At 51.5% G+C, this 60,948-nt stretch overlaps 2 protein-coding genes and 1 long non-coding RNA gene across 3 annotated transcripts in view; all 3 read right to left on the reverse strand.

The window, feature by feature from the left end:
- Positions 1-2,914, reverse strand: part of CIDEA (cell death inducing DFFA like effector a) — a 13,479-nt gene extending 10,565 nt beyond the window's left edge. The window contains exon 1 of the mRNA XM_036417443.2: positions 2,762-2,914. Within this exon, the coding sequence (XP_036273336.1) occupies positions 2,762-2,799 (38 nt within the window). The 5' untranslated portion in view covers positions 2,800-2,914. The remainder of the gene's footprint in view (positions 1-2,761) is intronic.
- Positions 2,915-21,434: 18,520 nt separating this feature from the next.
- On the reverse strand, positions 21,435-58,157 carry IMPA2 (inositol monophosphatase 2). Its single transcript, XM_036418867.2, has 8 exons — positions 57,885-58,157; positions 44,196-44,329; positions 35,693-35,797; positions 32,498-32,543; positions 30,095-30,203; positions 24,369-24,477; positions 23,237-23,388; positions 21,435-22,011 (listed from the first exon to the last, which is right to left on the reverse strand). Exons 1-8 carry the CDS (start codon positions 57,978-57,980, stop codon positions 21,896-21,898), a joined length of 867 nt encoding a protein of 288 aa, XP_036274760.1. The 5' UTR covers positions 57,981-58,157; the 3' UTR covers positions 21,435-21,895.
- Positions 28,419-30,054, reverse strand: LOC123651500. Its single transcript, XR_006740270.1, has 2 exons — positions 29,557-30,054; positions 28,419-29,325 (listed from the first exon to the last, which is right to left on the reverse strand). It is a non-coding gene; the product is annotated as an uncharacterized LOC123651500 (long non-coding RNA).
- Positions 58,158-60,948: the final 2,791 nt, after the last annotated feature.

Here is a 60,948-nt window from a genome sequence, read left to right on the forward strand (position 1 = left end):
CTTGGAAACTGTGAAGGGACATATCTTCCCGAAGTGAGGAAGACAGAGTCTTCGGGTTTCTCCTCAAGGGAACTGAGGCCCTCAACCTACCCAAGTGTGTGAAATACAGCAACAGACACACGGACCGTGGATGTGAACTCGACTCCAGTGAAACAAAGCTGAACCCCACAGCCCCAAGACAGAGTCTTTATGTGGCACCCGTGGATTGCTGTTCATTCTGAAAGCACCGGAGGAGAAGGCAGACCCAGGCATGAGATTTCTCATGGCCAGAGAGGAACACTTTGGTGTCAGCAGTGATGAGGGTAAGACACTGCCCAGGAACTATTCAGAGTGAGACAATGACTGAGGGAACCCCACACTTCGCTGCTCGGCGGAAAAAGGAATCCGTATGAAGTAGTGAAGCCCAGACAGGGGTAGGATATAAGTCAGCTGAGTACTACCGCCAAAGCCAGTGTTAAGGAGGGAGGTGTTGATGGCAAATAGAGGGACGCAGAGGAATGAGGCGGCTTGGGAAGTCTTGGTCGGCTCTGGCGAGGCCTCCGTGAGCTGAAGAAATGTACTTGCAGGAAACTCGGTTCCTTGCTTCTGACCCCGAGACCGCTGTGGCAGAAGTCTGTACTGCAGTGGCAGCTGGACAGAGAGCTCCTTGTTCAAGAAAAGGAAAGATGTCCTAAAACAGCTACAAAACCAGCGATTCTGCACAAACCATGGTACGTCAGCTTTAGAAGAACGTCAGCGTTGGCATGAATGTTATCACGGACAGACACAGAGACAGGGCGGGCTTTCTCTGGGACAGCACACACCGCAGACATCCTTGAAGTCCAGACTACGAGACTTCAGGCTGCTTTCATTCTCACGGCAGCCTTAGTGATTGCCCGGGGTTAAGGAACTAATAATGACTGGCTACTATAATTGATCATTAAGAACTGATCATTGCCTACACATAGCTGATCTTTGAAGAAGGTGTGATTAGGTTCCTTACTTGGCAATATTCGGCTATTTGCTGACAAAAGACAGAGTCGGGACACCTTCTACCAGCTAGTTGAAATGAAGGTGCATCGAGAGAAGGTCCTGCGAGACCGTGATTACATATGGGGCAGCCACCTGGCTCCATGGCTCTTCAGAAGGACCAGGAAGAAAAGTGTGTTCCTTTCAACAAGCATCACAGCTGGGTTCCTTCCTGTTTAGTTTGGAAGCAGGTCGATTCCAAAGAATTATGGTAGCTCGATTGGGAAGCAGGTTGAGTCCCAAGAACTGTGGCAACAAGTAGCCAATCCCAGCGAGAGCCTGCCAAGCTCAGCGGGAACATGTTTCAGGAGATAAGCTATTTCCTGGTGCTCTGATTTGCCAATGTTTTATAAGCCAGTGGCCCTCACCACACACCTGGCCCAGTGGGAACCTCACACAGGTACATTTTGGGTCTGGGGACCCTGTGGCCGGGGTCAGAGGCAGGGGCAGGGCCAGCCCCAGCTCTGCAGGTGTGGCCTCCTCTGCCTGCCCCAGGCAATGCCAGCGCCCTCTCATCCACCCCTAACACAGCCCACCACTCCCCAGCGCCCCGAGGAACTTGGAGAGTGGGTGTTTGGATGCTCCTGGGAGAAAGGTTTGGAGGATTCACTCCAAACTGTTCCCAGTTGTTAGGTCTGGGAGTGGGAGTGTGGGTGGGTGGCGCTGGGGAGAGAAGACAGACTGGAGAGAAGCAGAGGGCTTCACCTGCATGCTTACACCAGGTTAGGGAAGATGCCCGAGGCAGGTCTGTTTCTCACTGCCCGGGGATCCCACCACATAACTTCCCTTTTTGTTATCTGTCTGTTTGTTTTAAGAGAAGGCCAGCACAGGGCAGACTGATCGCCCGCACATCTGGGCAGCTGTTTCCATAACCGTCAGGATTACACACAGCTGCGTGAGGACCCAGGTTCGGAGCCTCTAGGTCAGGCTGGTTTTGTAAAGCCATTCTCCCTTCCCTTTCCCTCAGCCTGCCCTTACCCCTCGGCACAAATGGGATCTGTTATTTCTGAAAACCTGCGTGTTAACATCGGTCCGCAAGGCTTTCTCCATCCTCTTTAAAAAGCTTTAAAGATCTTCGGAGAAATATGATCTGATCTTGCCTCTAAATTTATAAAGCTACCGCCACGCAGAAACTTTAGGATTTAGCAGCAAGGATTGGTTTGGATGTCCGGGTGTGAAATGAACCCAAGACAGGGAAAGGAGTGGAGCCAGGCCAGGAGGCTGCGGGGGGTCAGCCAGGGCGCTTCCCGCCCCCCGCCCCCTCCCCAATTGGAGCCACAGCCGCGCTCTCCCCACACCCAGCTCCCTGGGCCGTCCGAGGCCGCCGAGCGCCCCGCCAGCGCTCCTCCCCACGCCCCAGCCCCGGTCGCGAACCGCAGGACCCCGAGCAGCTCTGCCCCGCGCACCGTGGAAGAGTTGCCCTGGGTCCCGGGACGGCGCCCTCCCCGGTGCCCGCAGCTAAAGCACGAGCCGCGGCCGCCCGCGCGTTGCCCGCCGCCACCTGTTCGGCGGCCGCCAGCGCACCGGGGCCACAGCTGGCATCGCGGCTGGAGGCGGGGGACGCCCGGGGAGCGGGCATGCGCGGAGCCGGGGTCTGGGGAGCGCGGGGATGAGGGCACGTGGGTTGTATGTAGGAGGAGAGGTCGCGGAGGGGAGGGGATGAGGGCTCACGGGGTGCCGGGAAAGGAGCCTGCGGGGCGCCCCGGACGCGGGGCTCCCGGCGCGGGGCTCAGCCTGCGGACGCGGGACTCGCCTGATGAGGGCTCCCGCGTAGTCCCGGGCCATCTCCATCGCTCGGCGCCGGCGGCAGCGGCCTCCCCGGGGCGCACCGCCTCTTAAAGCGCCGCCGCCGCCCGCCCCGCCCCGCCCCGCCCCGCCCGGTCTGGCCACCAGGGCGCGGGCCTTGGCAATGGCCTGGCCTCTGCCGAAGGTCGTAGCTCAGCCACCCTTGCTGGCCGCGTGTCGGCCTGTGTGTCTGCGCTTTCCGGAGGCTGGGGCCGCGGAGGGCATCCTCAGCCCCGACAGGACGGCCTGGGCTGCGGGAAGGCGGAGGCGCTGTGCAAACCCGGCTGCAGGCGCGGAAAGGGAGGTGCAGGGCGCGCAATGGGGACCCCCAGGCCGCGTACAGCCAGCGCTGGGCCCGGGCCCCCACGCGCGGTTCTAAGCTCCTTGCAGAGCTGAGGACCTTGCTGCAGACCTCGGACACACCCGAGGCGCCTTGGCTTCCTTCCCTCCGTTAGGTCGCCTCCGGCAGCCTCTGGACACTCCGGGGCAGTGAGAAGGGCATCCAGAATGAAGGAGTAACGGAACCGTGTGGGCTTCATGGACAATCTCTTAGCTGAAGGCAAGGGGCTTGCTCAGAGTAAGGAAGGAAAGAGGGAACCGAGCCAGGGCTTGGGGGGGTGGAGGGGGGGGGGTGGTGGCGGGGGCGGGCGGGTTATCCATCTCCTTGCACAGATGTCCCTTTGGGAGGTACAGTTCCGCAGGTCTCAGACCTCTGGAGAAGGCGGGTAGGGGTGGCGCTTCTCGGGGATCCAATAGAACCCTTAATGACAACAGCGAAGCACAAGTCTCCTGAGCAGTTAAGGGTTGGAAAAGACCCTTCGTTCCTGCCCTTTAAAAGATGCAGACCTGGCCGAAACCGGTTTGGCTCAGTGGATAGAGCATCGGCCTGCGGACTGAGGGGTCCCAGGTTTGATTCTGGTCAAGGACATGTGCCTTGGTTGCAGGCACATCCCCAGTAGGCAAGTGCAAGAGGCAGCTTATCGATGTTCCTAACTCTCTATCCCTCTTTCATCCTCTCTATAAAAAAATCAATAAAAACATATTTTAAAAAATAAAAGATGCAGACCTCCCGCACATAAGCAAGTGATTGGCTCCACGGGTCCTAGCACCACCTGCCTGTGGTGAGCCTATGGTGAGCCGTGCTCTCTGAGCTCACTTCTCCCCACACAGCTTGGTTTTGGCTCACTGACTTATCGCTTACACCGTGCCCACTTCTGCTTTTCCTGCTCCGGCACTGAACTCTCGGAAACAGGCACACACTTCTTCCCCGTGAGGGTCACGGTGCCAACAAGCCTCATTGGACTTGCAGGAATGTTAAAGCCAAAAGCAATTTCCTCCCAGAATCCTGGGCCTCCAGGGGCCTGCTGGGAACCGCCCAGCTCCAGGGCTCTTGGGGGGCATTTCCTGCCCAGAGCCACGAGGGCTGGATGCGGGGTGTCAGCTGCCCCCCCACGGACACCCTGCTGTGGCCTGAGGTTTGTGTTCCCCACTCCCGCTCCAATCCCAAGGCCCACGGTAATAGTAGTAGAAGGGGGGGCCTCTGGGAGGTGCTTAAGTCTTGAGGGTGGGGCCCTCAGGAATGGGAACGGCACCTTTTAAAAGCGGCTGCAGAGAGGTCCTCGGCACTTCAGCCACGGGAGGACATGGCGAGGAGACAGCCAGCGGTGACACAGAGGAGTGTCCTCACCAGCCCCGCCTATGCTGGCACCTGGGCTGGGACTGTCGGCCTCCAAAGCTGTGAGCCATACATTCCTGTTGTTTGCAGGCCACCCCATCTACAGTGTTCTGTGAGAGCAGGCGGATCAGGCTAAGATACTCCCCCTCCCCCAATTTGATATGGTAGATGAGAAAATAGATCCAGTCAATTCAAGTCAATGCACCTTTAAAAAAAAACAACCTCTTATTGTGAACATTTTCAAATATAAAGACATTACATGAGCACCCTTACACCCAGTGCCTGGATCCAACCGCTGTTAACATTCCGACATATTTGCTTACTTTTTATGTATATTTTTATTTGAACCTTTTCACATAAAGTCCTTTAACTTGCATCTCCGGAGAAATATATACTATACACTGTAGTGACATTATTACTTCTAACGAAATAAAAATGATCTAGTAGCGCCCAATAGTCTGTAGTGAAGCTCCCCAACCATTCTGATTTGTTGACACCTTATGGATAAGGCAGCATATCCATGCCTGAGATGCAGTGTATTAGACTGGAGCAGTGACGGTCAAGATCACACCACTAAGCAACCAGGGCAATGGGTGCTATTTGTTCACTTATTCCTAGGGCCTAGAGAGGCCTCCGCTGCTAGAAGGCTTGTTAGTGGCTGAATGAATGAATGAGGTCCTATGTTAGCAGTAACATATGAATACAAATTGCAAAGGGAAGAGCAAGTAATTGATTTTGCTAAGAGGTGTTCGGGAAGGGCCAAGGATGAGTGAGGTGAATGGTGTGTGGGGTGGTTGTGACTGTTCTGAACTGCTTTCCGGAAGACCAGAGGCACAGACAGTGATGGCATGTCTGGAAGGGCTGGGTGGGATTGGGGGTTCTGGGTGGGTGTAGGGGGTTCTGGGTGGGTGTAGGGGGTTCTGGAGGAGAATGGTAGGAACCAGGGAGGCACCCACGTTGGAGCAAACCTGTATTGGCCTGAACACACGGTGGGAGTTGCTCTCGGTGGGGAATGAGCCAGGAAGGCAGGGGGCCTGTGGAGACATAGATTTGAGAAGGACATCTGGGGAAGCCTGCAGGTGATCCGAGTAAAAGAGCCCAGATTCAGACCGGGGCACTGACAGGGGCATAGAGAGGAGCAAGGAGCCAGGAGAGATTTTGTAGGATGTGGTGACGAGGAAGCAGGGAAGCTGCTGGAGATAACTCTGATACCTCCAGTTTGGGTAACGGAAGAGGTGGCATGCCTTCAGTAAGATGACAAATACAGGTGGGAAACAAGTCCGTAGTTGGGACTGAGATTATGTTGAAAGCTGTAGGCCTGTGGACCACACTCAGCAAAGATGCAGAGAAGGACGGGTGGGCCTGTGGGCCTCCCTGGACAGATGCGGAGAAGGACGGATGGGCCTGTGGGCCACACACAGATGTGTGCCTGGTGCTTGGGGAGAGGCCAGAGCTGACATCAAGGCCAGCCAGCTCCCTGCCTGCTCCTACGGGGGGCAGAGGGGGGGGGGCTCTGTATCATATGCGTGGGTGGTTCAGTCCAGGAAGGTGTTTAAAGGGGAGAGGGGACAGGGCATGTTCCAACCAACGGCCACAAGGAAAAGGGTGAAGAGGAGCTGTGCTGGGAGGGTGCCTTTCCAGCCCATGCCCATCTTCTGGCTCTCACACAGACTCCTTCCTCATTCAGCAGCACTTAGCACACCTTTATTCAGCAGCTACTGTGCTCCAGTGCCACCGCGATTAGAGATCTTGGGGACAGATTTTGTGCTACATTTGGCCATCGATTGCTGCAGGGCGCCTGCAGGAGGACTTCCAGCCCGCTGACCTTCCGGCCCCCTGCAGCTGTCTGTGGGGCGGATGCTGCCGTTGGCTTGGCCCCGACTCCAAGGCAGGGCTTCCTTCGCCTCCCAGAGTTTTGGCAGGCGACTGGCAGCGTGCATGCTCTGGAGCACCGAGACCGGGTTCCTAGCCTGGCTTTACCTCGTCCCGGCAGGGTGACCCCTCGCAGCCTCAGATTCCATCTATAAAAAGGCACAGCGTTCTGTGTCTCCTTTCAAGGGGAGGATCAACTCCTGTGAGGGGCAGGCTGGCTCACCCGGGTCCCAGCCCAGAGTGAAGATGGCTACCCTGCAGGGAATGGACAGTCGGCATCCGGCTCCCAGCCAGGAGGGGAGTACTGATCCGAAACTGTTTCTCAGGTGCGGGGCTACATTACAGAGAACATACCCCCTAAGCTCAAAGAAACTCTTCCAACCTTCTAAGCTTATTTCTGCATATTTTTTTTTTAATTTTTTTATTGATTTTTTTTTTATAGAGGGAGAAGGATAGAGAGTCAGAAACATTGATCAGCTGCCTCCTGCATGCTCCCCACTGGGGATGTGCCCACAACCAAGGTACATGTCCTTGGCTGGAATCGGACCTGGGACCCCTCAGTCTGCAGGCTGATGCTCTATCCACTGAGCCAAACCGGTCAGGGCCCTATTTCTATATTTTATGAACAAAATAGATAAAACAATGAACACTAAGTCTGAACCTTGGCCTTGCTACTTTCAGATTCTTTGACTGTGGGAAAGTATTCATTTCTTCTTTTTTATAATGAGCTTCAATTTCTTTAGTTCTTTTAAAAAAAATCTTTATTGTTGAAAGTATTACATAGGTCTTCCTCCCCCCCACCCCCTTCCAGCCTGCACCCATCCCCCAATTTCTTTATTTCTAATAATCCCTGAGGATCAGTATTCCGTAGCAACTCTCAGGGGGTTGCAATGAGGGCTAAATGAGATAGTGCTTTTGAAATACACTGCAAGCTGTCAAGCACTAACAAGTGTTAGGTCTTGTTATAGCACTGATGAGAGAATGGAGCCCTGGGAAGGCACTAACTCAGCTACTGTTGACGAGGGCATCATCCACAGAATTATCCACAAGGCAAAGAATTTCTTTCCGTTTGCTCCACAGTTTCCCACGGCCAAAGTTCTCGGGGTCCTCCAATTTCCATATTGCTTTCCAGCGAAGTTTACTGTTAAAAATAAGTGTACACATTTATTCACATTAAGGTGTAAATGATTGCTGTCACGCTCAGCAAACGTTTCCTGCGCACGATGCTAGTCCATTCCCTGCCCGGACAGCGGGATTGCACTAGCAGCGCCTTGCCCTCTGGCTTCAATTGGTCTCACTAAAGCACATGTGTCAAACACAAGGCCCGCGGGCCAAATCCGTCCCGCCAGGCCTTGCAATGTGGCCCGCACCGCGCTGTCATCACTGCACTCTGCTGCGTTTCCATCACAATGACAGTTTATGACTGTTCAGTAAACCATTCGGCCTGCAATTTAGGCTGGATTTTAGATTTTGGCCCCTTCTCTGATTGAGTTTGACACCCCTACACTAAAGGGAAGCACGGGTGGGCTTTTAAAAAAATTAAAACAGTTGTATCGCAGAATAACATACGTAGGGTAGAGTGCACGCTCTCTACTGTACAACTCAGAAAACATCTGTGCTTAAGCAGCTAGATCAAGAGAAAGGATATTTGCCCTGACCGGTTTGGCTCAGTGGATAGAATGTCCGCCTGTGGACTAAAGGGTCCCGGGTTCAATTCTGATCAAGGGCATGTACCTCCTGCACACCCCCTACTGAGTGTGTAATAACCTGCCTCCTGCACACTCAGTAGGGGGTGTGCAGGAGGCAGCTTATTGATGTTTCTAACTCTCTATCCCTCTCCTGTCCTCTTTGTCAAAATTCAATAAAATATATTAAAAGAGAGAGAGAAAGGGTATTTGCAACACCCCAGTGGGCTCCCTCTTGCCCCTTAGGGAGTGCTCCCCGCCCTCCTCCAGCAATGAGGCTGGTACTGGTCTTTATTTGAGGCCATGCTGGGGGAGGGGACATTTGAAAAGGGAAACCGCACATCTCAGGAATGTGGTGCTGCTGAGAGATTCCCTTCTCAGAGCAGGTGTGGAGGGTGTGGAGGGTGTGGGAGATATAAGGGGTGTGGGGGGTGTGGGGGGTGTGGAGGGGGTGGAAGGGGTGGGGGGAGTGGGGGGTGTGGGGGGGGTGTGGGGGTGTGGAGGGTGTGGGGGGTGTGGAAGGGGTGGAAGGGGTGGAGGGTGTGGAGGGTGTGGAGGGTGTGTGGAGGGTGTGGGAGGTGTGGGAGGTGTGGGGGTGTGGAGGGTGTGGAAGGGGTGGGGGGTGCGGGGGTTGCGGGGGGTGCGGGGGGGGGTGCGGGGGGTGTGGGGGTGTGGGTGGTGTGGAGGGGGTGGGGATGGGGGTATAGGGGGTGTGGGGGGTGTGGGGGTGTGGGGGGGTGCGAGGGGGTGCGGGGGGGTGCGGGGGGGTGCGGGGGGGTGTGGGTGGTGTGGAGGGGGTGGGGGTGGGGGTATAGGGGGTGTGGGGGGTGGGGGTGTGTGTGGGGGTGTGGAGGGTGTGGAAGGGGTGGGGGGTGCGGGGGTTGCGGGGTGGGGGTGCGGGGGGTGCGGGGGGGGTGCGGGGGGGTGCGGGGGGTGCGGGGGGTGTGGGGGTGGGGGTGGTGTGGAGGGGGTGGGGGTGGGGGTATAGGGGGTGTGGGGGGTGTGGGGGTGCGGGGGGGTGCGGGGCTGTGTGGGGGTGCGGGGGTGTGCGGGAGGTGTGGGAGGTTGGCTTAGGCTGACACAGGTCTGGCCCGGGCTACGCGCCCACCAGCGCAGGTTGGGTTCTAGCACCGCCGAACCCAAGTCACAGACACACAGAACGATGCCTTGGCCGTGGGCCCAGCAACCACAGCTGAGGTGAACTTTCCTGGAATTGGGGAGCATTGCTTGTGACCGGCTGTCTTTTTCTTCTTTTCCACACGGGTTAACGGATGAGGTCGGGACCCCGATTAGGAGGAGGCCCTGGGGGCCCAGCGCAGGTGTTCATGGTCAGGAGGGCGGGCCCACGGTGGGGCTGGGAAGACCCCGGTGGGAAGGGCGCCCAGGCAGCGGCGGCAGAGCCTGGCCCCTATGCAGCCCCAAAACCTGGGGCCGGACCCGGACAAGCCACCCCGTGGCCTGAGGCTCAGCGGACGCTGTGCGAGGCGATGGCGGCAGCGCCCCTCCGCGCCAGGTCTGCAGGCGGAGCCCGGGCCTGAGCGGGGAACCAGCGGCGGCGCGGGGAAGAGGGTGGGGGTGGGGCGGACGGGCCGGAGACCTGGGCCAGAGCCTTAGGCAGACAACCCAGCCTCCAGCAGACGAAAAGCAGCGCCTTCCGGGCTGCCATGGCCGTGCGGCTGTCCTGTCCGCAGTGGCAGATGCGGTGTGCGCCCTGCGGAGAGGTGCGGTGCCACCGCCGGGCCGGGCTCCATCTCCGCTCAGGGCGCACAGAGGCGCTGATGGCCGTTTCTCTCTCAGCTCAATGCTTCTCCCTCACCCCCGCCCCCCACACCAATAAAAACACATTCCCCCGTGAGGATTGAAAAGAGAACAAAATTCAGTATTGAGTTCTTCCATGCCTAGGCCAGTCAACAGAGCCAAATACCAACAGGATGACGGTTGAAATTTCTTTTGAGAGCCACATTTATAAAACTTAAACCTCTTCTAGCGCCACTCTTCAACATAGACTCGCCCAGGCCGTGGTGTTTTGTGGAAGAGCCACAATCCAGGGGCCAAAGAGCCGCATGTGGCTCCCGAGCCGCGGTTTGCCGACCACGGGGCCCTAGGCTATTCCATGAGGCCTCTTGGTTCTTAACCTATTGGGGCACACGTTCTCCTCAATATCTGATGACAGCTGAGGCCTTTTCTCCAGAAAGGCTCACATAAGTCCGTGTGTCCAGGCTGGAGGCCGGCCCAGGCCCAGCCCTCACTGGGCTGTGAGCAACCTGGGGTCATGGGCCCTGGGCCCAGCCCGGCTCTCCTTCTGGTTGTTGTTACTGGGTGTTTCTCTCCTCCCCAATGTAGGAACAAAGGTGGTGTTCTTTTCCACGGACTTCAGCCTGAAGCTTTCTCCTCAGAGGAAGTGCCCAGAGGAGCCTGCACTTTGGGGCTCATTCCAGGGTGAGCGTGGCCTTCCCACTGGGCAGGAGGGCACAGGGAACTCTGCTTTGCTCAACCGGCTGTGCCAACCTCGAATAGCGTGACTATGGAGCCCAGCTCCGACTCTTCCTGCCTAGCGAGCTGGACTTTCCATAGGTGTCATAGGTTTCAACTCTAGAAATAATACACAGATGCCCTGTCATTAGGAGACATTTTTGTCTTAAAACATTACAGAATACGGAAAAACCTTCGCAGACCAGGGTCACCAATTCTGGCTTCTTTCCTGCCCAGTTCCTCTGCTCAGTCTAAATCCTTACACACCCCTTTCTATGCTATTATATACACAGGAAATATGAGTATTTCTTTGTGTGGTTTGTTTACATAAATTGTGCATTTTATGTAATGCTCCGAAAATTGCTTCATCGCTGGATGAAATGTAGCTTTTCCTCTCTTAGCACACATCCATCTAACTCAACTCAGACATTTTAGCTGCTACATAATGTCCCACAGCATTGATGTAACATAGTTAACTTTCCCCTTCTGCTGAATATGGAGCTGCTTCCAACTGCTCCTCAGAATGAAGGGTGCCGTGAGTGCACCCTGCGTGCCTGTGTGCTTCTCTGGGATATGAACTATAACCTCAAGCAGTGACCTTGTGGGTTCTGCAGGTATGTACACTTAAGTTTTTAAAGAGACACCGCTTCGCGGCTTCTTTCTGGCAGGTTTGCAGGCTTGCTGGTATCTCACCAGGCCCTTTCCCTGCCAATGACTGTGCTGATTGGGAAGCTGGCTGACAGATCTCTCTGGGATGTCCTTCTTCACCTCTTCTGTTAAATTGTTATCATCTCAATTATAATTTAACTAGAGGCCTGATGCACAAGGATTTGTGAAAGAATGGGCTTTTTTTCTCCTGGCTGCCGGTGCTGCCTTCACTCTGGTCTTAGCCACCTTTCCACCTTCTCATGCTGCCCAGAGGTCCGGAGCAGCTGGGGTGGTGTGGAACACCCCACCCCCAGCACCTTCATATGCAAATCAACCTGCCATCTTCGTTGGGTTAATTTTCGTACTCAATCCTGATTGGCTGGTGGGCGTCATGATGATACAGTCAATTAGCATGTTACTCTTTTATTAGTGTAGATAGCTGTCATTTGTGCTTCCTTCAAAACTCATTTAGAACTTACCTTTACCAAAGAATATAAAAATAGTTTTCAAAAGTAGAAAAACAAGTGGCTTAGTGAGAAATATAATTGAGAAAATGTCCAAGCTCGCTGATGATCAAAGGAATAGAAATCAAAACAGTACCTGATGCCACCTTTTGCCTAGCCTTTCGTAAATTAAAAAGAATCCACAAACCTCAATGCTGATGAGGGTGTGACAAAATAGGAATTCAGACTCTTACTGCTGGTGGGAGCATAAACTGGCCCACCTCTTTGGAAAGTAAATCAGGAGTATGTGTCACACACAGGAGAAATGGCCATCAGCTTTGTTCTGTTGATCCTACCTCGGAGAATCTATCCTGGAAAATACCAATATCCTTTGTGCCTGTTTTATCTTCTCAATCCATTAACTCCGTGTTTCTCACATGAAACTGGAACGTCAGGAGGATTCAGTCCAGGCTGCCAGACCACGTGGCTCCTTCCCCTCAGCTGTCCCCTCTTTCTCTCCATGCACCTTGCCTTGGTGCTGATGGCGGCCTTGCCCTCTGCTGCCTCCTGCCTCGAACTCATTCTTCTTTCTCCCCGGCGCCCGCACTTCCACTCTGCGGGAATGTTCCTCTGCAGGATGGAATGGCTTGAACTGGAAGCCAGTCTCACCTCGTCTGTGGCAGGGCTCAGTGTCTTAGCGGGTGGATGGAGCGCAGTGACCTTGGGCCAGGGTCACTGAGCCCCTGCATGTTCAAGGTGACCCTGGCAGATGGGGTGCCCCACGCCGTGAGGGCTCGGGGCCCCCGCACATTTATGGGATGGGTAATGTTCCCAGCACCCACTCTTCCTGTATAGGTGGGGCGAGCCCAACTGACCGCTGCTCTGGAGCCAAACAGAAAGTTCTTGTGTGAAAAGGGAGAAGTTTTGACATTTCGGGAGGATTTATAGTAGAGCAATAATGGAGCATGTGTTTGGAGCGCTCGCATTTTATGAATTAGTAAGCACGTCTGTTAAATGATGTGTCTGGATTCAATGGCCCAGAATTTGGAAAAAGGGTAGCTTTCATAAAAAAGAAATTGCGTTGATGCCACCTGGATCTTCGCTACTTCATTATTTTATAACACCCAGGATCGGCCCCCAGAGACAGATAGTTCCTACCTTTTCATTTTATAATGAAGGCAAATAGGTAATGGTGGGATCCCAAGAGGCATGCGAATAGGTGATAATTGCTTAAAGAAGAGAAGAAATCAGGACCCTACTAATAAAAGTTGTCTATAGATGAAATTAGCTTACTGGATCTAAACTTTAAAAAAAAAATTAATATATTTTTATTGATTTCAGAGAGGAAAGAAGAGGGAGAGAGAGAGATAGAAACATCAATGATGAGAGAGAATCTTTGATTGGCTGCCTCCTGCACGTCCCCTCCTGGAGAAGAGCCCACAAATCTGGCATGTGCCCTTATGGGGATTCAAACTGTGACCTCCTGGCTCATAGACTGATGCTCAACCATTGAGCCACGCTGCCTGGGCTGTACCTTTTAACTTAAGCCACATGCATATCTTACCAATTCAAAATATTAATCGATCAGTTATTTCTTAAAAATTAGCTCAGAAAGTTCTTAGTTACTTCTGTACATGTATAGATGTAATTATGGAGAATTCTTAAAAGGGAAAGAAAACTGACTGAAGGGTCAAGTCAATCCAATGGGGGATAGAAAAATGTTTTGTAACAAATGAGACAGGAACAGCTAGATATTCATATAGAAAAAAATAAACGTTGGCCCCTATCTCACTTCATCTACAAAAATTAATTCAAGATGGAACATCGATCTCAACATAAGGGTCTGAGCCATACAGCTTCTAGAAAGAAACAATAGGAAATAGTCTTTGCAACCTTAGGACAGACACAGATTTCTTGGACATGGGACAAAAGCATGATTGCAAAACAAAATTTAATAAATTGGACATCATTAAATTAAAAAATGCTCCAGTTATCAAACAAGAATCTTAAGAAATTGATAGGCGCCCTGGCCAGTGTGGCTCAGTTGGTTGGAGCGTTGTCCTGTGCGCCAAAATGTGGCAGGTTCAATTCCCCATCAGAACACATACCTAGGTTGTGGGTTTGATCCCCAGTCTGGGCTTATGGGACACAATCGATTAATGCCTCTCTCTCTCCCTTCCTCTCTCTAAGATTAATAAAAAATAAACTAAAGACGTTGATAGTCAAGTTATAAACCAGGGGAAATATTTGAAGAAAATATGTCTGACACAGAACTTTTACCCAGAGTGTTTAGAGAACTCCTGCAAATTAACAATAAAAAGATGAACAACCCAAATAAAAAATGGACAAGGGACTTGAACACTCACTTCGCTAACGGTCTCTCCATGAAACATGGCCAGTAAATCCATGAAAGGTGCTCAGCATTACCGGTCATTACTGGTTAAGGCAGCTCAACATTTAAAAATTAATCAAGACAATTCTCTGTATCGACAGATTAAAGAAGAAAAGCCACACTGTCATCTCAGTAGATGCAGAGGAAGCATTTGAGGAAATTTAACACCCATTCATAATAAAGATTCTCAACAACTAGAAATGAAAGGGGACTTCCTCAATCTGATTAAGGACACTTAAGAAAGAAAGAACTACACTGTACTTCATCAAAGTTAAATATTTTAATGCATCAAAGGATACTATCAAGGAAAGTGGAAAGACAATTCACAAAATAGGAGAAAATATTTGTAAATCTTATGTCCGATAAGGGTTTAGTATTCAGAATATCTAGAAAGAACTCTGACAATTTAACAATAAAAATAACCTGATCTAAAAATGGCAAAGGATAGTCCTCGCTAGTTTGGTTCAGTGGATAGAGCATCAGCACATAAACTGAAGGGTCCATAAACTTAAGGGTCCTGGGTTCGATTCTGGTTAAGGGCATGTACCTCAGTTGTAGACTCCACCCCCAGCCCCGGTTGGGGCGTGTGCGGGAGGCAACCAATCGATGTGTCTCTCTCATATTGGTGTTCTCTCTCTGTCTCTCCCCCTCCCTTCCACTTTCTCTAGAAATCAATGGAAAAGTTTCCTCGGGTGAGGATTAACAATAAATAAATAAATAAATAATAAATAAATAAAACGACAAAGGTTATAAATAGACATTTGCCCCCACCCCCCAAAATATGTCCAAATGACCAATTGGCCCAGGAAGAGATGTTCAACATAGTCATTAGGGAAATGCAAATTAAACTACAATGAGGTAATCCCTCACACCAGCTAGGATGGCTCTAACATGAGAAACAAAAACCAACAATGGAAAATAATAGGCATTGATGAGAATATGGAGAAATTGAAAACTTCTTCCATTGCTGGTGGCCATGTAAATGGTGTAGTTGGTATGGAAAACAGTATGGCGGTTCCTCAAAAGCCAAATAAATATAGAGCTACCATAGACCCTACAATTCCATTTCTAGGGGCGTTTTCAAAGGAACTGAAAGCACGTGCTCACACAGAAAATCTGTACATGACTATCCATTGCTTATTATAGCAAATAGTGGAAAGAACCCAAATATCTGTCAACTAGAATGGATAAACAGAATGCGATAGATGTTTCCGTACAATGCAATGTTATTTAGCCATCCAAAGGAATGAAGCACTGATGTATGTTGAATCTTTTATTGATATATATATATATATATAATTGATATCGGGTCTAGTAATAATTAATGTCGTTTTTAAACATTAGTTTAAAATCTTGCTTGGCGTTGACTTGTATTGACATAACCTTCAAACACGTGGTATCTACAGAACGTGTGAAGTGCAATTAACAAGTTTTGCTTGAAAAAGTTTGTGTTTGGTTTGGTTTTTGTTGCAAAACTAGGGCTAAGAAGATGGCGGATGAAGAGCATATTCGGCACTGCATGCTTTACGAGTTCCAATTAGGAAGAAAAGCAAGTGAGGCTGCAAAAAACATCTGTAGTCCTCTTGGTCAAGATGCAGTTAGCACCAGAAAATGCCAGCGTTGGTTTGAGAAATTTCGCGAGGGAAATTTTTCGTTAGATGACAAGAGTGGTCGAGGCCGTGTGTCCAATTTTGATCAAGAAGCTCTTCAAGCTCCTTTGGTGCAAAATCCTCAAATTAATTACCCAACAAGAGCTTGCGACAACTTTAAATTGTTCACAAAAAACAATTTCCAATCAATTGCGTGCACTTGGCAAAGTCCAAAAGTTTGGAAAATGGGTTCCTCATGAGTTGACCGACAACAACCGTAATGAAAGAGTCACAATTTGCAGTTCGCTCCTCTCTCGTCAAAACCGTTTGCCATTTTTAGAGCAAATTTTAACCGGAAATGAAGAATGGGTGCTGTATGTTAATTTGAAAAGGCGGCCTCAATGGTTGGACAAAAATGAGGCTCCGCAGCCCACGCCAAAACCTGACTTGCATGCGAAAAAAGTGATGTTGTGTGGTTGGTGGAATTTTAAAGGAATTCTTCATTATGAACTTTTACCATCTAACCAAACCATTACAAGTGCAGTGTATAGTGCCCAATTGGAAAGGTTAGCCCAAGCTTTAAGAGAAAAAGAACCTGCGCTGATTAATCGGAAGGGCATAATTCTTCACCACGATAACGCATGACCGCATACTGCAAGAATCACTGCTGAAAAACTGCGCCAGTTGAAATGGGAAGTTCTCCCTCAACCTGCATATTCTCCTGATATTGCCCCTTCCGATTACCATTTGTTTCGTTCTTTGCAAAACTTTCTTCTTGGAAAAAAATTTTAATAATGAAGAATGCCTCAAAAATGCATTGACCGAATTTTTTGCATCAAAATCACAAGAATTTTACAACAGAGGGATTAAAATGCTTCCTGAGCGTTGGGCACAAGTAGTAGAAAACAACGGCAACTATATTGTTGATTAAATTTTGTTGTATTGTTTAAATAAATTCGATTAAAAAAAAAGTATTAGAAAACGACATTAATTATTACTAGACCCAATAGTTTAGAGAGAGGAATAGAGTTCGAAAAGTCGATGAGAGAGAATCATTGATCACCTGCCTCTTGCACACCCCCTACTGGGGATGTGCCCACAACCAAGGTACATGCCCTTGACCAGAATCGAACCTGGGACCTTTCAGTCCGCAGGCTGATGCTCTATCCACTGAGCCAAACCGGTTTTGGCTGATATATGTTGAATCTCAAAAGCATTCTGCTGAGTGAACTAAATCAGTTATTAAAAAGCATATATTGCAGGACTCTGTTGATGTGAAGCTCAAGAAGAGATGCAGTAATCTTTGGGGACAGGAAGGAGAAGAGTGGCTGCCTCAGACAGGGGAGGTCACCGACTGGGAAGGGACACAGGGAACTTTCTAGAGTGGCGAAGACCCAGATCTTGATTAGGGCGTTGGTTACATGACACAGACATTTGTTAAAACTCACAAACAGTATCCTACAAATTATGTACTTCATGTAATTATAAACTCAATGGAAAATACTATATATATATGGTGATAGACGATAGGCATCAAAAAGTGATTGTCTGGAAGGAGTTGCTGACTGGAAGGGGGCACAAGGGAACTCTCTGGGGTTGTAGAAATGTTTATGTCTTGTTTGAAGTAGTCGAAACTCATTGGCCTGAACATGTAAGAATGATGTATTTTATTGTATGTAAACTATACCCCAATACAAAAGAATGTAAAAATATAAAATAAATAAACAATGCTCAAAAAAAAAGAGAGAATAGTTAGACCGATAGGCATGTGTTTAAAAATAATTTTTAAAATATTTTAATTGTGGTAAAAAAATACACATAACATAAAACTTACCATCTTAACACTTTTATTTTTTTAAATATATTTTATTGATTTTTTTACAGAGAGGAAAGAGAGGAAGGAGAAACGTCGATGAGAGAGAAACATCGACCAGCTGCCTCTTGCACAACCCCTACTGGGGATGTGCCCACAACCAATGTACATGCCCTTGACCGGAATCGAACCTGGGACCTTTCAGTCCGCAGACCGACGCTCTACCACTGAGCCAAACCGGTTTCGGCTATCTTAACACTTTTAAGTGTACAGTTCAGTAATGTTGATATATTCACACTATTGTGCAATGGATATCCAGAACTTTTTCATCTTGCAACCTGAATCTTGATACCCTTTAAACAATTATTTCTTATTCCCCTTCCTCCCCCCACTTGCCCTAGGCCTTGAAAACCACCATTCTACTTTCTGTCTTTGTGAATTTGACTCCCCTACCTATCCCATATACATAGAAGCATGCAGCATTGGTGTTTTTGTGACTGGCTTCTTTTACTTAGCGTGATGTTCTCAAGGTCTATCCATCCATGTAGCAGATTGAGGAATTTCCTTCCTTTTCATGGCTGATTAATATTTCATTGTATGGATTTACCGTGCAATTTTTTATCCATCCATTCATCCATCAATGGACATTTGGGTTGCTTCCACTTCTTTTTTATTGTGAATAAATGCTGCTATGAACATGGATATATACATATGGCATCGGGCTTTTTAAAAATAAAAAAGCAGGGTCACCTACTGTTTTAATGTCCCCTTTTCGATGCTGTGTTGACATTGCGGATGACTAGAAGTTTTTCAGAGACAGGTGCAGCAACAGGGTATGTATGACACCCATGCCAAGCACTGAAAATGACAGTGACCCAGGGTGAGCAAATGTTCGTGTTTTTCTCAAAGGCTCCAGTGTGTCTTTGAAGGCAGTGTAGAAATACACTTGGAGGGAATTCCAAGCCAAAAGACAGCAAAGGTCATCGTGTGCCCCGCTGGACTGTCAGGAGTAGTAGCTCTAATTTTCTTACACAACATTGACTCCTGGCCCCACTTGGCTCCTCACAGGGCCCTCCACCCCCATCAGGAAGGGCCGCAGGAAACCTGCAGGGAGATCACCAGCCACCAGGTGGCAGTCAGTAGGACACTCTCTCGGCCACACTGACAGGCTTAGGTGTCCAGCTGAGAGGTGAGACGCTAGGTGACTGGCCCGAGTTTCTCTGGCCTGCTGTCCTCTCTTCCTTGAATAGGCCAGTCCTTCCACACTCTATGGTTTGCACGAAGATTCTTTAGCCCTAGCTGTCAATAGGTGAATTGGTGACATGACTGGGGAGCACTGGCTTATGTCCTATGTCTGTTGCTTTGAATGAGCCCTTGGTATATCCAGGAACGGAGCTAAGAGCTTTGCACACGTGCGCACACGCATACACACACACACACACACACACACACACACACACACACGGTTTACTCCTTACCCTAGGAGTAGGTATTATTGTTCCTTATTTTAAGGATGATGAAACTGTTTTGGGGTGTATTAAATAAAAGATTGTTAGCATGTTGACTTGAGTTGAATTGAGATTTTTCCTAGTATTCTGGGAAGATGGAAAGATAAAAGCCATGGTCCCTGTCCTTGAACTATTTCACTGACAATACTCTTTACCATCACAAAATTGTGCATGTTAGTTTCTAGAAGTATAACTCCAATTTATAATAACATGACCCAAATTATGAAAAGTATTGGTAGAGTGACAGTTCTAAGGCTGCAAAATTGGTTTATGACCAACATCTGACTTGTTAAACTCAGTGGAAAGACTATGAGTCTTTATATATTAATGTGTTAGACAGAGCATTCCCACCGCCTACAAGGCTATTTGAACACTTAAAAATGGGTTTCATTTAATTGCCTCTGCAATGGGTTATCAATGTTCTCAGGATGGACTGAAGCCATCCCATGCAGAAAGGCTGATGCCACAACCATGGTTGAGAAACTTTTAGAAAGTATTTCCTTTATGGGATATCCCCAGAGAAATCTCCAGTGACAGGGGAACTCATTTCACCAGATAAACAATTAAACAATTAAATAAGGTGCTGCTGACACAATGGCATTATCATTATCCTTACAGTCCGTCCTCAGTCATCTGGTGATGTTGAACAGACAAATGGTAACGTAAAACTAAAGCTAGCTAGATTAACAGAATCAACTGGACTGCCCTGGCCAAAATTCCTACCACTAGTTTTTGATGGCAATGAGATCAATACCTATGGAAAAGTGTAAATTAACACCTTATGAAATAGCAGCAGGAAGACGATACCTTTGATAGAACCGTATGTGCCTACTGTACTCATGAATTGATATGACTTGATATTTAAAGCTTTAATGCATTATGCCGAAGTGTCTTTCCACCAGGTAAAGGAAGCTTTCCAGGACCCGCCTACAGAAGGTTGAACCTTCTACATCTTAGAATCAGGACAGTGGGTCTTCTGGAAACAGCACCTTGCTCGTCGGCATGGCTCAGTGGTTGAGTGTCGACCTATGAACCAGGAGGTCACAGGTCCGATTCCAGTCAGGGCACATGTGGGCTCGAACCTTAGTGCAGGGCATGCAGGAGGCAGCTGATCCATGGTTCTCTCTCATCATGGATGTTTCTCTCTCCCTTCCTCTCTGAATCAATAAAAATATATTTAAAAAAAGAAAAAAGATTGCCCTTGAATCTCGTTGGAAGGAACAAAGACCAGGTACTCCTCACTACCCAGACAGCAGCCAAACTTCAGGGATTGTTTACCTTGAGTCCACAGGTTACTAGTTGAAAAAGGCTCCTCCAGACTCTTGAACTGCACACCAGCCCGAGATCTAAAGTTAAAATTGACCAGTGGGGTTCCTCCCTGAAGCAGATTGCTTTTCCAACATCTTCTCCAATATGAACCCTTTATCCCTCCTGTCTATTCGCTATCTGCTTTTTCTTTCCATTAATACATGGGAAGATGACATTATAATTAAGACCTCACAAATAACAGCTATTGCAGGAAACTTATCTAGTTAACTTCAGGGTTTGTCATGTTAAGCCAAAAAGTACACGAAGGAAGAGACCTCTCACTCATCCTAAAAGTAATTTCATTGGAATCCTAAATGCCGCTGTATGCCTAAATTGTTCATGAGCCCCTTTTGTAAAAACACTAAAACCACATACCCCCCTTCCTTGCCTTAATTTAACCCAACCCTGGGTGGGGAAACAAGATCCATATATATATCCAGAGGAGCCATGTGACACTACAGAGCATGTATAGGCTTGGTGTCAGCCCCACATATTTAGGTGGTCTCTCAATATGTAATAATACAGTATTTGGGTGTTAGTTGAACGATGCTAACACCTCTGCACCAACCAACGGGTCCATGAATGGTAATGTTCATGAGGGAGCCTTATGAGCTACTCCTTCACATGTAAAGTTTTGTTAATGGCCTCTAGGCTTGGGCAACTCATTGTCTTGACCACGGAGGATGACAGAACAATGTGCTTCCGCTGTATTTACTATTCCGCTGCCCCTTCACAATCCCTCAGGCTCCACAGCGGTCCACTCCCTGAATGTACACGACCAGCAGACGTAAAAGTTTACCAGCAGATGGGTGACATTTGGACGGTCCCTTCTTCCTTGGCTTGGAGTTAGTCCAAACGCGTATGTGATCAGAAATGATCAACTCTGGCAACCACTTCTGAGTTCACTGCCAAAGCCACAGCTGCAGGACAGAAGCCCCCAGGCTCTCTCCTGTGACATGGCTTTCAGGAATAGAACGGCACTAGATTACTTGTTGGCTGAACAAGGAGTCAACCTGGATCAACATCCCTGGTGCTGCAGAAACTCAGTAAGATATTAACAAGCAAGCTACTTGGTTAAAACAGGTTCATTCATGGGGACTCTGGCTAAGGAGAATACTTCCGACTCATGGGATTTTTCTCCTAATAGTCATCAGGAGTAGATTCTTAAATGCATCTGCAGCTGTGGATTTTGTGTGTTGATTGGGGAATAGGTGACACTGATGGAGGGAAGCAGAGTAGAGTGCCATTATTTTGATTTATTGCATTCTGAAGTACCATTGGGTGGGGGGCCTGAGAACAAGTCCGCTTTATCAGCAGTTCTAAAGCCATATTACCTGAGATTTGCATTCTGGGAGTGGGGGGAGGGAGAGGAGGGGGTTAAGAAATCAAGACTGAATTATCAATATGTACGTCATGAGATTTGGGTTTTGGCCCTGACAGAAGAACCTGAACTAACCTGAAAAAGGCTGCATGAGATTAAAGAAAGAAACCAGCTAAACACGAAGTCCCAGTGGAAGACGCGGATTTAGCCAGAGAGCCACCCACGTTAGCAGAACCCCGCTCTTTGGGCGGTTAGGAACGCAGGAACTGGATGGAGTGCGGGCTGCTCAAGGCAGGGCCCCCCGGGGATTGGCTGCCGGTGGCAGCATCCCAGGAAGAGCCAGTCCGGGGGTCACGTTTCCCGTCTCTGCTCCCTGTCACTTCTCATCGTCCCGTCCATAGTTAATGGTCTGTAAGGCCTGAGCGATGAGCGTAGCCATTTCTCGGGTGCCCGCAGCAACCACTCTGCAGGACATGAGGTCGAGAGGTCCACCTGAGGACAGAGAGAGACCACGTGGGTTACGGAGAGGGCAGAACAGTCCTGGATAACAACATCACACTCTGAGAAAAACATCTCCCAGGCGGGGCTCGAGGCTGGACCCAACAGCTGATCCGGTCAGAGAGAGGGGTTCGCCTCTCAGCATCAGCACCACCCCAGTGAGTGCGGTGGAGGGGCCACAGGCCAATGCCAGTCTGGAGGCTGTGCTGGGAGAATGCAGTCGGAGGCCCAACGTGGAGGACCAGGAGTCCAATGATTGGTGAAACCAGGACAGGAGAGAGCAGTCCTCCGTCTCCATGCTGCAGGGAGGCACTCGGGGCCCAGAGTTGGTCTTTCTGACTGGCAACCTGAAGTGGCTGCTGTGGGGACCAGGCAGCTGGGGGAGGAGGGGGAAGCCCTGTGTCCTTCTGGGGGCATGAACAGGACTCGTGGCCTTGCTGGAGCCCTCTGTGCACACACGTGTGCTCACGTGGTTAAATCCAGTGTCGGACTCCTATTTAATCTGAAACTGGTCTGCCTGGCCTTGCCATCTAAGCCTGATATCTCTTCACTTTTATACTTTGCTGGTAGCTCAATTAAAGCCTTTAAGGGGGAAAGAAGAAGTAGAAATCAAGTGACAAAAGACCCCTGTCCATACCCACTTGTTAAAAGGGAGCCCCAGTGTTTGTGCCAACAAGCTCGGGACTAAAAAGCTGGGAGAGAATGGGATCCAGTAGGACTCACCCAGCCCTTGACTGGTTACCCCTAAATGTCAGGCGAGGGGCAGGGAGGCTAAGTGGAGTCAGATGTGCCCGGGGTGTGTGTGTGTGTGTGTGAGTCCTGGGATGTGATTGCCTTGAAGCAGGAGGAACAGGCACCTTTGGGATCCATTCTAAAACCTCACAGGCACCCGCGCAGTACGCTGCTGAGCCAGGCAGGGGACCAGCCTCCTCGTGGCCAGCTGGGGTGCGGGATGCCTGCTCTGCCAGTCTCAGCAGATTGTGTGCTTAGGAGACTGTCAAATGGTGTGCTGCTCCTACGGGCCATAGTCTGAGCCTCGGCTCTGCCAATTTTCACGCCTCATGGCACAGAGTGGGAAGCGGGAAGGGCGGGAAGGGCGGGACCGGCTTTCCCAATGCCCGCTCATCAGCATAGACTCCGAGGAAGCGAGGGACCCTCGGTCTGGTCTCCGCGGTCACGCCCCTGGGGACTGAGGCCAGCCCAGGGTCGAGGGGCCCACCTGACGTGTCCATCACGATGCCTCCTGCTTCTCTGATGATGACGGTGGCGGCGGCCAGGTCCCAGCAGTGCAGGCCAAACTGGTAATAGGCGTCCGCAGCCCCCGAGGCCAGGAGGCAGAGCGCCAGGGTGGAGCTCCCGATCACTCGGACCCTGGGGGGGCGGGAGGGGGGAGAGAGCAGTCATTCACGTGTGAGGGCACCGGCTACAGATCAGACTGCTCTTAACGGTGTTCATGCCCAATTCATCCAGTCACTCCTGCTGTGAGCATTCCCAGGCATTAAGAAGGAGCCACAGCCGAAACCGGTTTGGCTCAGTAGATAGAGCGTCGGTCTGCGGACTGAAAGGTCCTGGGTTCGATTCCAGTCAAGAGCATGTACCTTGGTTGTGGGCACATCCCCAGTAGGGGGTGTGCAAGAGGCAGCTGATCAATGTTTCTCTATCATCGATGTTTCTAACTCTCTATCCCTCTATCTTCCTCTCTGCAAAAAAATCAATAAAATATATATATTTTAAAAGACATTAAAAAAAGAAGAAGAAGAAGAAGCAGCAGCAGCAGCCACAGGGCTTCTCCCAGAAGCTCTAGGTTCAAAGTCTAGAGTGCAGTGCAGGGCTGTCCAGCAGAGCTTTCTGCGGCGACCGGAACCTTCTGCATCTGGTAGCTTGAGCCGCCTGTGGCTGTCGCGCACTGGAAATGCGGCCGGGACAACCAAACAGCTCAACTGTTAACCATGTACACGTTTAAAGCACCTCATGTGGCCACAGCTACCGCCTAGACCCAGATGGAGGATGGAGGACTTGGATTTGTTTTCCCAAGTGTTTGCTGGAGGAACATCAATTAGGCAGGGGTCTGAGCACACACAGGACTGGCGGGCTGGGTGGCTGTGGCTGAGATCAGTTCCTGGGCTTCTCCAAGTTTCTCAGAAGGGAACGAACGTTCCCTGACAGCTGCTGCGGGAGCCCCCACACCGGACGGGGCAGCACCAGCCGCTGCCCGGGGCCTCGGCACCGCCATCCGTGTGTGTTCCCATCACAGGATCGTTTTTCCTCTCAGTCCCCGGGGAGTCTGCAGCAAGACTATGTGCTTGGCACCGTCCACTTGGCCCCAGGTGCTGCGGGATCTGAGGTCATACCCATGAGCCTTGGCGTGGAGTAACCGCTCCATGTTGCTCAGGAACAGTTTCAGAGTAGCAGGGTCACGCTTGGGACCGATTTCGGTTAGCACCAAGGCCCTGGAGAGATCTGCAATAGAAACAATGTCCCGTCATCAGAAAAACCAAGCCGTAGTCCTAACTGAATAGTTGGGGTTTTTCCTGAAGTGAAATTCAAATATCAGACTCCTATTCCTTCTAGAATAAGTCTCTTTTGATTGTTTTATGCTATAAAATTTTTCTAATAGCTATGTTGAAAAGTAAGGACATAGTAAAGAGATAAAATTCACACCCTATTTCATCATCATTCCTTTAAAGTTGCTTTCTGAATCAGATTTCTGAAGGAGATTTTTTAGTTCTCTCTTTTCAAAAATGGTTAGTGTGAAAACTTGAAGAGTTTGGTGTCTTAGGAGAATCATCATCATTCAATCATAAATAAAACAAAATGACTCCAAACTGGGACCACCCAATGTTTGAAGGGGGGAAAAAAAAAGCTTCATCAATTAAATATCTTTAAACCTTTTAAAAAAATATTGATTTCAGAGGAGAAAGGGAGAGGGAGATAGAGACAGATACATCAATGATGCGAGTGTCATCAATTGGCTTCCTCCTACACGTCCCCCACTGGGGATGGACCTACAATCTGGGCATGTGTCCTGACCAGAAATTGAACCATCACCTCCTGGTTCATAGGTTGACTCTCAACCACTGAGCCACACCAATGGGGCTTTTTAAAAAGATAGATTAAAAGAAGTGGAATTTCTGAAAAAATAACCAGTATTTCTGAGTGAAAGAGTGTGCATGTTTTAGATTTTGATAATTAAGAAAAACCATGAAGATTTCCCCCCAGGAACTAGAAAGCCAGGTAATCAACTTCCATAGGGAGGTACCGTATTTTTCGAACCATAAGACGCACCTTTTCCCCCCCAGAAGTGGGGGGGAAAAGTCCCTGCGTCTTATGGTCCAAATATAGCCTACACATATACTTTAAAAAAAAAGTTTTTTTACTTGCCCGGCTCTGTGTGGTCTCTGTGTGCTTGCCCGGCTCTAAAATGGTTCTAAATGCTGCTGTTTACTTTACAGGGTTGATTACATGTGTTTATGACTGTGATGTTGGGTTTTAATGCACATAAAATATTTTAGGACACTATTTGTTTCAGAATCTTTTTTTCTTCATTTCCCTTCTCTAAAAACTGGTGCGTCTTATGGTCCGGTGCGTCTTATGGTCCGAAAAATATGGTAAGTATCCGCTTTTACTCAGGTTCCTAAGATGTGACTACTCCTGCAGGCCACCGCCTCGCCCAATATGTCTTATCAGAAGGAGGGCCTGGCTGCAGGGTGAATGGAGAGGAGGGTCCTCGAGTGTCAGCCTAGACATGCAGGGCTGCCGAGGAAGAGCAGGGATTTTCAAACTAAGTGCCATTGGGCTATTTCACAAGGGAAATCACACACAGTGTGGAAACAGCAATCACTCACATCTTACTCTCTACCAGACACGTCCATGTATGTGCTCAGTCCTCCATTGCATTCGCTATCTCACTGTTCTTGTTTCAAGGCTGGGAGGCCAAGCTTAGGGAGGGGACCTGCATGAAGTCAGGTAGCCCTTCAGTGGTAAGGCCCAGACTTAAACTTAAACTGCCTGGTGATATATAAAAGAAGAGGTTTCTTTCCATAGTTTTAAATTTATAAAAATATATTTCTGTATCCTCTTCCAGCTGCAATGTATCTATTCTTTCTCACTCGTGCTAATATATTTTTTCCCAAATGAAATCACGAAGAGTAAAAAGGAAGTCTGAGTGCTGCCACCTACAGGCAAAATGCTCTCTACTGTTTTATTTGGACTTAGGTAAGGAAAATGAAAAGAAATCTAAGAAGAAGGCCAATTTTTTTTTTTTTTTAAACAGGTCACAAAAACAGAAGAGGGAGCTCTAGAGCTGTGAAAATACAAAACTATCTTGACACCCTCCTCTCCCCGAGTTCGGGAATACAGATTTCCAGTAGCACAAAGTAAAAGTAAACAAATCATGGTTGAATATCACACACAACTGTCATTTTCATAAGGAAAAAGAATGAGGGCAGAAAGATGTCTCTCCAGTCAATCAAAGGATGCCAGCAAGATTTGCCCACACACAGAAATAGCTTTATGTAAAAAAATAAAATAAAAATAATAATAATTTAATATTATCACTGTAATTGAAAAATAAAAAAAAATTTTAATATATTTTTTATTGAGTTTTTACAGAGAGGAAGGGAGAGAGATAGAGAGTTAGAAACATCGATGAGAGAGAGCCATCGATCAGCTGCCTCCTGCACATCCCCTACTGGGGATATGCCCGCAACCAAGGTACATGCCCCTGACCGGAATCGAACCCGGGACCCTTCAGTCCCCAAGCCGACGCTCTATCCATTGAGCCAAACTGGTCCCAGCGAAAAATAAAATTTTTAAAAAGAAATAAAGAATATATGAAAGAACAGCATAACTCAAAAGTAGAGGGGGATATAACTTAGGAAAGAAACAGAAAACATTTCAAATGAGAAGATAAATCATTTAATAATAGAAGAACTAGTATTATTTTTCTGAAACTGTCATGTGTGTGTTGTGGGATAAAATAAGCAGGGATTGCATGGTATTATTAAATCCTTGGTATCACTGTGCACTAGGGTTTTTAGCATGGGGCTGAGTAGACATACATGGAAGAATTAAGTAGAGAACCCTGTAATCATGAATTTGAATGGGGCCCATCAGTATGGACTCATGATGAATTTCATGTTACAAAACAACTCATTCCCTAGCTCTGTCCACTGAAAAGACAGATCCAGGATCTACAATGACCTCTAGACTCGAGATTGTGGCTCCGAAAGGTCCTTTCCATGGATGAAAAAAAGTGGAAATTTGAACCCTGACTGTGTTCATGCCTACTAATGATTTTAGGAGGGGGTGAGATTGGTATTGTGATTATGTTTTTCAAAGAACTGTCTTATGTTTTAGAGAGCCATACTGAAATACTGGCTAGAAAATGCTGTCATGTCTGGGATTTGAATCAGGGAGTTGTTGGGGTGCTGGGAGTTGGGTGGAAGTGTGGATCAAGCAGAATTGGCCATGAGTTGGCAATACTGGAGTTGTGTGGTGGGTCATGTGGGGTTCATTGCACTTTTTCTGTCTGCTTTGCACATGTTTGAAATTTGGCCTGGTACAATTTGAAGAAAAAACGCTACTGATAAAATCCTGGCCTCTAATCCTTTACCCCTAACCAGTGTAGCTTTTTTGTTTTTGTGAACTGAAGACATTCCAGAAAGGTTAAATGGGAATTGAAAAAGAGAAGGCAAAGAAAGCACAGGGGGAAAGTTAAGCGGTGGTTATTTTAATGGCTTTTTCTTTCAGAAACTCATCTTGATTTCAGCAATGGGCTGTAATGGATCGCGTGTGAAGACTCAAGTTTCTCCTTTGATAATGACTCTCATTTTTGGGTGCTATGTGCCAGGGGCTTTGCTGAGTGCTTTCTATATATAATTTTATTTAACCTTCCAAGTTTCATCTACATCACCCCGCTTTACACATGAAGACAAGGTTTCAGGTCACAGTATTAGAAGGCGGCAGATTCAGGATTTGAAACCAGGCCTGCATATCACCTAAAGGCAGTGCTGCTAAAGCATACACCCATCCCTTCCCATAGGAACCTCGTCGTCCATCAAACAGGAAACGACCAAGTTGAAACACACACACTAGACTTTATAAATTGGATTTTTTTTGGGGGGGGAAAAAAATCACAAAAGAGCTTTGGAACATGTGTACAGCCAAGGAGGGCTAATGACAGCGAGCGATGGGCAGCCTGGGACAGAAGCGCCTGTGATGGGCCAAGGACAGTGGTGACCCTAAGGCCCCGCCCATGGGGGGCTGAGCAGTGCTGGGCCGTGTCTGAGAGCCCCGCTGAGGACGCTGCACTCCTGAGTGAGGCAGGCAGCCGACCAGGAGGCCGAGGGCGTGTGAATGGAGCTGAGTGTTAGGTGATCAAATAAAATGTAGAGCAAAGGTCACAGAAGCGTGTTTAATAACATGCTTTCTCACTACCGAGTTACACAATTCAGCCTGAGTGGTTGCCTCTTGGCATGTGTGGCTGTAATTAACGCCACTTTTTACTCAGCCAAGCCAAACATTCTGGGAGAGGGAGACAGGGGCGGGGCTGGCGCGCTGCGGTAACTGGTTAGCGTGTCCTGCTGCTCCCGCCTCTGTCTGCGCCTCTGGTGACCGGCTCCCTGCCCCTCACCCCCCCAGGAGCCTCCTCAGACTCCCCGAGGCAGTCCTGCCCCAGCCTGTCCTTCACACAATGACAGGTCACCTCCCTAACAGACCAGCTGCTCATGGGGCCACAGCACCGGCAAAGCAAACACCTCCTGGCACCTGGGTCAACACCTTTGGCTGTAGAAACCCAAATGCAAGAGATTAACAAGGCAGGGCGCTGCTCTCACCCACCACATGGCTGTGCCTCCCGTCCTGACTGGAGGAGGCAGGGCCCCTCTGGGTCCTCTCAGCGCCTCAGGCCCTCGAGGCACACAGGTGGCGTCCAAGGAGGAAGAAAAGGCAGAAATAGGGACAGTGGAGAAAGGGCACAGGAAAGACATTTTTAAGAGAAGCTGGAAAAGGGTGGAGAAGGGAGGCAGAAAGGAAGCAGAGGGAGCTCAGAGGGAGCCACACACTGAAGCCGTGACGGGCAAGTGGAATAACAGAGAGGGGAGTGGGACACATGAGTGAGAAGTCAGCAGGGACGGTGCTCTCTACATCATGGACCCTTTGGAGTCTGGTCCTAATCCACCTGCTCCTAGCCTCGGGCTCAGCTCTTTCCTTGTCTTGCAATTTTCTCCCCGAAAGTATCCGTTCTACAAAACTGCTGAAGTATCGCCAGTTTAATCAGAGAGAAAGGCCAAAAAGAGTCAGCAAAGCCTCTAAAGCAGCATATGGTGCCCTAACTGGTTTGGCTCGATGGACAAGAGCGTCGGCCTGTGGACTGAAGGGTCCCAGGTTCGGTTCCGGCCAAGGGCACATGCTCGGGTTGTGGGCTCGATCCCCAGTAGGGGGCGTGCGGGAGGCAGCCAATCAATGATTCTCTCTCATCACTGATGTTTTTATCTCTCTATCCCTCTCCCTTCCACTCTGAAATGTTAAAAAATAAACAAATAAAGCAGCATATTATGCCCGATCCGTGGCAACGTGCGGATTAAGTATAACGCAGTCCCCGTATGGGAGCTACTGGGTGCCCTTGAGGTCCTGCTTGAGGAGGAACAACGACAGTGGGACATCTGTGGTGAGTGAAACGTCACTGATGGACACGCCTTCCCTCGGAAACTGGAGCCGGCTCCGCTCAGCCACCGCAGGGCCATCCTGACGGCTGACATGCACCTGAGCGTGCTTCCGGCTCTGCCCCTGGCATTGGGCTGCGGGAGACCCACTCGTAACTCATGACGGTGTCTCTAAGCATTCAAGAGGAAAGATGCGAGGACAAAATAGAAGGAGACTATTTAAAGCTCCTGGCCACATTTACAAAAACATTATGATCGAGAACTGGCTCAGCTTCCAGCTCATCAGGGACACGGTGTCCCGAAGAAGAAAGAGCTGGAACTCTCGGCAGGAGGCGTCCGCCACCGTCCCGGGCATTGTCCAGGGACGTCTCAGCCCGAGGTGGCCCGAGGCCCGCCGCGCGCGCGAGGCCCACCTGTCTCCGCGGAGACCCGCAGCCGCTGGCCGTTGCAGAAGGCGCCTCGGCCCCGCCGGCCGGTGTACAGCCGCTCCTCGGTGCAGTGGTAGATCACGCCGAACTCCAGCTGCGGGCGGGGCGGGACAGAGAACAAGTTCACTCGGCCTGCTCCGTGTTCTGACGAAAGCCAGACCATGTGCTAGACACTCCTTCCCAAAGGGGAACTGAAACGCAGCACCTAGATGCAAACTAGACCTGCACGGAAGCGAGCTTTTTTTAAAAAAAATCACCACATTTAAAAATGTACCGCCCTAGCCGGTTTGGCTCAGGGGATAAAGTGTTTGCCTGCGGACTGAAGGGGCCCAGGCTCAATTCTTCTGGTCAAGGGCACATGCCCAGGTTGTGGGCTTGATCCCCAGTAAGGGACATGCAGGAGGCAGCCAATCAATGATTCTCTCTCCTCATTGGTATCTCTATCTCTTTCTTCCCCCTTTCTTCCTCTCTAAGATAAATAAATAAACAAACTGAAATTTAAAAAACTATATTAAACCTTAACACCGTAGTGAAGCATTAGTACAGGAAAGTTACTGAAAAAGCTGAATTCTTTAGAAAGGCTTTTTCCTCCCCCGGGGATGGTGGGAAGTTACTTGTGACTCTAATCAAACCACAAGTAACCCTCAAAACTGCTGATGTGTGAAGAATGAAGACTGAAGAATGCATCACAGAACCCACAGCGGTCCCAGGAAGACAGGCGGGCCTCACCGGGGGCTCGTCCCTGAGCGGCGAGCGCCAGCCAGCGGCCGCACTGCCGCATCCACTCGGCTCGGCCTCCCAATCGGGGGTGGGAAAAGGAAGAGGCAGGAGCAGATGCTTCCTGACACTGGCGCTCCGTGCCTGTCCTCTCCCGACTCCTCACCAGGCAGGGTTAACATCGCAAGTGAAGAGAGAACAGAGACGCAGGCCACAGGCCCTGGACCGTCTGGCTGGCCGGGCTGAGGGGACCGCAGTGCCAGGGGCTCCCTGACCCGCAGGGGCTGGGTTTGTTGCTGGGAGGATGCATCAGCCAGCGCTTTCCGAGGGCCCCGGCATTCCTGCAATCCTCACCATGCGCCCCGCTCCACCACCCTGCCTCTAAAGGGGTCCCCAAATCCAAGTCAGTCCTAGAACTGGGCTAGACTTGGGGAGCCTGGGGTGGGGGCTCTGCACCCCTGGGGCAAACAGGGAATAGGGAGGAAGGGGGGGTGCTCCCCTTGCCCAGGGCCCTCCAATACAAGCCCAGACCGCCTGTGTGCAGTCACACACGCCAGACCGATCACGAGGTGCGGGCCTCGCCAGGGGCAACCTTGCCAGCACGAAGCACCTTGCCCTCCCTCAGGCATGGACCGCGGCCATGAGCACCACCCTACTCGGTTCAGTGGCCGCATTCAACAGAGACAAGTGAGTAATTAACTCCTTACCCAAATGTCAATATTGAAAATCCTGCTTAGCTCCAACTTAAGTACTTCTACACGGTGTCACGTTCTCCTCGTCTCATGCTAGGGAAGCCATGCCAACGCGGAGGATTAAGATGAAAAAAATAAGCCAAAGCCGGTTTGGCTCAGTGGTAGAGCGTTGGTCTGCGGACTGAAAGGTCCCAGGTTCGATTCGATTCCGGTCAAGGGCATGTACATTGGTTGCGGGCACATCCCCGGTAGGCAGCTGGTCGATGTTTCTCTCTCATCGACGTTTCTAGCTCTCTATTTCTCTCCCTTCCTCTCTGTGGAAAATCAATTAAAAAAAAAAAAAAGATGAAAAAAATAAATAAAAATAATGGTGTTCTCAAGTAGGGCTGCTTTTGAAAAACACCGAGTCCCGGTCTTATTTAAACCTGGCTGTAGTGACTACAAAGAAGGTAAGGCTTTTCGGAGTGTCATTGCTCAAACTCATTGATACAGTCGAAAGCCTTGATCCCACGCCTCTGATGCTACTGGTCCCCCCAGGGTCTCTGGGAACCCTGAAGCAGCCACGTTCTCACACTGACAGCTACAGGAAGATAAAGAAGAATTAATGGAATATTGGGATTACAAACGTCCTCCCAAAATAGGAGCTCTTTGTGTGTGTGTGTCTAAGTCACACGCCCCAGGGGTCACCGGGAGACCAGCTTGGACCATTTGCTCAGCGCTTCCCCCTCCGAGGTCACATCGGAAAGAAGACCACAGTGAGGACGGGGCCGGCCACAGAGCCCAAGCCGCCTGCACACCTCAGACGGGTTCGCGTTCGCTGGCTTTCTCAGATCGGAAAAACGTGTGCTTGGATTGACTGGCCGTGGCCAGGGCGCAGGGCGAAGAGAGGAGGGCAGGAGTGCGGAGGCTGAGACCGAAAAGGAAGAGCTGGAGCCCTGGGGCCCGGAGGGGCAGGGCCGGGGCCTTCGGGTTCACGCACCTCTTGGTTCACCGCAAATCCGATGCTGACTGCCACGGTGGGGAACCTGCGAAGGAAACAGAATGGCTCACCCTCTAAGATAGGGGTGTCGAACTCAATCAGAGAAGGGGCCAAAATCTAAAATCCAGCCTCAATTGCGGGCCGAATGGTTTACTGAACAGTCATAAACTGTCATTGTGATGGAAACGCAGCGGAGTGCAGTGATGACAGCGCGGTTCGGGCCACATTGCAAGGTCTGGCGGGACGGATTTGGCCCGCGGGCCTTGTGTTTGACACATGTGCTCTAAGACATGCGCTGCCTCCTGCGAACCAGCACGCAGCCCCAGGAGCCTGTGTGTGGCTGCGCGGGTTGGCCACGTCCAGGCTCAGAAGGGCCTTTCTAGGGCGCGGGCGGCTGTTTTTTTAAAAGCTGCTTCCCACCATTCACTAACGGCTTCCAAGACAAACAGGCTGAGCCGCCCGGTGGTAAGGTAGCTGACCTTGAAGGAAAGCCGTCTCCTGAGACATGCCAAACTGATGGAATTCAACAAGGACCAGGGGCTCGACTGAGAGGGATTGTAGTCACCGCCTTTCTGGCCCTCAGAGACCCACAGGGACAGCCGAGACCTCCCAAAAGGCCAGACTCCTGCCCCAGGCGGCGCGAGGAGGGCCCCCGGGAGGCTCCCCCACAGGCCCGGGCCTAGCCTCCACCCAGAGGGTGGGTCTGGTGATAACAGCCTCCTCACCCTGTCCCTGTGTGAGCCCCCAGCAGGCGGGGCCGTGGCGGTGGGAGGCTGGCTCTGACTGTGCAGTTTGCCCGTGGTTTTATTTCGTGATTTTGTTGCTGTTGCTCCATGTCTTTGAAATAATCTCTCCTTTATGTGAAGATCATCAGAGCTTAACAACAAGCAGGAACAAGGAAAGGCTGGGCACAGCTAATCCACACGAAACCAGTCACACACGGATCTGGGCTCTGCCTGTTGGGGCGGAGGCCGGGCCACACTGTCGTCGATGGCCGGGCCACACTGTCGTCGGTGGCCAGATCACAGTGTCGTCGGTGGCCGGGCCAGAGTGTCATCGGTGGCCGGGCACACTGTCATCGGTGGTCGGGCACACTGTCATCGGTGGCCGGGCCACACTGTCGTTGGTGGCCGGGCCACACTGTCGTCGGTGGCCGGGCACACTGTCGTCGGTGGCCGGGCACACTGTCGTCGGTGGCCGGGCACACTGTCGTCGGTGGCCGAGTCACATGTCGTCGGTGGCCGGGCACACTGTCGTCGGTGGCCGGGCACACTGTCATCGGTGGCCGGGCCAGAGTGTCATCGGTGGCCGGGTCACATGTCGTCGGTGGCCGGGCCACACTGTCGTCGGTGGCCGGGCACACTGTCGTCGGTGGCCGGGTCACACTGTCGTTGGTGGCCGGGCACACTGTCGTCGGTGGCCGGGTCACACTGTCATCGGTGGCCGGGCCACACTGTCGTCGGTGGCCGGGCACACTGTCGTCGGTGGCCGGGTCACACTGTCGTCGGTGGCCGGGTCACACTGTCATCGGTGGCTGGGCACACTGTCGTCGGTGGCCGGGTCACACTGTCGTCGGTGGCCGGGTCACACTGTCGTCGGTGGCCGGGTCACACTGTCGTCGGTGGCCGGGTCACAGTGTCGTCGGTGGCAGCTCCCTGAGCCACCTCAGCCAGCTCGCCTCAGTTCCACTCTCAGAGGAGCTCTCTCCGGGGCGCTTTAGTCGTGACACTGCCACCGCCAGACATAAGGACAAACAGGACCTGTAGGATGTGCAGAGGCCCGAGCTCCGGGGGTCCTCAGGTGATGTTCTCCACGACGTCTCTCTGGCCCCAGTTCCCCTTGGCCCTGGGCTCAGCCGCCCTGACCCCAATACTGCGCACAGAATGGCGAGCGAGACGGGAGGAACCGGTGTCCCCTCAGCAAACACACCTGAGAGGGAGCCCTGCGATGCCACAGCAGCTGCCCAGGGGGTGTCAGGCTGTGGTTGAAATGACAGTCTAGTGACACTGTTGCTATCACCAGATGGCACTATTCAGTTGCCTCAAAAGGGTCAGCTGTGTGGGCACGACTGCATGGATTCTGAGGAGCAGCCACACTTAGAAAAGCGTGGTGAGTAACATGCTACGTCGGAAGTAGCTTACCAACTTACATATAAACATGTTGTTTGTGGAAACACTTAGGACAATGACAAGAGCCAGGACCCCATCCATCATCTGGCTGAGCTCACACCTGATCACTTCCCATCAGGAAATGGAGCGTCTCTGTGTCATCCACGACAGGGGCTCTCTACGTATGGTCCAGGAAGGCAGATCCATTGGATGCCCCAACCTACGGAGGGGGACCTGGGCACGGGCAGGAGCCTGCGCCAGCCAGCAATCCGGGGCTCTGTGCGTGCTCCCACGGGAGAACCACCCTCTGTGGAACCCACATCACTTTCAGTGCCCTCAGTCCTGGGTGAGTGGGCACAGCTCCCAGAGGGGACCACGTCCCTGTTACCTCCCAGGGCTCTGTGGCTCACTTCCCCGCGCCTCTCTCCAACGGCCCCTCTGACCTCCCTACAGCCTTCTGCTCCCTGGCTGCTGCCGGTCCAGTCAGATCCGTGCCGACCAGCTTCTACTGGGCTCCTCCTCCCATCGCATGGCGCCGTGAGGTTCGCTCCCACTCCAGCGGCGGCTGCGGGAGGCCACCCTCAGTGCCCCTGCCCACACCTCATGCCTTGGCAGCTGCTGGGTTGTATGCACTTGCTTTCCAACCCTGTTTGCTTCTCCAGGGGCCTTTTTATTTAACCCAATATTGCAAACATAGCGGTGTCGGCCCGCGCATTGAAGGGTTATGGATTCAATTCCTGGTCAAGAGAATGTAGCTAGGTTGCAGGTTCGATCCCTGACCCTGATTAGGGTGCATTTGGGAGGCAACCACTTGATTTGTCTCTCTCAGGTCTCTCTCTCTTCCTCTCCCCTGCTCCATCCCTTCCTCCCACTCTCTAAAAAATAAATAAATTGAAAAAATATCTTCAAGTGAGGATTAACAAAACAAAGCAAAAACAATCAAGACTTGATCACCTTTTAAATAAGACCATAAGCCTACTAGAGGTTTGCTCATATACTCCTGCCCCCAAAACGGCTGCTTTGGGAAAGAGTCTTAGAGAAGAGGGCAGTTTAGGCAGGAGATGGGGTGGCCCATGCTTATGCTCACCTGTGCACAAAGTTGCAGGTGCCGTCAATGGGGTCGATGATCCAGGTGGGGCTGGGGGTGAGCACGCACTTGGCCCCTGCTGCCGAGGCCTCTTCAGCAATGAACCTGTGGTGGGCAGGAGCTCAGCCTGAGAAAACGCACCGAGAATGCAAGACAGCGCTTCAAACGGCTTCCATCCCATCAGAGACAAGCAGACACAGCAACGAGACTGCGTTCTGATTTCTCCAGGTCAGACAGAGGCAGAGTCCATGACAGACCATCTGCGGGTCCATCTGTCTGCCAGTCCTCTGGCTCAGCAGGGTTTAGAAAACCCCAAATGACACCTTCATGCAGGAGCTTTGGAAAAGCATCAGGGATATGAGTGGGCCCGTCAAGACAAGAGACACAGGAATGAAGAACCCTGGGCTGCAGATCTTATAAAGCAACTCTGTCTCCACTTTAGTCTGGAGGAGGGAAGGCCGAACACAACGAGAAGGAGGCACATGAGGAACGCTGGCCTCAGAGCAGGGGCCCCTTGGGGTCTCCCGCTAGTGGTGCGGAGCCAGGGAAGACAGCCCGGCTGGACCTGAGGCGTTAAATGCTCACTTACAGCTGATACCGCCCAGGTCCTACCCCGCCAGGCCTCCCCCAAAGCAGACAGGTGACAGCTGCTGCTTCTGTACCCCCGGGCCTCCACTGCCTGGGCGCAATGGGAGCTGACACTTCTCCACAGAGGCCCTCTCCACTCTGGCCTCTGGCCCAAGAGCCCGGGGAGGGCTGCCCCACAGGCACTCCTGCCCCCTGGGAACCCAAGGGGAAGAAAAAGCGGGAGAGTGAGGATAGGATTACTGCCTTATCCGTCCCTTGGAGCGCCCCCCACCCTCCATCCTGGCAGCCCCCACAGGAGCACCCCAGCCTCAGGCCCACGCACCACCCTGCACCAGCTGTCGGGGCCCCTGGCCCTGGCCCCCTCCTTTGTAATTAGTCCTCTGTGGTTCGCACCCTCCTGAAACCTATCCACTGGGGTGGACCCTCTATATCACATGTGTCAAACACAAGGCCCGCGGGCCAAATCCGTCCCGCCAGGTCTTGCAATGTGGCCCGCACCGCGCTGTCATCACTGCACTCCGCTGCGTTTCCATCACAATGACAGTTTATGACTGTTCAGTAAACCATTCGGCCCGCGATTTAGGCTGGATTTTAGGTTTTGGCCCCTTCTCTGATTGAGTTCGACACCCCTACTCTATATCATATTAGGAACCTGAACAAAACAACCAACAGCTCAACATCAGCCTGCACCAAGGGAGCTCCTGGGCATCTTTATTCACGTTTATTTTGCAAAAGGCACCACCAAGGACCCAGATGCTCAGGCTGGAAATGAGGGAAGGCAGCCTCAGTTCTTCCCCCGACCTCCCTCCTCCAACCACCGGCTCAGGCTCGGCACAGCACGGCGAGGGCCATGGAGCTGGTGTCCCCGCGAAGCTGGCCCTTGCTCCCGCCTCCTGGAGCTGTTCTCGGGAGTGAAGAGCATACTCTACCCAGAGCAGACAAGATGGTGCTCGGCACACAGAGGGCTCGGTGTGTGTTCCTAACTGTCACAGAGCCGGGTTCACGGGGGGGTAGGGGTGGGGCCTCTGCCCCTTACTGCCATGTCACCAGGGCCTGGCACCAAGGAAACGCTTGTCTGATGTGCTGAGAGGTTTCCATTAGCATCTCGTGTCGTGTCCGTGTCTGTACTAGAGAAAGGGGAGCCCTGCAGACAACACACTTTTATGAAGAAGGAAACACGAGTGACAAACAAGAAATGCTTCTTGTCCTTCTGCTGGCATTGGGTGTGCTGTCGGCCATGGTCGCCGGACAGCTGCCTCGCCCCTGGTGTCAGAGGCAGAGAGGCCAGAGAGCGGGCAGGACACTGCCCCTCAGCGGCAAGGAGCTCCTAGAGGTCACTCTTCCCAGATCGGTCTGTCCTAAGACCTGTCAGCAATGAACTTGCAGATGAGACTGACATCATATCGGTAATAAAAAGAAAGAAATGGAAAGCTCTGTGCAACCCAGTAGCCACCAGCTAGCTACCTGTGACTGTTTACATTTAAACTAAATTATTAAAAATTAAGAAGTCAGTTCCTTAGCCTCACTGGTCACATTTCAAGTGCTCGCAAGTCACAGGGGCTAGAGGCTGTCCCAGTGGACAGTGCGGACAGAACAAGTCTGTCTTCGCAGAGGTCCTGTGCGCAGCTCGTCCTGCCGGTGGTGCTGTGAAAGAACAAGCACCCCGTGTTCTAACATCGCTTCTCAGTGATTATAGCGCTGCCGCATGCATGTGATTCATCTGCTCCCCGACAGCCCTGGGCGACCGTTCCCATTTCACAGATTAGGAAACTCATGCTCTGTATGCACACAGTCCCCCAGCCCCTCCATCTTACAGATAAATTATGTGGAAAGGCATCAGGGTATATGATGAGTGTACACATGTCATTTTCAGGCTGGTGTTTCCACCTTCTCCGCCCAGCGGTCTCCTTGCAGGAGCACGCAAAGCACTGAGGCTGGGAGCACTGAGACACCCGAGAAACCCAGGCCCTGAAGGGCGGCAGCTGTGCGGGAAAGCTGGCGAGCACCCCCTGCCCCGGCAGCTGTCCATCCAGAACGCGACCGGAGGGAGTGGACACTGGTTCCTCCCTTTGCCTGCTCCGAGTCCCTCCTGCTGCTGGGAGCTGCCTCCCTCCCTTTCCCTCTCTCCGTGGGCTGTCAGATCCTTTGGCTCACACCGTCCAGGCAGGCAGGTCCAGGTGGAAGAAACGGGTGGGGAAAGCCCCGGGGAAGCCAGAGAAGCCATGCCGGGCAGGCACAGCCAGGCAGTGACACCCGAACTCGCGGCCCCAACAGAAACCCAGGTGATGCGCAGAGAATCACTCCCCTGAGCTGATGATTAAATGTGGAATTAGCTCTGCCGGTTCCTGTGGCCGAAGCCTGAGAGATTCTATCTGTTTTCAGTGTCTTCTGTAGCTCCATGGTTTCCCCAGGAATGGCTTATGAATATGCTCTTAAAGGAAAGGGTCTGTGCCCAGCCACTGTGGCTCTGCATCGACCTCTGAGCAAGGAGGTCACGGTCCAATTCCTAATCAGGGCACATGCCCAGGTTGTGGACACGGTCCCTGGTGAGGGGCGTGCAGGAGGCAGCTGATTGATGATTCTCCTTCACTACTGATGTTTTTATCTCTCTATTCCTCTCCCTTCCTCTCTCTGAAATTAATTATAGAAACAAACAAAAAACATTTAAGAGCCGAAACCGGTTTGGCTCAGTGGATAGAGCGTAGGCCTGCGGACTGAAGGGTCCCGGGTTCGATTCTAGTCAAGGGCATGTACTTTGGTTGCGGGCACATCCCCAGTGAGGGGTGTGCAAGAGGCAGCTGATCGATGACTCTCTCTCATCGATGTTTCTAACTCTCTATCTCTCTCCCTTCCTCTCTGTACAAAATCAATAAAATATATTGGAAAAAAAAAAACATTTAAGAAAAGGTTCCACACCGTAAAAACACACGAAGACCAAGTGCCAAGGCTTAAGTTGGGACAAGTCAATAAAGCAGTAAGCAGATATTACTAAGGTCAAGTTGGGGGTGGAAATGACTCACATACAAAGGTCAATTTCCAGAGAACTGAGGAGGAATGTGACATCTTTTTCTCTTTTGAAATGAAACATGATTTTCAGTGGAAAGCTGGCACCGATGCAAGTTGGAGGAGAAACCGCTGGAAGGAAGGGCCTTGCAGGACTGACACCCGAAGTGCTCTGCACGGCATGTGACAGGAATAACTCACACCGCCCTGACTCAGCCCTGAACGTGTTCAGCAGTTGTTACTCATGCCCAAGAGTTCTCTGCCCCCAGATCCCCGAGTGAAGGAGATGAAAGGTGCCCGGTCACCGCCCTGCCTGCTCGGTGCCCGAGGTCTGGGGCAGGGCCTCCTGGAAGCTAAGAGGGGTGTGGACCGTGTCCGCCCTGAGACACTAAAAATACCTCCAGGTGTGTGGGGAGGGAGGCTGAGGTTTCATTTACTTAAACCTGGTTGTCCTTGTGTGGGAGGCGCATACACGGACGGGAGAGGGCATTCTTCAGCTCCAGAGGGAGTGGGGACATCAATGTGGGCACCGGGAAGTGAGAAAAGAAGATGTGGGGCCTTCATAAGAACACGGGACATCTACGTGGACTCAGGGACACAAATAGGAGACAACAGTGCAGGGACTAACTGTGAGGAGCTCACGGCCATCTCAGGAGTCTGTCTAAGGTACAATAGCAAATAGCAAGGTTCCAAGTTAGGTGGCGAACTAAATGACACTTTCTGCTGCAGATTCAACTCCTTTCCTTTCTTTCTCAGGGTCCTCACAGATGGCCAGGCACATCTGGGGCTCTTCTTCCTGCTAGTGTTTTCTCTGCGACAGGCCAGGCCACTGGGGAGCCACTCGGTGTCCCTGAGCCTCATCTTCTCAGGCTGCAGCCCTCGCCGTCCCGGCACCACGGCGGCTCTGTTCCCCGGACACATGCACCCAGCGCCAAACACAGTGGGAGCACGGGGGAAAGCAAGTGTCCAGCTGGCGGTGGCTGGGAACCTCTTTTTCCCAAGTTCAGGACCGTGCTTGGCACACTGCAGGGCACAGGTCACCCCGATGGACAGACCCGCAGCCCGCCACCGGGAGTCCAGACCAGAACAGGGCAGGGCAGGCGGCTGCCCGTACCGAGCAGCCCGAGCTGCTGTCCTCCTCCCTCTGCCTGTGCCAACCCCGAAAAAGGGACAGAGATAGGTGCGCACCCATGTGGCTCAGTGATGCTGCTGAATATTCCCAAGCTGCACACCTCGGCTCTAACGCAAGGTGTGAGCACGCAGCAGGGCAGACTGGCGGGGACTGTGGACTCAGCCTCGGGCTGGACGGTTCCTGTCATTATCCCACATGGCAGCGTTAGTGCAGGAGCCGCAGCGCTGACCTCCGAGAGGAGTCCCGGGCGGCTGCCACAGCTGGAGGCAGAAGCGAATTTAAACCGTATTCATCTGATTCCGTCTATGCCTGACATTCAGGTCAGGGACCCAGACTTTGGATTTCATGAATGAGTAAAACGAAATAATAAACCAGGGAGCCTACAGCAGGTTGTTAACACAAAAACAGTTGCAATTTTTAATATTGTTTCATGATGATTAAAAGGAGGAAGGACAGATGCTCAGAAAGAAAGTCCTGCCCTGACTGGTTTGGCTCAGTGGATGGCGTGCCGGCCTGCGGACTCAAGGGTCCCGGGTTCGATTCCAGTTGGGGGCATGTACCTTGGTTGTAGGCACATCCCCAGTGGGGAGCGTGCGAGACGCGGCTGATCAGTGTTTCTCTCTCATGGATGTTTCAAACTCTCTGTCCCTCTCCCTTCCTCTCTGTAAAAAATGAATAAAAAAATATTTTTTTTTTAAAGAAAAGAAAGTCCGCCGAAAGTGGTAGAGCATCCGTCTGCGGACTGAAAGGTCACAGGTTCGATTCCGGTCAAGGGTATATACATTGGTTGCGGGCACATCCCCGATAGGGGGTGTGCAAGAGGCAGCTGGTCGATGTTTCTCTCTCATCGACGTTTCTAGCTCTCTATCTCTCTCCCGTCCTCCTCTCCATAAAATATCAATAAAATATATTTAAAAAATAATAATAAATAAATAAAAGAAAGTCCTTTCTAAAAAAGGATGATGGGCAACCTTCTGCTAACATGTTTACGGGATCTACTGAAATACTGCGAATGCAGAAAAATTACAACACACTGTTTTATGTTATAGCATGAACGCAATTTTCCCCATCATAAATTTGTCTAGGATCTGAGACATAATTAAGTGCCAGAAATGCTTAGTCATTGGCAAAAACCAAACTTGCCCATAGATGTGCTGAAAAGTGATTCCATCTCGTGTGAACTGCCCAGGCACACAGAGCAGAGGACAGGAGCAGTGGCACCCAGCGCCCAGCCATGGCCCCACACTGCCCTCAGAGCAGAGAGGAAGGGTGGCACAGATCCCGCACACAGGCCGCCATGTCTCTGCCCTCGGGCCCGGTGGTATGAGCCTGGAGAATTAGGGAAGCACTGCTCTAAATCACTGAGTCCCGCTCAGGCGTGTGCGTCTGCACCTCCCGGGCCTTTTGCCACGAGTGGAGGCTTCTACCCATGTGCCTCACCCAGGGGGCATCAGGGCCATTGCCTAACCAGCTAGAAGGAAACAACAGGCTTGGCGTTAGTCAGCGGGAGACGCTCCTGGGTGGCCCCGATGCGCACTCTAGGTGAGGTACACTGCTCGGTAGATGGTGAGGTACACTGCTTTTGGGAGGTAGAGGGGTACACTGCTCGGGGAGGCAGTGGGGTACACTGTCCGGGGAGGTAGTGGGGTACACTGCTCGGGGAGGTAGTGGGGTACACTGCTCGGGGAGGTAGTGGGGTACTCTGCTCGGGGAGGTGCTTCCCAAGGGGCTTCGGAGCCTGGCGGTCCCCTAGTGACCGTGAGGCCCTGGAGCGGAGGTGGGAGAAGCTGCACTCTCCCATAGAAAACGCTGACTTGATTCTGACACAGCAATATTTAAGTTTCCCTTGTGAAAATGGGATCCACACCCCATGCTGACACAACAGTGGATCCAAACCACTAGCAACTGCTGCCAACACATACAATAGGGCATGCAATGTCAGATTCTGGTTTGTCAGAGTACTGTAATCTGATCGAGAATAGCCAGAGCCCTGATAATGCCATTAATGGGAGTCTGCAGTGACCTCCGGGTCTTTACCAGGACCCCGCAGAGCCCAGCCCCCCTCATTTCCCGCCCTCATTTCCCACCCTCATTTCCCACCCTCATTTCCTTCGCAGCTATTGCCAATCCTATGGCAATCTCGAGAAACAAAATAGCTCCTCACCCAGAACCAGCTGGCTGGTGTTTTTCTTCTCAAAGAACAAAGGCAAACTGTATAATCCTTTTGACATTGCCATTTAATTTAGATTTTTACAAGTTAAAAAATATAAACATTTTAGAGCTTGTAAAAATTTTAACAGATGTCAGGGATCTTGCCCCCCCAGAGAATAAGGAAATATGAAATAACACTCACACACAATGGTTGTCAACAAAAGGAAATAAACACAACCCACTGGCAGAGAACTTTGAAGGGAGCTGGTGACCCTGAGATAACCCAGCCAGCTAGAAGGAAACAGGAGGAAAAAGGAGGGAAGTTTGAACACAACCTTGTCCTTTCCTTCCACTGGTCGTGCGCAGGGGAAGGTCTACTGTGCCTGCCTCGGCAGGAGGGACCCTGGGGAGAGGGCCTTCCGTGCCTCGGCGCCCGAGCACGGAGCAATGTGGGGTCTGACGTCACACCGATCTACCCAGAAAGCAAGCCCTGGCGTTCCAGTTTTAGCGATTTTGTGTCAGAAAGGAGAGAGATACCCGTCCCCTCCGCCCCAGGCAGCGGTTTACAGGCTGTTCTGCAGAACCCCGGGGGGAGGGAGGGGCCTGCAGACCCAGAGCTCAGGGGATGCCCTTCTCTGGGGTCTGTGGCTTCCTTGGAACTAGATGCAAAATGCTGTGGACACATTTGGATTTTTCGGAGGAAGGAAAAGATTTATAATTGGCACTGGATTCCCCATGATGGTTAAGAATGACGGTGACTCTGAAAAGGTTAAGAGCTTCTCTATAGAAGAGGGTGGGATCCTCCTAAAGACCTGAAGCAGGAGAGCAGCCTTCCTGGGCCTCGCAATGGCCTGGCGTGGTGGCTGGGGGGTGGCCTGTCCTGGAGGCCTGGGGAGGTGGCCTGGGAGGTGGCCTGGAGAGGAGGCCTGGCTTGGAGGCCGGACTGCCTGCCAGCAGGGGCACCACAGCGGGCGGGGCCGGGCCCAACAGCTGGCAGCGTCACTCAGGGTCACACCCTTAGAAAAGCCCGTGGCCGCCGGGACCGGTTTGGCTCAGTGGATAGAGCGTCGGCCTGCGGACTGAAAGGTCCCCCGGGTTCGATTCCGGGCAAGGGCATGTACCTTGGTTGCGGGCACATTCCCAGTAGGGGGTGTGCAAGAGGCAGCTGATCGATGATTCTCTCTCATCGATGTTTCTAACTCTCTATCCCTCTCTCTTCCTCTCTGTGAAAAATCAATAAAATATATTTAAAAAAAAGAAAAAAAAGAAAAAAAAGAAAGAAAAGCCCGTGGCCGAGCAGCCAGGGCTGCCAGGGAGCAGCTCTGCTCCAGATCCCCCGGAAACGTGCTGCGGGGCTTGGCGGAGGGGAGCTGAGCTGAGCCCTTCCCCGGGGCACGCGCCGGCAAAGGGAAGCCTCGTCTGCATTCGCTAGTATAAGGTGACCTGAAGGTTCTCAAGATGGAGCGAAAGGAAGGAAAACAAGGGCCGGTGTGTTCGCCATGCGATCAGAACACCGGGGCTTCCTGTCTGAGCTCTGCCCTGTCGACCAGCCGCAGCCTCCCGAGGTGGGCCCTGGCCTTGCCGTGACCGCGGCCACGAGGGCTTCGGGGTCCCCCGGGACACGCCTACCTGTGCGAAGGAAACCGCTTCTGCATCTCAGAAATGATTAAGTCTTCCACAAGGTGGTCCGTCTCTGTCACCAGGTCCGCAGCGGAGGTTTTGGTGGAGACCTGCTTTTCCTCAGAGAGGGCTTTTCTGATGATCTGCAATGGAAGTCCAGGAGGGCAAGTTAGACTGAAGCACCCTCTTCCCCCGGACGAAGGAGCTCCCCGCCCGTGGGGACAGCGCCGGGGGAGGCGGCGTGTGGGCCTGGGGGCAGTTCCTGACAGGCCTTCCCGGCTTCATCTCACCCCCAAGACCTCCTGTTGGGGGTTCTAGTGCGCGTTCATCACCCGCCATCCTTCCCGTCAGAATGACAGACTCACGTGTTGAAATTTTGTGCTACTTGTGAAACACATTTTCTTGGAAGAAAAAGAGAAGCAATGGTTTTAAAGACGGTGAAACCTCCTCCAGTATAAGGTGGTGTAAGCCACCTGTGGATGCATCAGTCCCTGAGTCTGAATTTATGGGATTTCTGTGTAAAAACTTCTTTTCCCTAACTCACTGTGTGCATCACATGAGAGGGAATATGCTCCTGCATGCAGGTGACAAATGCTCCGACTGAGAAGCCTGGGAAAGCTACAACGTTCTTCGAGAGCACCGAGCGCACTCTGCCTGCTGCCCTGGGTCAGGGCACTCCTGCCGTCCCAGGGCACCTGCACCTGAGCCAGCTTTGGTGCCAGGCACCGGAGCCCTCAGGGCTGAGCGCGCAGGCAAGCTCTGCAGATGTGAGCTGCCAGCTCATCCTGTCTAGACTCACTTCGGCTAAATGCAGGCCAGGAACAGAGGGCACCTCACCTCTAGTACCCGCCCCCGGGCCCAATCTGGTCCCAGGAAGCGCTGGGAGACCCAAACAGGAGGGCACGTGGCGAGGTCACTCAGTCATAGGACACGTGGGAGAGCTCAGTTCTAGTTTGCAAAATCAAAACCATTCCTACTCCAGCTCAGGCCTTTCTTGAAATTTCTGTCGTTTTTTACCATGGTGACAGTTGGAACACCTAAAAAGGACTTCAGACCTTCCCTCCAAAACTGGGCATCACCCCAAAATCTGGCATTTCCTCGTAAAGCACCTCGATCGCTCAGCTGCCCGGACTTGACGGCTTTTGCCCATCATGACCCTTATTGTCCGACCTTAGATCCGTACTTTCCGATTCCCTTTCCACGCACAGCCTGTGCTCTGTAGGCTGAGGAGGCAGGAAGAGATTCACCTGGAAGTCTGCAGGCGGGAGATGCTCACGTGGAATTTTAAAGAATGAGGAGAACCTCCTGGACATGGAGCAGTCCCTCCTTTTTATGTTTCTCACAGAAGTCCCCCGGCCTAGTGCTGGCCCGAACAATACTGAGCCTGGACAGGTGTTGTATGTGTTTGCTTTTTTCAGCTTAGTTGCAAAGGTAATCAACACCAACTATAGATAACGTGGAGTGTAATGTGTTTTGTAAGCACACAGCAGTCATGCGTAAGGCATTAGCCAAAGACGGTCCCTTTCCCATTGCGGTGCGAGCCGGCAGGCTGCCACCCGGGCCCTCCTGTTCCTCTGTCTGCTGCATCCCCTTCATCTCTGTCAGGTTCATCGCCCCAAAACACCAATCTGCACAAAGCCAGCTCCCACCAAACAAATCTCTGTGCTTCCTGTTTATGAACATCAGACGCCTCAAATCTAGCTCATATCGAACCTGCCCCGTCCTCCAGGAATCCCTAAATCGTAGCTAGTCCAGACCTCCTGTCCACAGGTCATTTGACGGCGAGCTTGGGTCTAGTATGGCAATTCAGTGGTGTGTGTGTGTGGGGGGGGGGAAGAGAGTATGTGGTTTATGTTGTATATGTAGGAGGGTATATGTGTATACGTGGGGGTTTATGTAGTGTGTAGGGAAATATGTGATGTGTATGTGGAGTGTGTATATGTGGTATGTGTGTATGGTTTATATGTGCTTGTGAGAGTGTTGTATATGGTGCGCGTGCACACGCGCGTGCGTGTGTGTGTGTGTGTGTGTGTGTGTGTGTGATCTGTGTGTGTGGGTATGTATACATATAGTTAGAGAGAGGGAGAGAGATATACACCCTAAACAGGGGACACAGAACTAGAGCTTCTCAAATATTAATGTACATGAATTACGTGGGATCTTGTTGAAGTGAAGACTGATTGAATAGGTGTGGGTTTTGGGGTCTGAGATTTGCATTTCTGACAAGTCCTGTGGCGACACTGATGCTGGGGCCACACTTGAGTAGCAGGGACTGGAGCGGCTCTGAGTGAGGAAGGGTTCTCAGGAGGCTAAGACCCCATGTGAGTCCTGGGGCCTCCCCCTTGAGAGGACACAGCTTCATTTACACTCAGCCTATCCCCACCTGTGGTAGGCATGCATGCGATTCAACATGATCCCCTGTGGTCTTTATGTAGAAGCTAGGTTGGTGATTTTTAAACATGGTCATCTCGTGTCATTTTAATGCTCGAGCTACCCAGTGGCTTCCCATCGCTCTTAGAACAAAGCCCCAGGCCCCACAGGAGGAGGCCCTGGCCACCCGCCGATCTCGCCTCCCAAAGGCCACCTGGTTTTCTGGCCCGTCCCAACCAAATCTGTTTTCTGTCCCAGAGACTTCGTATTTTCTGGTTCTTCTGTCTGGGACTTCTCACATCTGAAATCATCCCGTTTGCTTCGTGGTTGACGGAATGTCTCTCCCCAGTGGCCGTGAGCTCCGGGAGAGCAGAGTTCACTCCCGTTTGCTCCCTGCCGCACTGTTAGCTTCTAGAATTGTCCCTGGCAGAGTAGGCCTCCAAATTTCTTGAAGCATGAATAAAATACACATCAGACTGCTTGAGTAGCTTCTGCACCTTTTATCCAAGTGAACCTCTCGTGTTGGTGTGAATACTATCCACCTGGGTCCTTTTGTTGCATTTCATTGTGGCGTTGCTGTTGTTGGTTGTCCTGTTAAACACAGTTTAAGTGTGCTTGAAGTCTGACAAACTCGAGACTCCACCCACCGGCCCTATCTCTTGGAGCTGGCCTCAATCTGCTTCGTGGCACTCAAGTCCATTCTCCACCCGCAGCCAGAAGGGTTTGTTAAGACTCTGATCTTAACCATCACGCCTCCCAGCATAAAGTTCTTAATGGCTCCCTTTTACTCCAAGATAAAAGTCCACACCTCAGTGAAGGTGGCATGCAATGGCTTTTGAGAATTGGCCTGCGAGCAGACTATCTGACCCCACAGAGCCAGTCTCCCCTTCCCCCATTAACAACACAAGCCCCGAGGTTAGCAAGGGGTGGAGCCACCTCAGCAGTCTGCCCCTCTCTGCCTCTGGAGCAGGTAGGTGTGGCCTGTGTCTAAGTTCTACCCAAGAGGATGTGAATGGAAGTTCTACGTGCAGCTTCTGAGTCACACCCTTCAAAGGCCACTTCCGCTTGTTCTTTCCCCCTTTGCCACCTGGTGTGTCGTGGGTGTGGTGGTGAGAGGTCAGTTTTGGTCACACGGACGGACGAACAACACCTCCCTAGAACAGTGGTCGGCAAACTCATTAGTCAGCAGAGCCAAGTATCAACAGCACAACGATTGAAATTTCTTCTGAGAGCCAAATTTTTTAAACTTAAACTTCTTCTAATGCCACTTCTTCAAAATAGGCTCACCCAGGCCGTGGTATTTTGTGGAAGAGCCACACTCAAAGGGCCAAAGAGCCGCATGTGGCTCGCGAGCCGCGGTTTGCGGACCACGGCCCTAGAACAAGCAGGAAGAAACCTGGTCCCGGAGTGACTTCGTGAAGCAGAGGCCCTGCTCCCCAGGCCTCGAACTGGACTTTTATGGGAAAGAGAAAGGAACCTGCCTTCTTGTCACTGATCTCTGTGAGGGAAGCCAGACCATCAATCTGAGATAAACAGGCCTTCCCCAGCCTTTGCATTCTCGTCTCCTCTACCCTCCCCTTGCTGCAGTACTGCTATGCTCCAGCCTCACATAACTGGCCCCTTGGGGTTGCAGCAATCCACTCCACCTTAAGGGCCCCGGTCTGTTTGTCTGTCTCCGCCTCCCACGGGCCTGTTTTGCAGCTGGTACAGGGGCTGCCACACTGCCGGCCTCGGTGAACATCTGCTGAGTGAGTGAATGAATGAAGATCTCCTCACTGCTGCACACGGAGTTCAGAGGCCACTCCTCTGAAGTCTGGAAGGCGTTTTAGCCAGTGCTCCTGGGAAGTCACATCGAGCCTCACTGGTATTTATGCACTTGGTCTTTCTGGGTCCAGAATATGCACAACTGTGCTGTGTCGAGGAGATGCGTGCTCGGGGGCGTGTGTGGGCAGTTTGGGGAATGTCTGTTGTCGTCTGGACAAACTTTCCAGAGGAACCAGGCCCCTGGCTGTAAATCATACAAACGGAGGGAAGATTTAGGGATTCAGACAGAGCATGTCATATCATGTTCTTTTTTTTTTTTTTTTTTTTTTAAAGCTTTTCTGATTTTATTAGCATTATTGGTGTGCTGTGTTCATTACGTGTGGCATGTATCACAAGGAAGGCCACGGGCCTGGATGTCCCCGTGTCTGCGGCAGCGGGGCTGGCTGCCCGGTGGCCAGGCCTCTCGCATTGGCTGCTGCTCCCTCAGGCCCTGGCTCACCGCCCTCTCATCCAGTTACACACTCAGATATGGAGATCGCACTTCCGAATTACTTTCCTGAAGTACGCTGCCCTTCTCCTACTGCCTGCCATCACCTGCTGCATTGCTGGAGCAGCGCCCTCCATCCTTTGGTCTGGCTCCCCCGAGGTGCTGTCCACCGTGCAGAGTGGCCTCTCTGGAAAGCAGGTCTTCCTGCGGGCACTCTCTGTGGCTCGTTGGGCTCACCAGGAGGACGGTGGGCCCGTGTCTGGTGTGAGGTCCTCCTCAAGCCGCCCCTGGCAACACCTGGCCCCGCAGCAGCCCGGCCCTGGCCCCTGGCCGGGCCCGAGAACTCGCTGGTGTTCTCCCTCCACACCCTTGTCTTCCAACACGATGTTCTTCGTGCCTGCAGTGGCCGCCCTGGATGCCCCCTGCCCGTTTGTCCTTGAGGACTCCACTCAGTCCCGTGTCTCAGGAAGCTGTCTGGGTGGCCCCCACCCGCCCCCTCTTGGTCGGTGGTTCCCTACGTGAAGGCACGGACCTATTTCATCCCCTGGCCTGTAAGGGTGCCAGGTGAGCTACCTGCTGAGAGCCCTTTCCCACGCCCGTTTTCTCTCAGTCCTCGAGAGCGTAAACATTCTCATTCTGCCAGCAATAAGTTAGTGCATGCTGTTTCTCATTAATGGTTTTCAGCTACTCACTAACTATGCATGCACTTCACAGACCTCCTGCCCTGGGTCTCTCCGTCCAAATACCATTCTGTTAATGTTTACTCTATAAAATATGTCCTTCAGTCAGGAAAGCCTGAATTTCACGTGGGTGAAGAGGGCCCCTGGGTTTGGCATGGGAGGTGGCTGGGTGCCCAGCAAGGCTAGTTCAGAGGAGGACTGGGGTGCTGAGTACACCTCCTACGTGGCCTGTGGAGCTGGGAGCTGGGACAGCGGACGCGGTTCTGAGACTGGCTTAGCTACAGTGGACATGACGTTGCCCCTGGGCTGAATTCTTCCCTTATCTCCCCGGGAGAAAGATGTAAGCCAGGCGGGTCTTAGGTCCTGGCCCCATGAAACCGAGAGACAAGAAGGAGCCTGAACTCAAAACTTACTTTTCTCTCTCCAAACCTCAGCTCCCCGGGACCTGAGCTCCCCGACCCAGACCCCACTCACAGGGCTGGGGGTGGGTGGGGCCTGGAATCCAGTAGCGGTGTTTCCATCCTCGGACGCCTCTCCCCGCAGCCCCAGAGACAGAACGTTCTACCACGGCGCCTCATGGGGGCTGCGATTAAGCATCCACACAGGCCCGCTCACTCCCATGGGAGGGTGACACCAGCCTTTTCTTCTGGCCTTGAGTGAGACGCAAGTGGGATTTCACTCCCTCCCTCCTGCACCCAGGGCTGCTGATGGGAGGGCTGAGGTACAAAGGCCTCCGGGAAAAAAAAAGTGCTCCTTCTCATTTTTCTTGAACAACTTTTAAAATATATATATATATATTTCAGAGAGGAAGGGAGAGAGAGAAAGAGGTAGAAACATCAATGATGAGAGAGAATCATTAATCAACTACCTCCTGCACGCCCCACAATGGGGACTGAGCCTGCAATCCCGGCATGTGCCCTTGACCGGAATTGAACCTGGCATCCTTCAGTCTGTGGGCTGACGCTCTACCCACTGAGCCACACTGGCTAGGGCGCAAACAACTTTTACTAGCAAAACAGGCATAAGACACATGCCCCTTTCCTTACACTCGTGCATCAGGAAAATGGCAGTTGGCCTTGCACAGGGTCGGGGACCAGTGAGCCTCGGGCACTTGGGCCCCAAAAGGAGCAGCTGCTACGCTGCGCCTGCCAGTTGCAGTCCCACGGGGACTCTGTCTCGGCTGAGGTTTTAAATGTTGGCGAACGTTTTACAACTGTCAGTGCAGGCTGGCCCCCATCCTTTGGAGCTATGTGGAAGTGGGAGGCCTGGACTTGGGGCACGGAGCACAGTGTGGGGACACGGTGAGACAGGGAACCGAAGGCAGGGAAATGGTGAAATCATCACCCCTCAACTGCCTTCCTTAGGTGGGCAGATGCTTCTGAAGCAATGGGCAACCCACGACCTCCGCCTACTGACATCTGAGAAGCTCCTAGAGGAAAAGCCAGGAGCCTGACTTGGGGACCCTCCCATGGCAGAGCTCAGGGGTGGACAAGCCCGCTCTCTCCCTGTCCCGGGTCTGGCCTTCACATCATCCCAGGCCAGTGGCTCTCACATTGGGGTCTCCACCCTGAACTTCTCCCCTGAATTCTGGGTCCAAATTCAACATCACTCTGAATAACCCACGGCCAATGCAAATGGAGCATGCTGGGAACGCAACACCGGACTCCCACCTCCAACCCTGTTCCTCCTGCAGTTTCGCCCTCTCAGGAAGCAGCAAATCCATTCAACCAGTTTTGCAGGCCTCAACCCCGCAGGCATCCCTGCCTCCTCTCTCACACCCTAATTCGAATCCAACAGCAAACATGAACCTCAGCATGCGGAAGGCACCTGCTTTTTCCACCTTCTTCACTACATCCCAGTCACACCCGCCCTCATTTCTCCCCTATTATTTTAACAGCTTCCTCTCAGATATCCGATTCTGGTCCCTCCAGGTCCTGGGGCCCCATGCAGCGCAGGGCTCTGACCAAAACCTCTCATCACACTCAGAGTAAAGGCTAAAGTTCTTTCCAGAGTTACCCTTTAAATATTTGTTGAGCAAATAAATCTCTAACCGCCATTTAATCTCACCATGTTAAAAACAGAGACTATACCGGGGGCCAATAAACACACAGAAGTTACTTAAGTTCATTAGTCAGGTGGGACATGCAGATTAACACCACCATCAGCCCTGGCCAGAGTGGCTCAGTTGGTTGAGCTTCCTCCTGTGCACGGAATGGTCACCAGTTTGATGCCCTGTCAGGGCACATGCCCAGGTTGCAGGCTCCATCCATGTAGATGGTGTGCAGGAGGCAGCCGATGGATGATTCTCTCTCATCATTGATGTTTCTATCTCTCTCTCCTTCTCCCTTCCTCTCTAAAATCAGTAAGAATATATTTTTAAAGAGTGGAGCCCTAACTGGTTTGGCTCAGTGGATAGAGCATCGGCCTGCAGGCTGAAAGGTCCCAGGTTTGATTCCGGTCAAGGACATGTACCTTGGTTGTGGGCACATCCCCAGTAGGAGGTGCGCACGAGGCAGCTGATCGATGTTTCTAACTCTCTATCCCTCTCCCTTCCTCTCTGTAAAAAGTCAGTAAAACATATTAAAAAAAAAAAAAAGAGTTGAAAGAGTAAATTATCATATATTCACATAACAAAATACTATATAGCAATGGTTATCAAAGTGTGTGTTTTTTTAATCTCACCTGAGGATATGTTTTTATTTGAGAGAGAGAGAAAGGGAGCGGGGGGCAGAGAGAGAAGGAAGAAAGAAACATCGATGTGAGGAGAAACATGGATCAGTTGCCTCCCATATGCACCCCAACCAGGGAGAGTAGTCTGATCTGGCTAGACAAAGGGCTGGTTTCTTGATCAGCAGTATCAGTACCAGCTGGGAATTCAGTGGAAATGCTAATTTACTCCAGATTTTAGGAATCAGAAACCAGGGGTGGGACTCAGCTTGCCCAGAAAAGCCTTCCAGGCGCTTCACACACAAAGGAAAGTGAGGACTACTCTGCAGCCACAACCTGATGACTCTGACACAGATAATTAAAAATACTTTTGGTACACAGAAAACTAAGCAAAACAAAACAAAACAGACCAACAATAACAAAAAACCCACTTTATTTTTAACTTTAAGAAAAATGCAGGCTGTGCCGTGGTCGGGTTGCTCAATTGGTTGGATCATTGTCCCATGCACCAAAAGGTCTTGGGTTCAGTTCAGTCAGGGCACTATCCAGGTTTCAGGTCTCTCTCTTACATCAATATTTCTCTCTCTCTCTCAAAATAAATAAATCCAATAAAAACATATCCTCAGGTGACGATTGAAAAAAAAGAAAATACAGATTGTATAAGAAATAAAAGAATATGTAATATAGCTATACTGCCTGACTCAACCTTGCATTACAATTGCATGGTCATCAGAATGTGATATGGAGCCCTAGCTGGTTTGGCTTAGTGGACAGAGCGTCAGCCTGTGGACTGATGGGTCCCAGGTTCTATTCCGGTCAAGGGCACGTACCTCAGTTGCAGGCTCCTGGCCCTGGTGAGGGTCATGGGCCCTGATCAGGGGCATGTGGGAGGCAACCAATCAATGTGTCACCCTCACATTGATGTTTCTCTCTGTCTCTCCCTCCCACTCTCTCTAAAAGTCAATGGAAAAAATATCCTCGGGTGAGGATTTAAAAAAAAAAAGAAGAATGTGATATGCATATCAACAGATCCACACACTATCTAGCATCGAAATGCGTGGTAGAATCCTATTATTTACAAAATGGGAGTAACTGAGAAAACGGAACACAATGATCTCTGGGGAAAAGTATGAAGGATGACATGGGCCAGGGCATTGCTGTTTTCATGACAGTCCTTTAGTAGTATTTCACTTATAAAACTCCCTGTGTGAATAACTGATAACAATTAAAATCACCAGTCAAAACAATGCTTTGTTGTCAAAAGCAAGCCAGACTGAGAGATGATATAGGGTCAGAGCCCACAGTGTGCGCTCTCTGCTCTGGGAGCGGCACATTCCGAGCCCACGGCGGGCAGAGGAGACTGGGGACGGAGGGCCAGCAGGATGGGGGAGAGACACAGGACAGAGAAGGAAGTCCCCCCGGAAGGTCCAGGAAGGAAGGGGCACAGTAACCCAGCCCTGGAGGGACAGTATGGTTTCCAAAAAACATAGGCAAGAAGCGCGAGAAAATGCAATGTGTTTAGAAAAGGCAGACTAGTCTGATCCGGCCGAACACAGGCCTGGTCCACCCAGGGGCTGTTGGGACAGCAGGCCTCACTTCTCAAGCCTGGCGCTGGGGAGGTAACCAGCATGGGTGCACAAGGCCACTAGAGAGGCATGGTCGGAAGTTCTGAGGGTAGAGGGCTGGGTTTTCGCTTTCTGCCTTTTCCTGGGATGTTCTCACCGGTAATCAGAGATGAATTCACTGGGAAGCTAATGGCAGGGAGGCTTTGCGAGGGACCATAGGGAAGTACCTCTAGCAGCGCCACACAGAAGTACCGCTTTTAAGTTTGCAACACTCGGCTCCTCTAACTGCAGATCTAACTGCTCCTTCTACTATGACGTCCCTCCATCCTGTTCCCTACCCGGTGGCCCTGGAGGGGGCATTAGCTTCTCTGGCTACACGGAGGTTGAGAAGAGATGGATTTACTTTGGGTTTGATGGGCTATATCTGTAGTCACATCTGTGTGTACGTTATTGTTAGTCATCCTGTGTAGGAATGGCTTCCAGAAATGCTTCCACTGCCTACCACACCAGCTGACCGGGCATGGTGTCACGAAGGGCAGGACCAGAGGAGTGTGAGAGCATGGACAGGGGCAGCTGGCACCCGGGACCACGGAAAGAAACAAGGCTTCAGCGCTGCGCAGCCAGGTGCTGGTCTGTGGGAGATCCTCTCACATCTTACTGCTAATACGTAAAAGGAAAGTGACAGTGTTCTCAAATTGGATGGCAATCTTAAAATGTATATGACCTTACCAGGAACAAGTTTGAAGCCTAAGTAGATTTCAATCATCCATGCTCTAAGAAAGCCTAAATTTATCTTTCTATTCTCTCCAGAGAAAATAACCAAATCACTGACATTTGAAGATGCAAAGTGAAAAGCCAAAAAAAGTGAAAAAAAGTATTACAGAAGATTGAGTAGTTGAAGATTTATTTTTATGTATTTTGTTATATTGCTAGCATCTTAAAATTTACACTGTTGATTTTTATTTTAAGTAATTTTTATATCTAATTTGTATATTTTTTGTTAAGAGGGCCCCTAATTTGCCAAAACCGGTTTGGCTCAGTGGTAGAGCGTCGGTCTGTGGACTGAAAGGTCCCGGGTTCGATTCTGGTCAAGGGCATATACCTTGGTTGCGGGCACATCCCCGGTGGGGCGTGTGCAAGAGGCAGCTGGTCGATGTTACTCTCTCATCGACGTTTCTAGCTCTCTATCTCTCTCCCTTCCTCTCTGTAAAAAATTAACAAAATATATTAAAAAAAAAAAAAAGAGGGCCCCTAATTTGTTTAAGCTCGATATGCCCAACAAAACCTGCATCTACCCTTGCAGGACAATTTAAAAAGCATAGTTTTTGCCATGGCCGGTTCAACTCAGTGGATAGAGCGTCAAACTTAAAGGTCCCAGGTTCGATTCTGGTCAAGGGCAAAGCCCGGGTTGTGGACTTGATCCCCAGTGGGGGGCTTGCGGGAGGCAGACAATCAATGATTCTCTCTCCTCGTTGATGTTTTTATCTCTCCCTCTTCCTTCCTCTCTGAAATCAATAAAAATATATTTTTAAAAAAGCATAGTTTTCTATGATACTTATGTTCACCTGTCACAAAAAATATGACAGACATCCATCTCCATGAATACTGCTATCTGTATGTGTGGCGGTGGTGGGAGGGGCTCCTGAGTGCACAGGGTGGGGGGCTGGGCCTGCAGGGAAGGGGTGAGTTTCAGAGGGACCGCAGGCTGGGGTGGTGGAGAGTCGAGGAGGAAGGGGAGAGAATGGGGGGGCCTTTGTGCAGAGGGGGCACTTTGGGCCAGGGAGGCCACACAGGCTGCTTTTGTGGACACTCTCGGAAACGGGGAGCAAAGGGTCCGGTGCTGCCCTGACCCGCACCAATGTCTGAGAGACCAAGGGCAGTGACATTCATCTCTCGGGAGGCCCCCTCCCTCTTGTTCTACCTTCCAGCAGACAGAACCCAGGCTCGGGAATTCAGAACATATAATTGTCTCAGGAGCAGCCGAGGGTAGCGAACTCAATATAATAGCAGAACACTGGGTACCGGTGACGGGGTGGGCATTCTGGGCCACAAGGCCACAGAAAATGTGCCGCACGCTGCATTAGGACTCCAAAAGGATCACCGCTAACTACCTTTTCATTCCTCTCTGGCCGATTTTCCCAATCCGCGCCCCATTACTAAGAACACTATCAGGCGATTTGTCGCTCTTTGCACAGGTTGCGACGACCTTGTGTGGCTTGCTTGTCCCAGCCACAGCCCATTCGGTGAGGCCGTCCTCCTCACGGCCGGGCGGGCAGGAAGCGTCAGCATAATGCTCCAGAGGGAGCCCGGAGTCCTGGGCTCCCTGACCAGACTCCTAATGGCAGACTCTGTAGTTCACCCTTCCCCCTCCTAATTTTTTATTTATTTATTTATTTATTTTTTGCCAGTTGCAAACACATAGATATCTTCTAAATAAGTTAAAATTTGTAAGGCTTTTAACATTGTGCCTGCCATATTGCAAGTTCTATATAACCATTTGCTAAATTGTTTTAAACCCCTCAGTATCTTTAAGGATCTAAGTTTGAAAAAAAAACAACACAGAAACCCATAACAGCTCACCAGGATTTACCTGAGTCCTAAGCTGGCTTTTCCTCAAAGCCTCAAGGAAGGAAAGTTTCATGGTGGAATGTAAAAGTTACTAAATATCCTGGTGACAGTCACTCTGAAAAGGAAGGGAGGAGGCTTGGAGGGAGGAGGAGGGGCAGGAGAGCAATCCCCTCCCCCTCCCAATACATGGATGTGCTTTCCAGGAAGAATGCTCCCAGGAGCTTCACCATGCTAGCTCAGAAGGTTTGGGATCTCCTTTGGTGCAGGAGGGGAAGGTGACGGAGCCAGAGGACAGCCCACAGCACTCCTTTAAGCCACGATTCCTTCCCCACCGAGCCTGGGTCTTTAAAACCACAGGGGGGAGGGCCCTCCGAGACTACATGGGAAGATTAACTTTTAAAGGGGATCAGAGGATTCATAGCAAGGGAAAGCACTACCCACTGTACACATGACGACCCAGGGCTGAAAACAGCCCGATTCGAACCCCGTGGGAAGACTCACAGAGCGTTTTAACACGGTGGGGACAACTTTTTCAGACTGGCAGATCTGAGGAAGACAATGCTGTCTGGACACCAACTCCTTCTCCTCTCCCAGCTCCTCCTCTCCCGTCCGTCTTCACCTCCAGGTCACCAGAACACAAGCACCCACCTTAACACGCCAAATAGCAGCAAGCCATCTTCCCACTCAGTCTCACCCCTGCCTGCCTGCCAGCCCTCCGAGAACCAACACCCGCTGGTTCACCCGGCAATGGGAACCGAGCCCCTAGCCAGGCACTGAGGACGCCGAGGGAAATGTGGGGAACAGAACACACACAGATGAAAGTGAGGAAAGAGAGGGGCTGCACTTTCAGACTCTAGTCTCAGGTGTGGTTTTCGTCCAGCGGGCCGGTTATGAATGTTTCTCCAATCGCTGAGCGGAGCCGCTCCGAGGCGGTGGGCCAGAGTACGTTTGCATTGAGGATGCTTGAGGAAAGACAAACAGCCAGCCGGCCTCCCAGGTCTCCACGTCGCTGGGGCTTAAGCCTGGGGGAAACCACACCCATGTCCTGGCCTCCGGATCAATGCAAAGGTCTTGAAACACCAACAGCGGTGACATTCAGGCCTGGGAGGAACATTTAAAGCCCTGGACTGATTTGCCTGGTCCGTATATTGTTGTAACTTGCTGTCTCCCACGCAAAGGTCAAGTCACCTACAGTTAGCCATCAACTGCCAAGGGAGAGGGGCCCCGTGCGGCGGGCTTTCAGGGGTGCCTGCCACCACCACGGGAAAAGGAGGTGCTCACCTCCCGGCTCCGGGGTGGAGAAGGTAAAGGGAAGGTCTATGCAGGAAACGAGCACAAAGACTTCTTTCACTTGTCAGCCGTCACCAGACGCCCACCGCACACGGCCCAGCGGCGCGGGACCTCCCCCAGCCCAGCCCCGCGGCCGCACGTGGTTCTGGGCCCGGCTCCCGCAGCCCCGGAAGAGCCCCCTGGTCTGACTCCACTTCTGATCGGACTTTCCTAAGTGCCGGGTGGGTGTGATGCGGGACGTGCCGCCCGGCGCGCGGGCTGCGCTCACGGGGACTTCCCCAGGGCGCGGGAGGGGCCCGGCGCTCACCTGTCCCGCCCGCAGCGCCAGCTGCACGGCCAGTTCGAAGCACTCTTCCCAGGGGCCCTCGGCGGACGCCGCCTGGTCCTCGAGGTTTGGCTTCATCGCGTCCTCGTGGGGCCCCGCCACCTCCAGCCCTCCACGCCGGTCCCCCGCCGGCTCCCGCAGCTCCAGAACCGGGCTCCGCACTCCCCCTCCTCACTCCCGCCACTCGCGCCTCGGCCTTCGCGAGCCCCACTCCGGTGCCGCGGGAAGGGCGAGGAGCGGACCGGGCGGGGGGGGGGAAGCCGCGCCGCGCGTCCCAAGCCCCGCCCCCCGCCTGCCCCGCCCCTCAGGCTCTCAGCCTGGCTTCGCGCTCAGCCCTCCCCAGCCCCGCCCACTTCCGTAGAGCCCCGCCCTGCCCAGGGCTGAGTGCCGCTTCACATTTCACCAGAGCTCCGTCCCTCCTCTTATAGCCCCGCCTCTCATTACCTAACCACGCCTCCATCCACTGAGCCCCTCCCACCTATACCTAGCCACGCCTTCTTCGTCAAGCCCCGCCCTGCCCAGGGCTAAGTGCCGCTTCACATTTCACCATAGCCCCGCCCATCTTTCCATAGCCCCGCCCCTCTCCGCCGAGCCCCGCCCCTCCCGCCGCTCATCCTGCTTTCCGCTTCCCCCTGGCCCCGCCTCTCTCCGCCAAGCCCCGCCCCCTCCTCGCTGATGGATCCGGGATTGGCACTCTGGTCATCACCGAAAGGGCAGGAGAAGGGGGGTGATGGGGACGGAGGGCCTGGGGTAGAAGCCTTTGAGCCTGACAGCGGCCGGGTCAGGGCAGGCTGCCATCTGGGTGGGCATGCGCGGCTGAGGCTACGACTCAGCCCTGCACGGAGGTGCCATACGTCCCCACGGGGGGCACCCCGGACCCTCTCGCCCAGCCCCGCGGGCCGCGCACGCGTGGCCGAGGGGCGGTCACATCCTACAGGAACTTTCTTCTGCTACTAGAGGGTCGCTCTGAGCTCTGTTCTCCGCCTGCTCCGTCGGCCGCGGCGCTAGTCCTCCTCGCTTGCGGCCGCAGACAGCACAAAGCTCCTGTGTTCCCGAATGTTTGGATGCAAACGAGAAGCTTTCACCCCGGCTCAAAACCAAACACCGCGATGACAGTGTCTGGATGTTATAACTGTCTGAGCTCAAAACTCCGATGGAGAGCCCTAACTGTGCGACTGGCCCCGCCCGGTAATGAGGAATGACCTTTTCCACCTTGGATCCTGGAACGCTGCTGAATCCCGGTGCCACCCAAACATAAACAAACAAAAAGCATTTCCCAAGGGAGGGACTCCGCGGTGTCCAGGAGTTTGATTTCATAAGCTGCTGTGCCCACGACTGCTTTCTAAAAGATGCTGACCCACATAAAATCATCCTGCAGTGCCGCGTCTGAGAGCCTAGAGAACAATGGGAGTTTGTACAGGAAACTGGATGGGGTAACTTTTACCCAATTAGCCTAATGATGGGATTAAACGTTTTTAGCTTTTGTCCATGAGCAAATAAAGTTTCACAATAGTTATTGTAGAGAAACTGTAGGTGTATGGTATGAGACAAAAAGAACAAGGAGGAATTAGGAATCCAGAGCTGGGTAGGGCTTTAGTCTCTACCTTCGCCTGGCCCAGAATTCTAGTCCCACAGCTCCAGAACTGTCTCAGCTCCAACTACAGGCCAGTTTGGGGCAGCTAGGGGCATGCTAGTCTACCATCATTTTTGTTCACCTTTTTCATTTCTTATTAGTTTCAAGATAGGAAGCTGGACTTCTGAAAACACTTAATAAAGACTGCTCTGAACGCTGCATTTAAAAATTAAATACACTCAGTTGTTGATTTTCACGGCAGTTTTTCATTAGAGATTACCAGGCAAAATTAGAAGTCATGAGATTTCTCTTTGGCCTCTTTTCAGGTCCACTTTCTGGTCAGCTCTGCCCTCATCCCTACTTCCCATCTGGATCAATCTGAAAGCTCAGTTGTATCTTTAGATAAAAACTCTTTTTAAAAAAATGTATTTTATTGATTTTGTACAGAGAGGAAGGGAGAGAGATAGAGAGTTAGAAACATCGATGAGAGAGAGTCATCGATCAGCTGCCTCTTGCACACCCCCTACTGGGGATATGCCCTTGACTGAAATCGAACCCAGAACCCTTCAGTTCCCAAGCCGACGCTCTATCCATTGAGCCAAACCGGTTTCGGCTAGATAAAAACTCTTGTTCCAGATCTCAGCCTAACTAAAAATCTAGAGAGGAAGCCTTCATACCTTCTCTGTCTAACTCCCAAATATCTTTTTTTAAAAAATGTATTTTAGCCCTAGCTGGTTTGGCTCAGTGGAGAGAGCATCAGCCTGCAGGCTGGGAGGTTCCGGGTTTGATTCCAGCCAAGGGCACATAGGGGCGTGCAGGAGGCTGCCGATCAATGATTCTCTCTCATCATTGATGTTTCTACCTCCCCCTTCCTCTCTAAAATCAATAAAATCTATTTTAAAAAATAAAAATATATTTTATTGATTTTTTTTTTTTACAGATTAGAAGGGAGAGGAATAGAGAGTTAGAAACATCGATGAGAGAGGCTGCCTCTTGCACACCCCCTACTGGGGATGATGTGCCCGCAACCAAGGTACATGCTCTTGACCGGAATCTAACCTGAGACCTTTCAGCCCGCAGGCCGACGCTCTATCCACCCAGTCAAACCAGTCAGGGTTAACTCCCAAATATCTTAAGACAGAATCTTGTGGTTTTTATCAGTATGAAGTTTGGAGCCATCCAGATTTCCTTAAGTTAAAACATTGGCTTCATTTTTTCCTGTGTGTATTCAAGCCAGTTACAAACATCCTCTTTGCCTCAGTTTCCTCAACTGTAAAAAAATTTTGGGTAAGTGTTTACATGGGTTAATACACATGTGCTTTGTACTTGTGTGTTTACTAATGTTACTAAAAACTTGCTCACCACCAGTGTTGCCTGCAGTGATCAGCATACAGCCTGCCACATCACAGGGGCTTAATAAATGTCTGTGAATCATTGAATATTGAGATCTGCTTTTTCTAACGGATTGTCCAG

This window comes from Pipistrellus kuhlii, unplaced genomic scaffold (genome assembly GCF_014108245.1).
Source record: "Pipistrellus kuhlii isolate mPipKuh1 unplaced genomic scaffold, mPipKuh1.p scaffold_m20_p_6, whole genome shotgun sequence".
NCBI classification, from domain to species: Eukaryota; Metazoa; Chordata; class Mammalia; order Chiroptera; family Vespertilionidae; genus Pipistrellus; species Pipistrellus kuhlii.

What these genes read in the sequence shown, in the direction of transcription:
- IMPA2 (XM_036418867.2), bottom strand. Translation starts at nt 57,980, where the DNA reads ATGAAGCCAAACCTCGAGGACCAGGCGGCGTCCGCCGAGGGCCCCTGG. An exon ending in GATTTGCGGTGAACCAAGAG is followed by an intron (nt 30,204 to 32,497) that starts GTGCGTGAACCC and finishes CCCCGCCCGCAG; the next exon opens with CTGGAGTTCGGCGTGATCTA. An exon ending in GCGGGTCTCCGCGGAGACAG is followed by an intron (nt 24,478 to 30,094) that starts GTGGGCCTCGCG and finishes TTTCTATTGCAG; the next exon opens with ATCTCTCCAGGGCCTTGGTG.